At 37.4% G+C, this 72089-nt stretch overlaps 2 pseudogenes across 2 annotated transcripts; both read right to left on the reverse strand.

Moving 5' to 3' along the window:
- Nucleotides 1-24210: 24210 nt before the first annotated feature.
- On the reverse strand, nt 24211-24570 carry LOC308435652 (torsin-1A-interacting protein 2-like; annotated as a pseudogene). Its single transcript has one exon. The product of its transcript is annotated as a torsin-1A-interacting protein 2-like (transcript).
- A 25631-nt stretch (nt 24571-50201) lies between these two features.
- LOC308435822 (L-lactate dehydrogenase A chain-like) lies at nt 50202-51200 on the reverse strand (annotated as a pseudogene). The gene has a single exon. The product of its transcript is annotated as an L-lactate dehydrogenase A chain-like (transcript).
- Between the last annotated feature and the right edge of the window lie 20889 nt (nt 51201-72089).

Consider the following 72089-nt stretch of genomic DNA (forward strand, 5'->3'; position numbering starts at 1 on the left):
AGCATGCAAGTTCATGATCATGATTGAAACTGTAATTGGTGGGGGGTAACAGACAATTGAAAAATATGCAACAGTCTTACAATGTTAATGCCAAGAAAAATGAACTGGGATGTGAGGATAAAATAGGAATATTGCTTTTCTAGGAAAGAGTTCAGGGAAGGCTTTTCTGAGGAGATGAACTGAAGGGATGAGATCTGTACTCTAAATCTATTTGTAGGCTTTATAAATGTGCAATAGGGATCTGTAAATGCAAAGACCCAGATGTAGCCGTGTGTTTGAGGGGAAAACCAGAGCGGTATATGTGCATGGAAATGAAAAAGACTGGATTCAATTGGAAATATACTGGGAAGCTCTGATTATGTTTTGGAGCAGGTTATATTTATATATTTAGAATAAATAAACACATGAACACACATATATGTGTGTCACAACAATTAAAAAAATAAGGCTATGAATCTGAGAGCAAGAAGTGGCTGTGGGGGCTGCATGGGAGTGAATGAAGAAGAGAAGGGGGTGAGTGATGTAATTACATTCTGTTTTTTCCCCTCAATGATAAAGTGTGTTTTTATTTAAATTTTATATTACATAATACATAAATAAAAGTTTTTAACCAATATTTTAAAAACTATTCAGGAGGAGCCAGGCATGTATGGTGCACACTTTTAATTCAAACACTTGGGGCAGGAGAGGGGGGCAGAGGCAGGTGGATATCTGAGTTTGAGGCCAGCCCCATCTACAAAGCAAGTTCCAGGATATCTGGGCTATGCAGAGGAACCCTGTCTTGAGCAGAGCCTTCTCTTGTTATTGTAATTTGTATGGCCCCTGAATAAAACAGGATCAGAGTTTAAGGCTGGAGAGGAATAGTTGTAATAGTTCAAATTGAAGATCCGTTAGAAAGCTTCTGTATATTGACTTTTTCAATATTGCATTGTTATATTTTACCCACAGAAATGGTGGTTAGGATGAAATTTCACAAAGGAAATTAGGTAGCCGAGAGCCTAAAGTTGTATATTTGCAAGATGATCTTGACCTTGTCCTAGCTTGACTGCAATCCTCAGGCTAGACCTTGGAGTGAACTGTGTCCTACAACCAGAACAGAGGAAGACCATGCTGATGGCTCGTCATTTCTCTAAAGAAAAGCAATAGCTAGTTGTCTGACCCCACTTATCTCCCAGAAAACCATCCAACACGCACTGTGCAGTGCATCCCGTAGCCTTAGATCCCACACTTGCTCCTTTGTGCTTCTGAAATTTTATGTCGAACCAGATGCTCATGGAGAAAAATCTGCCTGGTGACCTTGTGGTTTTCTGGGAGGGGTTCATCCACCGGGGAGTTTCTATTCTGCTCTTGTGCAAATGTACGGTATTACAAAACAAAAATAAAGGTGGCTTGAGGTTTAGTCAGCCAGCACTTTTAGTCAGCCAATAAGCATTGAGCCGTGAAGTGACATCCTCATCAAAGCTCATGGGACAAACAGGATATGAATCTCGTTCTATACTTGTTTCCTTGCACAGCACATACATTTTACTCTGCTGTTCAAGACACTTAACTTTTTTTTTTTTTTTTTTTTTGGCCCAAAGTGGAGCGAGCTTCCAGAAACTGCGAAGGACAGTATAAAACGTGCAGCTTCCGCCCAGTACTTTAACTAAGAGCTTCCGCCCGGTACTGCATCTAGGAACACACTGCAGCTTCTGCCCGGTACTGCATCTAGGAACACACTGCAGCTTCTGCCCGGTACTGCATCTACGAACACACTGCAGCTTCTGCCAGGTACTGCATCTAGGAACACACTGCAGCTTCTGCCAGGTACTGCATCTACGAACACACTGACGCTTCCGCCCAGTACTGCATCTAGGAACACACTGTGCTGCACTGGCTCACACTTTCTCAGGCCAGGTCTTTTCTGAGTCACAGTTTTAGCCATGATAAATCTTCAGGACAGCAGGTGCCATGCTGCGATTATATTTCATGATAGGATATATTGTCTTATTACATCATAGCATATGGGCTGTGTTCAAATGTTTCCTTCTCCTTTGCAGTGGAATTAAATGAACAAGGACAATGTAATTACATTCTAATTTCAAATACAGAAATTGTTGAAATAAGAAAAGGAAAAGTGACATTGCTTCTGACTTATCTCTGTTGAAGATACAGACTTTTCTCATGTCCATGATCTTGTGGTCCTAGTGTATGGAACTGGGACAGGTGGAGTCTTTCTTCCTTAAGTTTTCTTTTGGTTTTATCAACATCTCCATAAGGAAAAGAAGTCTATATAGATATTCATTCTGCCAAAAGCCAGAATTAACATTTCTGGAGCTAACTAGAAAACTTCAGGGAGGGTAGCAGTTTTCGTTCTTTTGGTTTCATATGACAGAATCCTACTTAGACTGCTCCAGTCCACTTCTTTGGCGCTTTAAAAATTAATTATTCATTAAAAAAGAAAAAGCTCAAGGAAGATACATCTGGGTCTCAAGGAGCATAGTTGCTGTAAGGCTCAGCAGACATTGCATGGTTCCTTCCCTGCACTGTGTGATTATTGAGATCAACAGTCTCTGAGTCCATGATTCAAATATACAGATAGCCGGTGAAAGAATGTGTTAGGCTTAGTTTAACCTAGGTGTCCTCAGAAGACCAATCACAGCAGAAGCCTGCCTGCTCTGAGAGGTTGTGTGTCAAGAGAACAGGTCTTGATGGCAAGGCTGCAAAGGTGACATTTTGTGAAATGGTTGGGAGGACATTGGCCACATTGTTTTGCTTCGTAAAATGCTTTGCTAATAGTCCCCAGAGCCCTAAAGTAGAAGCTTCTGGATAGGAAGCCCCTGTTCCTGCCCTCCCCCACAACTGAAAGTTGATCTCCTAGGCATTTTGGTTGCAGGGTCCTTCCCAGCAGGAGCTGGTTTTATCTCATTTTTGCAACTCTTCACTTGAAATTGAAGAGAGTATTTATGTGTTTAATTTAGCTTCAGGCTCTGTGCTTCAGGATCCAAGGCTGTCCTGCAATGATCTAAAGTTACAGGTTCTGTTTTGCATTCTTAAAAGATTTTCTGATAACTTGGCAGGCAGATACAACTTTATTGTGAAGAAAATTTCCCTTGTGTTCACATGCAGTGGTGTGCCAAGAGCATGGAATTTGGAGATAGGAAACCATAATTTAATTTTAGCATCTGGGAGGGTTGGAGTAAGAGACTGTGGCTGGGGGACTTGTGAGTGGGTGTGTGTTGGGGATCAGTACCTACAAGGACTAAGGGAATCTTGGCCAGGCAGGGGTGAAGCTAAACTCCCTTACAGCTTCAAAAAAGCCTTCAGTTGCAAAAGCTCTGCCTGGGAAAAGATGGGTAGGGTGAAGAAGGATCTGAGTGTCTCATGCATTTGTTTTGAAAACTTCAAATTCAGCTGTGATTTACATACTAACTTATGTGTGGACAAATCCCCTAATTCCTGCGAGTCACAATGTTCCCATTTCCAAAAATGTTGAGCCAAACTAGATCATCAAACTTCACTTAAAAAGTGGCTCCAAATAAGCAGGGTTGTGAACATGCCAAATGTCTACTTATGCTGTTTTGCTTAGTTCTCTGTGTAGCTCTGAGAGATGCTTGCTTTAGGTCAGCTTTCTTGAGGGGAAGAAATGTCCTTAGAGAGGTAAAGGTAGTTTGAAATATATAGAGAAGACATACAGAAAGTACAGGCTTGGGTTTTCTCATGTTAAGTCTTTATTTTGAGGTTTTTAAATAACAACAGAAATAACATTGATTATGCTGGTAGCAATGAGAAAATGAGCAATTTTTATGGTAATTACACATTTGATTTAAAAAATTGCAATGACTAACTTACTAAAATGGTGCTTCTAGAATTCCTAAAGGTCTCCATGGTAGGCCAGAACATTCTAGAGGAAAAAGTAGGTCATAGATTATGAAGATAGAGGACTAGGTAAAGATTATTTCATCAGGACCCTAGTCACTGAGGAAATAAAATGAGACCAACGGTTGATAAGTGGGACCTTATGAAACAAAAACATCCCTGTATATCAAAGAAAACCATTACGTGAAGAGGCAGCCTTCAGCATTAGACAATCTTTACTAGAAGATTAGTGTCTAAAATATACTAAGAGTTTAAAAAATAAGTATAAAACCGAAACAACTCTATTAAAAATGAACTGTTGAGCTGAAAAGAATTTTTCAGAAGAAAAATACAAATGGCTAATAAATATTTTAGTAAGTGTTTAACATCCCAGCAGGGAACTGAAAATCAAAAGTATTTGATGGTTTATTTTACCCTAGTTAGAATTAAGAACCCAAATGACAACAAATGTCATTATGGACCTGGGGAAAAAAAAAAAATTATTCACTTTTGGTGGGAGTGTAAACTGGTCTGATGTGGAAATCAGTGTAAAAGTCCCACAGGAAGCTAAAATATAGCATAATACTTTGGGACACACACAGCAAAGACTGTGTATCTTAATACAAATATACATGAACATCTATTTTTATTGCTGCTGTATTCACAATAGCCAGGGAATAGAACCAGCCTAGATGTTCATCAACAGCTAAGATAGACAAAAAATGTAGTTCTCAAATGCTTTGACCCCACTTCTAGCTCACCATCCAAAGGTAGGGGAGAAATGATGTTGTGATGGTTTGTATATGCTTAGCCTAGGGCATAGCACTGTTAGGAGGTGTGTCCTTGTGGGAGTAGGTATGTCACTGTGGGCGTGGGCTTTAATATCCTCTCCCTAGCTGCTTGGAAGCCAGTATTCTAGCTGCCTTCAGAACAAGAGGTAAAACTCTCAGCTCCTCTCACCCCATGTCTGCCTGGATGTTGCCACAATCCCACCTTGATGGTAATGACTGAACTTCTGAACCTGTACGTCAGTTCCAATTAAATATTCATTATAAGAGTTTCCTTGGTCATGGTGTCTGATCACAGCAGTAAAACCCCAAGACAGATGGTAAATAGGACAAATGGATGTGGACCTTTCTAGAAATAATTCTTTGGGGTGATCCTAATCTCCATTTGTCGGGAGAACCTACAACTTTACTAAGCAAGCATAATTTCTAAGTACATTCTAAATATTCATCTTTAAACCCACAGATAACTGTGGTACTTGCCTGCCATCAAAGAAACTTTGCTTTGCAATAGATTGAGACCATTACAGAAAGCCACAAGCAAACAAAATACAGAGAACAAGAGATAGTATACTCTTTTCTAGTATAGTAGTGTCAGGACACCAAACATAAATCAACAGTGATGGCACCATTCAACAGAAACAACCAGGCCTCCATCAAATTGGCAAGAGTCAGTGGGAGCAATCAGGACCAGCTGGGATGCCAAAAGTTCTCCGCTAGGCCTCTCTCAACAAAGTGAAGATCAGTGACAATGAAGATGGGAGACCAACAAAGTGTTGCAAAGTTAACTATGCAAGCAATTGGTAACTATCCACTGAGTTTTATTAATACTCTCTCCAAGCATCACATGTCCTCCATGGCTCTTGCCTTAGCAAAACACCATGAGTGTGTGTATCAGCAAAATACCCTGTGAGTCTGCATCGCCTGATTTATCCAGAAACTTCTACTTCTGTACACAGTAAATTTGTAAAAGGGGGAATACTTGGGACGAAAATGGTTAAGTGGGGTGGGGTAAGGGAGAGTAAGGCCTAAGGGCCAGAGCAGGTGGAATGATGAACAACACTAAAGGTGCCATATGAACACAGCAATTTTATGAGCTTATTGAAAAAAATATAATTAAAACAAAGTTTGAATAGAAATACTCTGTATGGATGGCTAAAGCACATCCCAGAAGCCATATGTTATGTTACAAAATCCCAGTGCTAACGGTTGAAAACTTCCCTTACTGGTCACAGAAGAGTCCAGTGGTGTCCAAACAGCGCATGCCATTTCCACTGCTGCTGTTAGTTGCCCACCATACTTTTTGGTCACAGCATATGGAGAAGTCAAGATAGAGAGATGGAAGTTTCATCACTACTCTCATAGTGTAGAAAGTGCCATTCAGGACCCTTTTGGATAATAGTCAGTAGTGGTTTTATCTAGATACGAATGAGGTGACTCAATGGTGACCTGCCAGCAGGGTTGTTCCCACGGGCACAATGGTAGTGCAACTGCTATAGACCTAGCTTTCTCTGGACCACAGGAAAGACCTCATGCCTTATATAGTAAACTTGGTAAAGAGCCAGTAGGTTGCAGAGGTCATAGGTCCTAGGGACAGAACTACTACTATTGTTATGTTAAGTAGACACACAGACAAACTGCCTTCTAAACACCCACATTTACATCCATAGATCTGCACTGCTCTTGGCATTAGCCAGAGAAGCAGTGGGTGGCAGTCGATGCTGAGGCTCATAACCGGTCCAGCTACTGTGACTGACTGCTGGGGGATCAGTCCCAAACAAGACACCTCAGTCACTGCTCCATGATCAGCAAACATTGTAGGAGTGGGGGTAAAAAAATGTAAGAGCTATATGATGGGGAGTTGCCTGCAAAAAAAAAAAAAAAACAAAAAAACAAAAAGACTTCTACCTACAAGATGGCCATTGCTTTTATGATCTCATAGCATCTCTGATTACCTGTATAACACCTGCACACTCTTTCATCATGGAATAAAAAGAGGCTTATGAGACCCTAAGGGGTTATTGGCAGTTAATAGTTACTGGTCACACACACACACACACACACACACACACACGCACACACACACGTAAGGGGGGGCATATCTTATTGGAAAGAAAGCTTTCAGCAGCAGAGGGATGTTGATTAGAGAGGCTAGAGGGTGAAGCTGATTAAAATTCATTGTGTATGTGACTGCTAAGGGATAAAACATTTAAAAAGCTTATCCTGGAAACATTCAAGAAAAAAAGTGATTTGATATAACTGTTCTTAAAATTTCTTCTTTTTTTTCTTAGTAGCTAAAGGATGCACATGTTCTAGTGAGTCTTGTAAAGGGCAGGAAACATTAATGTTGAATCCAGGAAAATCTCAATGGACATAAAAACAAAATAACACAGGGCATCCTGTTCTAAAGTTTTTGTTGTTGGCTTTCATACCTTTCTGGCTCTGAGAGAGAATCCAGTCCACATATTCTGAGCTGAATCTACTCTCGAAAGGCTGTACCAGAGGGTAAGAAAAGCAAGAGTGTACCTCAGGGTCGTTGATATGCTAGGCCTGTGTCCTGGACAGAGAGGGTCATTTACAAGGTAGTTGGGGGGGGGGGGGCTCCTGCAGAGGGCTGCAGTTAGTTTCAAATGTTAGAAGCTCTGATCATCAGGACCAACATCTAAAAGGTGAAGAAGTCATGGTAAAGACCCAACAGATAGTGTAACCTGAAAAAAAAAAAGGGATGCTTTCTGAGAGTCTTTTCCCAAAGGCAATTGAAGTGTGTACTCTGTGGCACAAATCCCAGAGAAGACAAAGCTGCCTTAAGCACACACATGGCCACAGAGGTATTTCAAACCAGTTTGTGACAGTTCATGTGCATGGGCACCGATATAAAAAGTATATTCTGATATACGTTGACTCAGGGCACTGCCATATTATTGTGAAGTTTTTCTTCTAAACTAATAACTGCCATGTTATAACAAAAACTTAGATAGAAATCTTACTTATTCTTCCTTCCAGATAACAATGAAATGTTGCTTCTAGAACGCAGTAGTTTATCGAAGGCACTACTCCCTAGATCACCAAGTCTAAAGTCCTGAACTGTCCCATGCTATGTTTCCCACTGGCTTCATTTAGTTGGATTCCCCAGGGTGTTCAAGGGGGTCAGTGGATTCTTTTGGCAGGATTTTATTTACTTTTGATTTTCATTGGACTCAGATTAGCTAGTCAAGGTGTTTCCCCCCCCCCCCCGAGAAAAATTGTCTGGAAACGAGCAAGATTGTTTCACAATGGTTAAAAAAAATGAATCAGAAAATTCTGTGTAATGGTGGAGAGATTCAATGAATTCAAACTGTTTGGTAGGTTTGTTCAGCTGCACTTCCCCTGATGGGTTGTAATAAGAATACGGACACTTGACAGCGAGGTCTGTGTCTTCACACCATGAACCATCCAGGATGAAAATGACTGACAGTTTTAATTGTGCTTTAAATTTACCTCACTAACCTCTAGGGCATGACCTCAAATAAGGAATCAAATAATACAGAAAAGCATGTCACAGCTAAGGACAGTTTCTGGCTGTGATTTGTAGCTGAGAAGAAGAATTTGTAAACTCTTGAGCAGACTTAGAAATTCGAACAAGCAAAACTGCTTCCTAGAGAAAAGATGCAAACCACATTAAACTCAAGCACATTAAAAAAAAAAAAAAAAGCCACAATCACATTTTTTCTTTCTAATGCATTGTAGTCAAGATATACTTAAAATATTAATTAAACTTGGGAATAGACATGATAACAGAAGCTTTCTTCCTGTGTGGGTTCTAGCCAGAATTCCAAATCTAATTTGAGAAACATAAATACAATTATCTCTACAACACTGAGTTTTTTATACTCAGTGCTATTGACTTTTGGTGTCAGATAGCTCTCTTTTCAGGTGCTGTTCTGTCTGGGATGTATTTAGTATTTTTGCCTTTTAGCCACTGGATGTTCAGGAGTCCTCCAATACTGCTGCCTGTAAGCTGCAACAACCCACTATCTTTTAACAAAGTGTCACATGTACTTAGATTGGTAGAGGGTCAAAACCCACCTCTAGTGAAGACCTAGAATACTAAGAGATTTACTGGTTAAGCATAGTGTAATTTTTTCAAAATTACTTTTAGTTTCTTACAGTCAAGTTGTTATCTCCATCCTGGTCTACCCTCCCACAGTTCCTCATTCCATCCCTCCTCCTCCCTTTCTCCAAGAGGATGTATATGTGTAGGGGCCTCAGATCAGCTACTGTTTGCTGCCTGGTTGGTGGCCCTGTGTCTGAGAGATTTCAGGAGTCTGGGTTTGTTGAGACTGCTTCTCTTCCTATGGGGCTGCCCCCCTCCTCAGTGTCTTACAGCCATTCCCAAATTCAACCAAAGGGGTCCCTGACTCCAGTCCATTGGTTGAGTGTAAGTATCTGTGTCTTTCTCAGTCAGCTGCTTGTTGAGCCTCTCAGAGGACAACCCTGCTAGTCTCCTGTCTGTAAGCAAACCATAGCATGAGTAATAGTCTCGCCTTGGAGCCTCCCCTTGAGATGGATCCCATATTGGACCAGTCACTGGACCTCCTTTCCCTCAGTCTCTTCTCTATTTTTTGTCCCTGCAGTTCTTTTGGACAAGAACAGTTCTGGGTCAGAGTTCTTGACTGTTGGATGGCAGCCCCATCCCTCCACTTGATGCCCTGTCTTTCTATTGGAGATGGACTCTCCAAGTTCTCTCCCCTGTGTTGGAAATTTTTATCTATGGTTCCTTCCTTTGAGTCTTGAGAGTCTCTCAACTCCCAGGTCTCTGGCACATTATAGGGGTTTCCCCAACCTCCCTTCCGAGGTGCACAGTACTAAAATTTAAAAAGCAAAACTTACCCGTGGAGACAGGAATGGCAACACCTACCCGGTATTTCCAGGGTTGAGACAGAAGTGTGGTGAGTTTGAGAGCAACTGAACTGCACAGTCACACTCTGTTTCCAACCAAACCAAACCACCAATAAGTCAACCAACAAAATGTACCAGTACTCTTTGCTATAAACACCCCTGCCTCATCATAGAGGCTGGTTATGTGTTTATCCATCTCTCTGGTAGACAGCAGCCAGAACACACTGCTCTCCTGTGAACTCACAGCAGTTCAGTTAATTAACATATTGGGAGAAATGGGGGTGATTTGAAGGACCTTCTGCTTTCAGACCCATAAGATTTACAGGTATAATTTCAAAATTATGGTTAAAGTAACTGGAGTGTAAATTGTGTAATTCTCATATTGACTTTATATCAAACAGAAGATAGCATTTAGGTTTACAGAGAAGCAAGTAGTCAACAGCCTTGGAAGTCTCTAGAGATGTCTAACTATTTATGGCAACAACCTTGGGAAGGAAACTATGCTTTGTTCATCCAACCATTGAAGTAGAGAATTATGGGTCCATCTTTTTGTCTATGTCATTTTTTAAAAATAGTAACCAAGTGTAAGATTGACATTGTTAGTTGGATGTAAACAAACTATGAATAGTTTTTAGTTTTTCGGTTTTTTGTTAAGTTTACATTTCTCTGGAGTTACTTGGAAATAGATACGTTGAAGAATCTACAACATTTGCTCTCTGACAGTACAGTTAGGCACATCTGTGTATTGATTCCTAAGAAGGTACCTATTTGCACTAGTTTTTACACCCAGTTACAATCATCACCTCACCTTATCGGCATAAAGCATGTGTGATGTTCACTAAGATCAAAAGGTATTCTCAAGAGTTTTATTATAGATCCGGATTCTGTATATCAACATGCATTTGAGAAACTCAAGAATTCAAAATAGCTGAGTTCAACCACCTTCTTCTCTCCTGTCAGTCTCAGGCCCAATTGTGAACTCATTGCTTTTGCTTTGGGCAGCATCTGCCTCTCCTCTCTCTGGGACTGCTGTGGTCATCCAAGTACACTGACAGCCACTCACCTACCCAGGACTCCTGTGCAACTCTCTTAGTCTCACACCCACCTCAGCCTTCTTGGGAAACTCCAATTAAATTTATTCAAGTTCTTTGGTTAAGTTCCACCCATCTATTTCTTGTTAGTGATACTTAAAATATTTTCAAAATTTAAAGGAAAAAGAAGGTACACAATGCAATTTATGTACCGTTCCTATCCCCATCCCTCATCTGTTCATTCATTCATTCTCTCTCCCCCCCCCCCCGCCCAGTGGTAGGATTACAAGAATATGATGCTGTGATTAGCTTTTTACATGGAAACTGGGATTGAATTCAGGTCCTTGTACTTGCAGGATAACTGAGCCATCTCTCCAGGTTCCCATTTGCTGATTGTCTCTGGGCCACAGTTAACTATACCAACTATACTATACACTAAATACCCAGTCCCTCTCTAGTGGTCCCTCACCTTGACTGGTAGCATAATTGAGCTGGCTCTGGTGGCATGGGTGCTGGTGAGCTGGCCTGAGGGCATGAGAGAGGAACAGATGACTATGTCATGCAGATGGTGGCATTGTGCAGCCTACCCAGAGTAGTGCTGAAGAGCTTTTCCTTGTGGTTTGGATAAGGGAGAGATGGCATACTGATCAGCTTATCTGTTAGGCTGGCCCAGATCCAGGGCTTTGAGTTGGCCCATTCCAAAACCTACATCATCTCTGAACTATTGGGGTGTCTCAAAGGGCTACTCGTGCTGATCCAGAGCTGCATTACATCCATGACGTAGGGCAATAACAATATCAGAGAGGAGTCCCAGTGAGGATTATAATATTAATGGTATCACAGAAGCCAAAGACCTCAAACCAAACCAATGATACTTTGCAGTGAACATTTGCAAGTGAAAATGTGGACAGAGGGGTACACTGTGGGACACACTGTGCTTTGTTTTGTTTATTCTCTTTCTTCTCTCTGTCTCTCTCTGTCTCTGTCTCTCTCTTCTCTCCTCTCTCTCCTCTCTGTCTCTTTTTCCTCTTTCTTGTCTCTCTCTTTCTCTGTCTCTGTCTCTCTCTCTCTCTGTATGTGTATGTGTGTGTGTGTATCTGTGTGTGTTTTATTTTGGGGTGAGGCTGCATGGGCAGAGGGCAAATACAATTGGACAAGAAGATGAGGGAACCCTGGTTCATGATGTGAAATTCACAAAGAATGAATAAAAAAAAATTTGAAAATGGCTTAACCGAACCATAAAAGAGCATCTATTTTTCAACACCTGGGGCACAGAAAGTCACCACATTTTTAAAGTATGAGCATGCAATGGGTAAAGTTATAGTTTTAAATCACATGATTTTTCAATGAGATTGAGATCTACAGTTGAATTTTGGTTGAGCATTTTGAATGTTCATCAATGTTCACCGTGAATTCTCATATTTAGTAGCAATGTGAGATTATATGGGAGTATAGTCAGAAGGTAAGACGCACGTTAGACTTCTCAACTGCCATTGACTGTGCATGGAGATCCAGCTTAGAGGCTCTGCTTAACTTTACCAGTCAATTTTTCTTAGAGTGAGCCTCACATTTATCTACCAGATGCCTATATTTTAAAACTTATAATTTGCATTCTGAGAATTTATGAGGTCTAATATTGCCACTTTACTTAATAAATTGTCTTTATGATGCCAAACATTTTCTGTTTCTGTGTAAGTTCTTTGGATCATGATTGAAGGCTAACTCACCCTTCTCCCCTTTCTTCACCCTTCCTACCCCTTCTGTCCCTTTTTTTTCACTGTTTCTCATTTTCTTTCTTCCTTTTTCTGGGGCCTAGGAGGAGAGAGCCCAAAACAATGTGCATGCACTGTGCATCCTCGACAAACATTATTCGCTGAGCTTTATCTCAAGCCCCTGCAGCAGTTTCTAATATGGCATATCTGCAAACCTCTACTTCTATCACGTGGAGAAGAAAACATGGGAAGGATTCTTTTTAGAACTTTGTGGTCTGGATAATGTTTGACCACATTTTCTTCTGTCTTATGCAGCTGGTCTATGCCAGTGGCTGAATGTGAATGCCCATCCAGTGCTCACTGCTGCTCCAGGCACTGAATGGTTTTGTTTCAGCTCAGCAAAGACTCGGCTTTCACCACGTTTACCTATTCAGTGAGTAGGATGGGACATGGTGCATGGACAGCACATACTGTGCTATCTCTTGAAAGACCAAGGCTAGCAACTGGGACACCCTGGGTTTATTCTTGGATCTGCCCCTATCTTGTTGTGATTACTGGGTAGACCTTTCATCTCCTCAGGCCCCAGCTTTCTCATCCATGAAAAATGTAATGTTGACTAGAATAGATGATATTTACATCCCTTTCAGTTTTAACATTCTAATCTCACAGTGTCCATATGCTGCTTTTACTGTTTAAAAGACACCAAAGAATTCACACGGGTACACTAACAAAGATAATTGTTCCCTTTCGTCCTCTCCAACTGTTTATAATTATTCTTTTTTTTTAAATTTAGCAGTATCATGACACACAATATCTTCAAAAACCTTTAGAATTGTCCTTCTTATTTATAATATATTTTTTTAGTAATAGAATTGGATCTTACTTATAATCAAAATATTTTCCAGGACATTAAATGATCAACAAACATAACATATATTTGTTGAAATATTTTTAATTATTTTATATTTACGAGTACACTTTTGGTCTCTTCAGACACATCAGAAGAGAACATCAAATCCCATTACAGATGGTTGTGAGCCATCATGAGGTTGATGGGAATTGAACTCAGGACCTCTGGAAGAGAGCAGTCAGTGCTCTTTACCGCTGAGACACCTCTCCAGCCCTTGTTGAAATATTTTTAAGCAAACTAAATTTCATAAAATATAAATATCAGGAAAAAATTTTATCAGCAGATAGATCCTGAAGAAGTTAAAAGTACTGAGTGACTGTGTGTAAATGATACTGTGATGTCCTTCAGGACAGCCTGGGGGAATAGAATTTCTTACAGACTAACTCTTCAGGAACAAACTAACATGCTTATGAACTCGAAGGCACAGATTCATTTGGAAAAATGCTTAGAAACAACCTACCTATTCATTTGATCAAGCCACACTCACATGACTTTCTGTATCTGTCTTTTTTTCTCTGACATCCTCATGCTGGTGTATTCATGTTAGGTAATGTTGAGGGCTCTACAAGTAGGTTATGCTATAAACTTTAAATATGACTTATTTCTGAAGAGTAAGGGAGAGATTCATAGAGGAGAATATGAAGACATAAGGCAGAGCGTTTGGAGAGAGATAACTAATACCAAGAATGGATGTAAAGATGTATGGAAAATACTACTTTATGAGCTTCATACACATGGGCACACATGTGTGTACAAGCGAGCATGCACATGCACACACACCTATTCCAATAACTTTGGTGATTTGGAAGAATCGAAAAATTCATTCATTTATTTCCAATTTCTACCTTAATAGAATAAAGGTTTCTGAAGTATTCACTTAGAGCATTCTGTGTTTCTTTGGGGTCTGCTGCATAGTCTCTCTCTCTCTCTCTCTCTCTCTCTCTCTCTCTCTCTCTCTCTCTCTCTCTCTCTCTCTCTCTCTCTCGTTTGGTTAGTTGCACCAGTGATCTGTCAATCTTGCCTATCTTCCTGAAGAACCAGCTCTTACAGTCACCAAACATTTGTCTTCTTCTCTTTGTTTCCATTTCTTTATATGCTTCGATTTTTGAAGTTTCTTGGAATCTGCTGGGTTGAGGTTTGTCCTGTTTTCACCTCTTCAAATTCTTGTGGTGCATCATTAAGTCATTTACTTGTTGTCTTTTAATTTTTTAATGTAGTTGCTTAGGCTATAAACATTTCCTTTAGAATTGCTTTTATTATCTCCTAAGTGGATTGTTGTATTCTGTTTTCACTTTTATTTATGCTAGAGCCTTTAACTGTGCTGTCAAGTTGCTGATGTAAGCTCTCTCCAGTTTCTTTTTGGAAGCACATAGGGCTATGAGTTTTCCTCTCAGTACTGCTTTCATTGCATCCCATAGGTTTGGGTATGTTGTGTTTTTCTTTTCGTTGAATTCTAGAAAATCCTTAATTCCTTTCTTTATTTCTTCTTTGACCCTGCTGTGGTTTAACAGAGCATTGTTTAGTTTCCATGTGTATGTGAGCTTTTTGTTCTCTTTGTTGTTGTTAAAGACCAGCCGTAAACCATGGTGATCTGAGAGGATGCATGGGAGAATTTCAGTCTTCTTATATCAATTGAGGCTCATTCTGTGTCCAATTATGTGGTCAATTTTTGAGAAGGTGCCATGGGGTGATGAGAAGAAGCTGTATTCTTTTACTTTAGGATGATATGTTGTATAGATATCTATTAATTCCAGTTTTTTCAAAGTCTCTGCTTGTTTTACGGTGTCCTTGTTCAGTTTCTGTTTCCATGATCTGTCCATTGGAGAGAGTGGGGTATTAAAGTCTCCCATTATTATTGTGTGGTGTGAGATTATTTTTTGAGCTTTAGTAGGGTTTCTTTTATGAATGTGGGTGCTTTCTTATTTGGAGTATATATGGTAAGGATTGAGAGTTCCTCCTGACAGATTTTCCTGGTAATGAGTAAAAAGTGTCCTTCCTTATCTTTTTTGATAACTTTTGGTTGGAAATTTACTTCATTCAATATTAGAATAGCCACTTCAGCTTGCTTCTTGGGGCTGTTTGCTTGGAAGTTTTTTTCCCACCCTTTTACTCTGAGATAGTGTCTGTCTTTGCCTCTGAGATGAGTTTTCTGTATGCAGCAAAATGCTAGATTTTGTTTATGTATCCAGACTGATAGCCTATGTATCTTTATTGGGGAGTTGAGTCCATTTATGTTAATAGATATCAAGAAATAGTTGTTTCTGTTTCCTGCTATTATTGCTTTTGTGGGTTGAGTTGTGTCTGTGTCTTTTTCTTCTTTTGGTTTTCTTGTTTTTACTAGGATGTATTTTCCCTCATTGTATTGGGTTTTCCGCCTATAATTTGTTGTAGTGCTGGATTTGTGGTCAGATATTGTGTAAATTTTGATTTGTCTTGAAATATCTTCATCTCTCCATCTACGGTGATTGATAGTTTTGCTGGGTATAGCAACTTGGGCTGGCACTTGTGCTCTCTTAGGGTGTGCATGACGTCTGCCCAGGATCTTCTAGCTTTCATAGTCTCTGTTGAGAAAGAGGGTGTGATTCTGATTGGTCTGCCATTATATGTTAACTGACCTTTTTCCCTTACTGCTTTTAGTATTCTTTCTTTGCCTTGGGCGCTTGGTGTTTTGACTATTATGTGTCATAAGGAATTTCTTTTCTGGTCCAACCTATTTGGAGTTCTGAAGGCTTCTTTTATGCTCATGGTCATCTCATTCTTAAGGGTAGGGAAGTTTTCTTTTACGATTTTGTTGAAGATATTTACTGTGCCTCTTAGTTGATATTCTTCTCCCTCTTCTATTCCTATTATCCTTAGGTTCGGTCTTCTCATTGTGTCCTGGATTTTCTGGACATTTTGTGTTAGGAGCTTTTTGTTTTTTACATCTTTTCTGGCTGTTTTGTCTATGTTTACAATGTTGTCTTCTGCCCCCGAGATTCTCTCTTCCATCTCTTATAGTCTATTGGAAATGCTTGCTTCTATGACTCCTGGTTTCCTTTTTAGGTGTTCTACCTCTAAGGTTATCTCTTTTAGTGTTTTCATTATTGTGTCAATTTCCATTTTAAATTTACTTTTCCATTCCTTCGTCTCTTCGGTTCTGTTTTTCTCTAGTTCTTTGAGTTCTTTGAGTGTTTTTCTTGTTTCCTTTTTAAAAGCTTCTGATTCTTTTTGCTTTTCCTCCCGTTCTTGTTTAAGTATCTCTATCAGCGTCTTGAGGTATGATTTCAGGTCTGCGTCTTCTTTTTCTGGAGTGTTTGGCATTCCAATGTTTGCTGTTATGGAAGAGCTGGGTTCTGGTGTTGCCAGGTTGTCTTGGTTTCCTTGGAATATACTCTTTTGCTTTCCTCTTGCCATCTTGTTGTCAGTGATATGTTCTTGCCTTTCCCTTGTTTCTGGTCTGTGTCCCTGGATCTCCACTGGTCCAGGTGGCAGATTGGCCGACTTAGGCTATCAGACTGGATACATAAACAAAATCCAGCCTTTTGCTGCATACAGGAAACTCATCTCAGAGACAAAGACAGACACTATCTCAGAGTAAAAGGGTGGAAAAAAAACTTCCAAGCAAACAACCCCAAGAAGCAAGCTGGAGTGGCTATTCTAATATCGAATAAAGTAAATTTCCAACCAAAAGTTATCAACAAAGATAAGGAAGGACACTTTTTATTCATTACTGGGGAAACAAAATTCAACACCCTTTCATGGGATGCAGGGATGGTTTAATATAAGGAAATCCATCAATGTAATCCACCATATAAACAAACTTGAAGAACAAAATCACATGGTCATCTCACTAGATGCTGAGAAAGCATTTGACAAAATTCAACACCCCTTCATGTTAAAAGTCCTGGAAAGAACAGGAATCCAAAGTCCATATTTAAACATAATAAAAGCAATATACAGCAAACCAACAGCCAACATCAAACTTAATGGTGGGAAACTTGAAGCAATCCCACTAAAATCAGGGACTCAACAAGGCTGCCCACTCTTCCCCTACCTATTCAACATAGTACTGGAAGTCCTGGCTGGAGCAATTAGACAGCAAAAGGAGATCAAGGGGATACAAATCGGAAAGGAACAGATAAAAACATTACTCTTTGCTGATGACATGACAGTGTACTTAAGTGACCCCAAAAATTCCACCAGAGAACTCCTACAGCTGATAAACAAGTTCAGCAAAGTGGCTGGATACAAAATTAACTCAAAGAAATCAGTAGCCTTCCTATATTCAAAGGACAAACATGTGGAGAAAGAATTAGGGAAAAGGTACCCTTCACAATCGTCACAAAAACTATGAAATACCTTGGTGTGACTCTAACTAAGGAAGTGAAGGACCTGTACGACAAGAACTTCAAACCTCTAAAGAAGGAAATTGAGGAGGATCTCAGAAAATGGAAAGATCTCCCTTGCTCATGGATTGGAAAGATCAACATTTTAAAAATGGCCATCCTACCAATAGCAATCTACAGATTCAAGGCAATCCCCATCAAAATTCCATCACATTCCTTCATGGAATTGCAAAGATCAATGTGCAATTTCATATGGAACAACAAAAGACCCAGAATAGCGAAATCCATCCTCAACAACAAGAAAACATCTGCGGGAATCACTATCCCTGACCTCAAGCTATATTACAAGGCAATTGTGCTGAAAACTGCATGGTACTGGTACAGAAATAGGCATGTGGATCAATGGAATAGAATAGAAGATCCAGAAATGAGCCCTCATGTATATGGTCACCTGATTTTCGACAAAGGAGCCGTAAACATTCAGTGGAAAAAAGACAGCCTATTCAACAAATGGTGCTGGTCCAACTGGCACTCAGCATGCAAAAGAATGAAAATAGACCCTTTCTTATCTCCTTGTACAAAGCTCAAGTGTAAGTGGATCAAAGATCTCCACATTAAACTAGATACACTGAAAATATTAGATGAGAAAGTAGGGAAAACTTTAGAACATATAGGCACAGGAGAAAATTTTCTGAACAAAACACCAATGGCTCAAGCTCTAAGGTTAAAGATTAACAAATGGGACTTAATGAGATTGCAAAGTTTCTGTAAGGCTAAGGACATTGTCAAGAAAACAAAACAGCAGCCAACAGAATGGGAAAAGATCTTTACCAACTCCACATCAGATAGAGGCCTAATATCTAAGGTATACAAAGAACTCAAAAAGCTAGACACCAGAGAATCAAATAACCCTATTAAAAAATGGGGTACAGAACTAAACACAACTTTCTCAGTTGAGGAATATCGAATGGCTGAGAAATACCTGAGGAAGTGCTCAACATCCTTAGCCATCAGGGAAATGCAAATCAAAACAACCCTGAGATTCCACCTCACACCAGTCAGATTGGCCAAGATCCAAAACTCAGATGACAAAAGATGCTGGTGAGGTTGAGGAGAAAGAGGAACACTTCTCCACTGTTGGTGGGCTTGCAAACTAATACAACCACTCTGGAAATCAGTCTGGCGATACCTCAGAAAATTGGACATAATACTACCTGAAGACCCAGCTATTTCACTTCTGGGCATATACCCCAGAGACACCTTAGTACACAACAAAGATATATGCACCACAATGTTCATAGCAGCTCTATATATAACAGCCAGAAGTTGGAAGGAACCCAGATGTCCTTCAGAAGATGAATGGATACAAAAATTGTGGTACATTTACACAATGGAATACTACTCAGCTACCAGAAACAATGACTTGACCAAATTCTTAAGAAAATGGCTGCATCTAGAGAATATCATTCTGAGTGAGATAACCCAGTCACAAAAGAACAGACATAATATGCAGTCACTGATAGTGGAATGCTAACCCCCAGAGGCTAGCACTACCCCAGAAACAACTCACAGACCGTAGGAAGACCAAGAAATAAAGAAAACAAAACAAAACCAAAAAATCTTTACACAACAAGAAAACTTTGACTATTTTCATGTAACATTTTGTTTTGCATGTACTTTGTGCTCATTGTAACTATTGGATTTTCAATGCATACACTCAAACCTTTAGAAAAATCAAGTACTGACTATTCATATAGATTTATGTAAAAATTATTTTAAAATCTGAAAAAAAGTACTGACAAAAATGTATAATTTTACGCAGAAAATGCTTGAAATCTGTACATTTATCTTTGTTTTGTAAAATAAAGATGTTAAAATTAAAAAAAGATTATATCCAGAAATATGACCTATGACAGTTATACTAAATATCTAATAATGATGCAATTAATTGTTATTTAATAGCAGTGTAAATTAAAATTATACTATTAACTCTGTGTTTGGAGATTTTTGACTGAAATAGAAATGATAAAAATGTTATAACATTTTGAATATGAAAAAGAATATATTAACAATATATTTTTGATGATGTTGAATAAAAGTTTGTATGACTAAGTTTTGTGAAAGAAACAGGTTATGGACATATTACCTCTATCTAATATTGCATAATATTGGACAGATTGCATTTAGTCTTTTCTTATGTAACATTTGTACAATTGATTATCTTTGTATTCTAGGCCTGAGACATGATGTTTCATGAAAATAGTATTGGAATATTACATAAAATGGAATTTTATTTAAAAAAAAAAAAACAAAAAAAAAACTTTAGGAACTGATGGTCCGGGAGGCAGATGGGCCGAGCTCTGTCATGAAAGATGTTTTTAATCATTCACTTCAAGGGACTTTTTAAGATACAAGGGCTAAAATGTACTGCCCTTTGATTTGCCCTCTATGGAGTGTTTAGAGGACTCTGTGTTATTTATAACTCAATGTATCCTTAAAGGGAAAATTAATTGCTCCCCAGTGTTGACAAGTAAAATCTCCGGGAGGAGATTGGTTTCTGGATTATTGAGGATTAAAACCACATTTATAAACCCAAATTCTCTGATTTTCTGATTACGTAGCCCTCACATAGTAAATGCTAGGTCTGTATTTACCAGAGAAAGAACTGTAAGAAAAGGGACTTAGTATCTTAACCAACAGAAAACTAAGACAGTCTAGATAATGTTGAATAATGAACAAGTATGTACTAAACTCTATTCAAACATACCTTCAACACTTATACTATATTTTACAAAAAAGAAAAAAGAAAGAAAAAACAACAACAAAAAACAGTGCTAAGGTTTTTGTATATAAAATCATTATTTTAATCACATACAAGATTTTATTATTTCTAATTTCTTTCCAGGGTTATTTAGAGACTATTTTCATGTGTATTTTGGGGAATGGCATCACACTGTCCTCATACCTGCTGAAAGCCTCTTCCTCTGAAAAACTGAAATTACATCATGGATGCATTACCATACATGGTAAGATTATTTTTCAAACATAATAAAATTAACTTTCTGTCAGAGCTGATATATGAATTTAAAGTCACAGTTTCCCAAAGAAATGGCACGATGCAAGAGGGGAGAAGTCGAAGTTCAACATAGGCACAGGAAAAAATTTCCTGAACAGAACACCAATGGCTCATGCTCTAAGGTCAAATATCGACAAATGGGACTTAATGAGATTGCAAAGTTTCTGTAAGGCTCAGGACACTGTCAAGAAAACAAAACGGCAGCCAACAGATTGGGAAAAGATCTTTACTAACCCCACATCTGATAGAAGCCTAATATCCAGGGTATACAAGGAACTCAAGAAGCTAGACACCAGAGAATCAAACAACCCTATTAAAATTGTGGTACAGAGCTAAACAAAAAGTTCTCAATTGAGGAATATAAAATGGCTGAGAAGCATCTAAGGATGTTCTCGGCATCATTATCCATCAGGAAAATGCAAATCAAAAGAACCCTGAGATTCCACCTCATACCAACCAGAATGGCTAAGATCAAAAATTCAGATGACAGCAGATCCTGGCGAGGATGTGTATAAAGAGGAACACATCTCCACTGTTGGTGGAGTTTTAAACTGATACAAACCACTCTGGAAATCAGTCTGGTGATTCCTCAGAAAATTAGACATAGTACTACCTGAAGATCCAGTTATTCCACTTCTGGGCATATACTCAAGAGAAGCTCCAACACACAACAAAGACACAAACACCATAATGTTCACAGCAGCTCTATTTATAATAGCCTGAAGCTGGAAAGAAGCGAGATGTCCTTCAGTAGATGAATGGATACAAAAAGTGTGGTACATTTACACAATGGAGTACTACTCAACTATCAGAAACAATGACTTAAGGAAATTCTTAAGAAAATTGATGCATTTAGAGAATATCATCCTGAGTGAGATAACCCAGTCACAAAAGAACAGACATAATATGCAGTCACTGATAAATGGATACTAACCCCAGAAAGCTCTGAACACCCCCAGAAACAACTCACAGATTATATGAAGTTCAAGAAAAACAAAGGCCAGAAAAAAAAAGAAAAATAATTATGTTTAATCTTTACACACTAAGAAAATTTTGACTATTTCCAGGTTATATCTTGCTTTACATGTACTTTATACTCGTTGCAACTTGTAAGATTTTAGTGCACACTATCAAACCTTTAAAAAAATGAAGTACTGACAAAAAAATTATTCATATGCTTTTATGCAAAAATGCTAAAAATCTGTACATTTATCTTTGTTTTTTTAAAAAAAAGTTGATCAATTTTTTTAAAAAAAGATTAAAAAAGAAACTACTTTGAGAGTCTACTTTGGTCCAGTCAGAAGAATCATCACCAAGAAAAGAAAACAAACTTGGGGAAGGATGGACAGATAGTGCAATACTTGTTCACAGCCAGTATGGGAGATATACACATGTTAACAGATATTAAGTAATAGTGGTTGCTGATTCCTGCTAGTTTTGCTTTTAGAGGTAGAATTGTGCCTGTGTGTCTTTCTTCTTTTGGTTTTCTTGCTTAGATATTTTCTTGTTTTTACTAGGATGTAGTTTCCCTCCTTGTATTGAGTTTTCCACCTATAATTCATTGTAGTGCTGGGTTTGTGGTCAGATATTGTATAAATTTAGTTTTGTCTTGGAATGTCTTGGTCTCTCCATCTATGGTGATTGAGAGTTTTGCTGGGTATAGCAGCTTGGGCTGACACTTGTGTTCTCTTAGGGTCTGCATGATGTCTGTGCAGGATCTTCTAGCTTTCATAGTCTCTGTTGAGAAATCAGGTGTGATTCTGATTGGTCTGCCTTTATATGTTACATGACCTTTTTCCCTTACTGCTTTTAGTATTCTTTCTTTGCTTGGGCACTTGGCATTTTGACTATTATGTGTCAGGAGGAATTTCTTTTCTGGTCCATTCTATTTCGAGTTCTGTATGCTTCTTTTATGCTCATGGTCATCTCATTCTTAAGGTTAGGGAATTTTTCTTCTATGATTTTGTTGAAGATATTTCCTGTGCCTCTTAGTTGCTATTGTTCGCCCTCTTCTATTCCATTATCCTTAGGTTTGGTCTTCTCATTGTGTCTCACCAGGCCTATGTCCCTGGATCTCAGCTGTTCCTAGTGGCAGATGGTCTGCTGGCCTCTCAAATAGTTTTTAATTGACATTTTAGCTGATGTTGACAACTTTAAGTAATAGCTATTAGCCTTTTGTGCTTCTTCTTTTGACAATTGTTTATTTTATTTCTTTAACTCATTTTGATAGCTGACAATTTGGAGTGTTGTTTTAAAGGCCCAAATATAGCTAATAATGCCTACAACAACACGGCTTTAAAATTACTAAATTTAACATTAATTAAATGGGGAATTCTTAAAAATTTTATTGTGTAAATCACAATTTAAATTTATATTACATTTCACCCCAAACTGACAAATGAATAAAATGGGGGAAAGAATAAAAATAACAAAATCAGATAAATGGGAAACAATGTTTTCTTTCTTTAAAAAAACCATTTGTTTGTTTGTTTACATCACAAATGCTGCTCCCTCTCCTGGTTCCCCCTCTCAGAGTCTCTCCCATTTTTCTCCCATTATCATTTGAGAGACCCTAGAGAAGAAAAAGAAGAACCTGGTGTCCTTGAAATTTCTGCTTCTACACAGACACTGGATCACCTAGAATCTTAAAGTGAAAATTTAAAAATATTCAGTGTCTTCTCAGATGGTTCTAGCAGTTTTTTTTCTAAGTCGCTTAACTCTGAATCTGTTTCAATCAACAGAATCCTAGAATGTGGCCAATGTCCAGCATTATATCTTAGTCTAAGACAGAGCACCCAATAGACTATTCATAAATTATATAGAGTCACGTTTTATTATCTGTGATACATTCCATTTCCATGGGAGGCCATTGAGTTAGTCACCACAAGATAAGTCTTTGCTTATGGAGGGACAATTAATTGTAAACTGATAGCATTAATACATTCTTTGTAATCTGTGTAGGCATTGCTAAATATTATGTTAAAGGACCAGTTATCAATACTTTGACACTTACACTGAGGATAAAACAGTGCCAAAGAATTAGATATATGACAAAAATTACATGTACATACACACATCTCTCATTATTTATCAGTGTATAAGAAGAGAAAATTAAAACACTGTTCTGCACTAATATTTATTAGAACAATCTATAATCCAGCTAAAAGAACATGTTCTTATATCAGGTACCAATAGATAAACAATTAATGGAGCATACAACATGGGGCCTCCCCACCAGGACAACATTATCTTTTCAATACTTGGGCTGTGACAGTCAATACTGTGAGGACATTCAAGAGGGACCAGGTGGTTGTAAAGCATTTAAAGGGGCTATAAGTTAGTCCGATTCTAGGTAACTACTTTGGCTGCAATTTCAACTAAATTTATGCTAAAACATGCATAGACCACAGAAGCCGCCCCAACAATGTAAGCAGATGACAGAGTAGTGACAGCAGTCTGAGTCAGCATTAGAAAGGGGTAGCCTTGGTTTTAACTTAGTGGAAGAACACTTGCCTAACATGTACAAAGCAGCCAGATCCAATCCCCAGCACCTTAAAAAATAAAAAAAGAGAAGGAAAACAGAAACAAGTTAGTCCTTCTTCTCTGAAGCTATAAATACAAAGCCTTTGAGAGTCTCCATAATTCTGTTACAGAAGTCATTTGCTTTGGCTACATTTCTTGTTTAAGGTTTTATCTGTTCTGCTCTAGATTAATTGTAAGGCAGGATTAAATCCAGCTACCCTGGAGTCATGGATCTTTTTTCTAACCAGTGGAGGACCCAGAAGGAATGCATGGCAAGCTTTTTCAAAGGTCCACCTGGTGAGATTCTGAGGAGCTCACTCAAGTGGGAAAGACCAAGGCAGAACAAGGCAGGATTGTCAGGGTAACAATCAGCCCTGTTAACATGGTCTAAGGACACTTAGTAACATTCATTTTCAACAAGTGCAGTTTGGTACAATAGGGAACCACTGCTGCACGCAATCAGGGCAGTGAGAATTATCGGAGAACACCACCCAGGTTTAGAAAGACAACAGGAAACAATGTAACAACAAAAAGCAACAATGACGCTATTTTTAGGTCTTAGACAATTTCATTCATTTCCATTGCCTGTTTGATTATATTTTTGTATTGCTTTAAGAGGCTTATTTGTTTTCTATTTGACGATTTCTACCTGGTAGTGTTTTCCTGAATTTCTTCAAGGGAATTACTTATATTGTCTTTAAAGGCCTCTGTCATCTTTATCATATAAGATTTAAGGTCACAGTTTTGTACTTCAGATGTGCTAGGATATATAGGGATATTTGTATCAAGAGATCTAAGTTCTGATAGTGACATATTTTATTGACTTCTGTTGATTATTTTCTTGTGTTTGCCCTTAATCATCTGGTTGTCTCTTGTCTTGGCTTCACTGGGTGTCCTGGGTTGGGAGGTAGGTGAAGCTGTGTGTTTCAGGTTAGAACAGGCCACATGAGAGACAGGTGAAGCTATAGGGTGGGGCATGGTGCACTCATCTGATCACCATTTGCTACAGTTATTGGCATGGACTGAAATAAGGCTGCAGCTGTGACATAACCAAAGATAACTTGTTGTAGACAACTTTAATTCTGTGTGATCATGTCAGAGGCTTGGCAGAATGCAGCTGGGTCATTTGTTATAGTCTCCTGGGTCTTTATAATCCATAGATCTTAGTTTTGACTCACAGGTGAGGCAGATTTAGCTGAGCAGTGGGAAACCTGGTAGGTTCCAAGGTCTCTAGGCTCTTGTTTCTGCTGCTGTTCTATTGACGGTTGACTCTACCAGCATACCTTGGTGATAGAGGTGGGGTGGGGAACCTGTGGCTTAAGGAAGTTTTCAGGTACCTTGATTATGAATATGAAGCACAGGTCTCCCACCACCACTTCCTGAACACTAGGCTCCTTGAGTCACACAGGAATTGAAACATAACATTTTCCTCAGCTCTTGCATATCCAATGGTCACATCACAAGACATAATACATAAAAATCCAACATATGCTGATAGAATTGTGTATTAGTAAATAGAAAAGCAATGCATCTGAATGGGGTAAACCGAGGAGACTAGATTTAGAAAACTCCTTTTCAAATGGATTTTTATCTCTTCTATTGTATTTCAACAACCTTGAAAAAGCAAAAGAAACAAGTGACTTTCTTATACCATACTTTTTGTCCTAATCTCAAGGGATTAGGAACTTAACAATGTTAAATGCACATATATAAGCTTAAATGATACCACTCACTTCCCACTCTACCAGAGACACCAATGTTCAGCAAGTAATCTTGCTGAAAAGCACAGGGGCATGAAAGGAAAAAGGGCAGAGAGCTCATTCAGAGCTGTTATACATTCCAAAGGACAGTTCATTATCTTTACTTAGTTTGCATGCTTGCCCACTTCATCTGTGGGAAGAATTGAGTAGAAGATAACTGATCAGAGTTAGCATCTTCACCTAGCGAGGCTTCTGAATAGGACTGCATTATATCAGAGAACCTTCATTTATGTTAGGCTGATATCCCAGAAACTTTCTATTCAGAAAACTGACGCATTTTCACGACTACACCATTTTTATGTTAAGGCAGCTATGGTAAATCAACACTTATCTTGAAATGAGAGCAATACACCATTCTTTCAAAAAGAAATGAAGTAGAGGACTGACTCAAAAGACCCTGCTTATGTTTTCCATTTTTTCCATAAGTGCTAAATACAGAGAGCCCAATTGTTTTAATAAAGTTCTATTATTGCATGCTCACTAATGCTAGATTATTTTACAGACACGTTATGTATGCTAATCACCTTGGCATCATACTTTAAGATGTATGTAATATCTGTGTGACAGATGAGAAACGGAGGCACAGAGAATCTGAGCAGCTTCACCAATATTAGTAAATAATAGTGATTAAGGAGAAGGCATGAAATTTACCTGTGTTGTATTCATGAAGGAAAAATTAGGGCAGATTAATTATTGAAGATGCTGTGAGCATTAATTATCTGAAGGAAAGGAAAACATAATTTCCTTCACCCATTTGAATTCTCAGATGGAATTCCTATAACAAAACAAAGATCAATAAGAGGAAGTCAAACACAAATATATACAAACTATATATATATATATATATATATATATATATATATATATATGTTACATAATACATAATAGTATTATAATATATATGTATATTATATGATACTTACATGTATATGAGATTCCTAGGACATAAGTAGTTTTCAAAGAAGTGGCTTACAAATCCAGTTTTCACGCATTTTCCTAGAGTCCTAATTCAGTTCTCGAGACACCTTGACAAAGGCAAAGGACACAGATCCTCTGGGAGAAGTAAACTGTGGGAGATCATCTTGTTAGGAATGTTACATGGCTGAGAATGATCTAAAAGTGTCTCACAATTTGTACAAGGGAGCAGAGGCATTTTCAACAGTCTTATATCTTTAAGTTAGGAGAGAAAGAGTAGAGAGCCTTGTCTGCTTTAACTTTTTTCTACCTTATGACTAAACTCATTATTTACATACATATGCACAAACATACACATACATGTACATCAGACTTATGTTTTCTTTTTCCCTGTTTTATATTCCAATGGCAGATTCCCTTCCCTCTTTTCCTGCTTTTCCCCTACTTTCTCTCTCTTGATCCCCCTCTTCACTTATTCACTCTTTTTTTTTTTCTTTTCAGAAAAGGGCAGGCATCCCATGGGTATCAAATAACCATGGCATATCAAGCTGCAGTAAGACTTGCTCATAGTGAGGCTGAGAGTGGCATCCTTAAAGTTGGCAACAGAGTCAGAGAGAGAACCTGTTTTCACTGTTAGGAATTCCAAAAGAAGATCAAGCTACACAACTGTAACATAGGTGTTGAGGGCCTAGGTCAGTCCCATACAAGGTTGTCCATTCTGGTAGATTTTGTGGGTTTTCTTGTGACATACTTGAACCCTCTGTCTTCTGCAATCATTTCGTCCCTCCTCTGCAGGATTCCACTAGCTCCGCCTAATGTTTGGCTGTGGGTTACTGCATCCCTTTTCAGCAGTTTCTAGGTGAAGCCTCCCTGATGACAATTGGGCTAGGCACCAAAGTACAAGATAACAATGCTAAAATCCATAGAACCAGAGAAGCTAGGTAACAAGGAAGGCTCAAGGGAATACTTGTCTCCCTGTGAGGGAGAAATAGAATAAACATTACAGGTAGATGGTAGTGATGTTGGGAAGGAGGGTGAAGGATGTGTTTGAGTTGGGCAGTGGGCTCTGGAACAGGAGAAATCAGTTTGAGTGATGATCGAGGCACGGAATTCTGTGTATGCATGCTTTTGGGGGGCTGCTTTATTGGGTTGTATTATCTACCACCCTTCCAAAACATATTTCATGTCAATCTCTTTGACCACACCCCAACACTAGGTAAGAGAGACAGATTAGAGGAGAAAGTTAGAGGTGAAAGGGGAATTAGACCTCTTTAGACTACTTCCTGATGATTAAAGGAACCAAGTTTCTTGGGGAAAGTCCAATCTCCATTATCAGGGTATCTCAAACCAGCAGTCCAGCAAAACCGCTAAAGCAGCACCAGAAACCAGCAGCAACAAGACCAGAGAACCAGCAACAGCAGGGGCCAGAAGCAGATGGGGCAGTAGCAGGGGTGAACAGAAGCTGTCATGGGCTCTCTAGGGGCACTTGCATTTATATCTTCTTGAGAGTCCCCAATTCCAAACACAAACAAAATCTGCAGCTTGCAGAAGTCACACCCCTCCTAGAACATGAGACAATCATAGTATATGGCTGGGGACAGTCTGAAACAGTCCCATATTCCATCCTATGATTTAAACAAAACATTCACATTAAATAACTGCTTAAAAAAAAATAACAAAATTCTCACTACAACACTAGGAGAAACAATGGGAATCAAGGACATCTTTGGGATGAGCTAGAAAACTCATGCAATGGAAACTCCCAGCAATCTCTATGAATGTCCCTAGCTAAGACTCCTAACAACGGGGGATGAGGAGCTTGAACTTGCCATCTCTTCTAAGGCAAGATACCTGGACGGCTTAGGACATCTAATGGGCCACAAAACCTTTGACTTACAATTTGTCCTGCCTACAAAAGGAGCAGGGATAAAGGTACCAAAGAAACTGTGGGAGTGGCCAGTCAGTGACTAGTTGAGCTTGAGACCCATGCCAGAAGAGTAAGCCCTTCCCTTATATTGCCTGGAGGGTCAGGACCCAGAGACTGGAAAGCCTAGAAACCTAGGATAGAAAGTGATTGCTAATGATATCCTGCTACGATCATTCTAAAAATGTAGTAGTATATTTAGGGTTAATACTTTCCACCACTTTTCATACCCGACTTTTGAACTTTTCTGCCTTCCAGTTCTTATCCTTGTACTGAAAATGTTATACTTACAGCTGCTGTTAAGAAGTAGGAATTATTCTTTTTTTTACCTCTTATTTCTGTTTTTATGAGCCCTTATATGTAAACAACCAATATGCCAACATATACCTCTATCGCTAATAATGAATTTGTGATATCCCAAATGTGTTATCATTAATTTGTTTCTCAATTGGTTAAGTTAGTCATGGAAAACTTTCCTTTTTAATTCAGATTCCAGATATGGTCATTAAGAGGGCTAAGTAAGAAATATGAATACAGAGGTGTTAAAAATAGACCTTGGGGAATATTAAGTACCTTCTGGATTTACTATTATTACTTTCAAACAGTCCCTTTAGCAAAGTCATGTCTGAAAATTCATCGATGGTGTTTAAATTGCAAATAACTGTTATAGTAGGTAAAACTAATAAAAGTGTATTTAACAAAACCTTATAGCCTATATCATTTGCTTTGACTAATTGTAGTGATATTTATTATTTATAATACTAAGTACTAGTGAGATTTAACTATACCATATTTAATTTAATCTAAAATGTCACCGGTAATAGCTTACATATTTATTTTTACACTATTAAGAAAGAAAAATGTCTATAATTAATTCTAAGAAGCTATAGAATCTGATTTTCTATTCACCCACAAGCTGTGAAAATTTGAAATTAAAGTAGAGGCAGTGGTCAGACTACCCATATTTCATAGATATATTATTGAACTCCTTGACCGTATTGGAAATTTCAACAGACCTGTTTCTGCTGGAGCCAATCTGTAAAATTAACATAGAACAAAAATTCTATAAACCTGTCCCTCGATCATGGCTGTGAACTATACCACCAACCCATAACAATATTAGGCTGCTGAATTTAAACCTGCATTTAAATTCAGATGTCTTTCTAAGAGATAAGCAAATAAAATATTTCCTTTTCAGCATCTAAAATAGGTACTCTTATATGTATATGCAGATGCAACTGTTTTTGTGAGTGGGCTTGAAGCAGAATCTACAACTTATAAAGACTCTATATTAACACAAAGCTAAAAGATTCAAATAGACTTCACAAAGCACATTACTGGTTTCAGTATTTCTTTCGATTTGGGTAGTATTCATCACAATGAGATATTTAAAGCTACCAAATAAAGATACACACTTGACACATAATGTCAAGGAATATTTACCATTTTATTTTTGTATTGTCATATTTTTGCTTTCAATTTTCAAACCCATTAGAAGTTGGAAAAGATTGAATATAAATTCCTGTTAGTGGGTTTTTTTTTTCAACTACTGTTTCCTTTTCTTTGAGTATTATTGCCACGTTGGCATGTTTATTCATGCAGCTCCTTGATTCATGTGCTTATTGTTCTTGTTTATATCTAGTGCACAGTTGGTATTGTAATGCATGGGCCTGTGAAGTGAGACTCTTGGTTTGAAGTAGCTGGCCCATAAAAGTAAGCTATTAGATTAACAAGGCTGTGCATTAAAGCAGGGAATCTCTGCAAGGCTGATTTTTCAGTCTATCACTTCCATACCAGATGAGAGAGAAAAATGACTGAGCATTTGCATAGTTCTTGAGTCTGTCTGGAATGATTTGCACACTTTAACTAACTGTAGCTGCAACTCTTAGACACAGCATTGTGCCAGACTGGCTCCATGTTTTTTAAATACTTTGTTTGCTATTATCTCAGGAGTATCACCCAGAACAGCAGAGAACAAATACCCAGAAGAGCAGAAAACAAATACAGATTTGTCACAACCCTCTAGTACTTCAGTTCCCCCAAATTTTATATCCGTATGAATGACTGGGGTACAGGATATTTCTCTTCATGTAAAGTTTATTTTACGTGTGACTTGCTAGGGGTCATAGATCCTAGCCTATAAATGACACAGCAGGCTAGGATGTATTTGTGATAATATAAGGCTAGGGAATATTGTTTAAAATATTTTGTCACATTTTTAAAGTATAGCTTTTGTAGTTACTTTTAAACTTCAGAGTTTTAAACAATTGCTAATGTAGAGAGTTTGGGCTTCTCCATCTCAAGCAAAAATATGAATCTCACATATATTGGACCTTACCTCATTTTCGTTTTTCTCTTCATACTTCACAACCCCAAATCCCTAGTGGATCCTACCCACTGCCAGAATAGTGACAGTAATATTGGTTTTTGTTTTGTTTTGTTTTTGATTATCTCCTACAAGTCTTCCTCTTATAGAAACTCTCTGCATCTCTAATGAGCTGTCAATGGATCCTTTGGAGTTAGTGAAATCTTGACTTATAAACAGGAATTAAAGGCTTAAGCCCAAAAGGATTTATTTGTATGAGATATGATTTATCACATATACCACTATATCTGAAGCACATTTCTCATCTCCTATTTGAAGAGAGTATTAGGTGTGCTAAAGTGAATGGCAGGCTTGCTGGGCACCTGCTGAAGTTCACCTAACTGAGGTTTCTCACTATTCGTGGCTTTTACTTTCTCCCCTGTTATGTTCATGTGTATAGCTGGCAAGTTCGGAGCTGGCTGGGGCAGTGATCTCTGAGTTTTTGGCTAATTTATACCATTGAGTACACAAGGCAGCAAGGAGGAAAGCTGAAACAAATATGAGAGCTTGGTTGCCATGTTAAGGTGGATTCGAATTCATAATGATTTAGTGAGTTCTTCCATCCCAATCTCAAACTTCTAACATAGAAGGTGACTAAATCATAAGCAGGCTTAACTGGACTCTAGTCAAATTGTCATCTGGAAGAAAAATGGAGTGCTTTTATCATCACTATCTGGAGTCCAGCGTGCTTGTATTGTTTCATGTCATGTCCTTGGTGTATGTGTGTGCATGTGTCTGTGATATGTTCACACGTATCAGGTGTGCACATATGTATGTGATTATGAAAGTTAGGCACCTTTATTGCTCACCACCTAATATTTTCAAACATATTCACTTATTTATCATGTGTTTATGCATCTGTATCTTCCTGTAAATGTATGCACTTGTATGTGAAGGGAAGAATGGGAAAGGACAGGAGTAAACATCACATATTTTCCAGTATCACTTTTCACTGGAGACAAAGGCCCCCTGAATCTGGAGATCACATTTGCAATGCTAAACTGAGATCTAGTAAGCTTCTTCCTTCTCTATCAGCTCAGGTCTGGGGTTACCAGGGTGACCAGATGTCTGGTTTGTTTTTTAAGTATTGGGGTCTGAATTTCTATCCTTATGACCACTGAAAAAATCCTCTTAACTTCTGAAGCAGTTCTCCAGCCTCTTTACTTCATTTGTTGAATAATATTAAGGGAATTGAGAACTTGTGAGTTTGGCTGGCCAGTGAACTTACCAAATCCATCTCTCTTTGCCTCCATCAATGGAGTCACAGAAACAATGGTAAATGTCCTGCAGTGCTGGGGATCTCAATTCAGGTCCTCAGTGTGGAGCAAAAAGAAGTTCACTGACTGAAGTAACTCTTCAGTCTCTTCATGTCCAATTCAAAGACAAGATGCATTCAAATATTCAATCAACTTCCTAGATGGGTTGTTTTCAAACTCATAGGAAGAATATCTGCCTTAGAATCAATCTCCTGCCAAAAGTCTTACTTTTCTCTTGTTTCTAGTTCCCTTTGCCCACACCATGGCATGTGCCACAGGGTTTCAATCTGTGAAGAATATGCAGTGAACCTTTCACTTTTTCTTGACCCTCATCTCTTTTCTTTCTTATTCCATTTTTTTTCTCTCAGCTTTGAGGGTTACCCATGTCCCAGCTCTAATTTCCCTTCTTAGAAACTTCAAAAGTGATGGCTTTTAAGCCAAACTCTGAGACATAAATGTGTTCTTAATATTTATGTAGTAATTTGGCTTAGGCTCACTTTTTATATGTTAGATAATCCTGATTTATAAAATTTAAAACGTTTTGGGAATAAAAGGAAGTAGAAAGACTATGCAACAGACCCAACATTATATTCTCAATTCAGAGCTAATATCTCTGATGTTTATATATTTGCTTCATATTTTGCTATAATTATGAATGTTAAATGAAGACCTGAAAGCATCATCACCTCATGCCTTTCCCCTTGTCCAAAATGTGGAAGCCTCAGTACTTCTTAGAAAATAAAATAAGTGTATAACCCTCTCAGAGTACAGTACAGCTAGACCTTAAATCATTAATAATTCAAGAGCTAAGTGTTGTGGCAATTTTTGGTATTCAAAGATCATTATGTTTACACAGCAAAAAAACTCTGACTGTTTCCATGTTACATTCTGTTCTACATGTACTTTATGCTCATGATAACTAGTGGGATTTCAATGCATGCTATCAAACCTCTAAAAGAATTGCCAAAATGCTTTCAAAAATCTGTACATGTATCTTTCATCTTTAAATAAAGTTGTAAGATAAATAATGATTTTTAATGCTCTGAGGAAAATAGAAAATGTTATTTTACCCTAACATCTTCTGTTTGTTTGTTATTAAAAAAAAAAAAAAAAAAGACTTTCAGTACCTTCTCCCTCATGAACGGACCTTAAGCCTATATGTACTTTCACATATACTTGTATTTCAAAATCCCTTACTCATTTTGAATGCCTCAATTAATCAATAGTTTCTATCTTAGGAATGGTCAGAAGCAGATTCCCAATTTCAAGTTCTGATGAAAGCCAAAACAAGGAGCTTTACAAGGAACCTGTATCTTTGTGAAGATGTTCAGTGGAGATGAATTAGAAGAAGACTATTTTCTCCAGGTGTTTCTTATTTTAACTCTAATCCTAGAAGAGGGCACATGTGTTTTCACACAATTTTAACTATATATATGGGAGGTCTAGTAGTTTTAGTGAGACAAAGTTAAAGAAATAAAAAGGGTTCTGCCTAGAAGATACTCAAAGCAGAAACAGAACATTATTTTGCTGTTTGCTTCCAAATTGTCTCATTGAAACCTGAAAATATTAATTAATGTAATTAATAATATTATCTTAATAAGTGCACAAAGACCAAATGTTACAGACTCAGTGCTTGTATAGAGAACAATGGCAAGAGATTAAACAGTAGGTACAAGTTTGGTAAAAGTAAAAAAAAAAAATGAAGCCTATATAAATTGAGTGGAAATGTTCAGTCTGTCTTTATGGCTGAATATTTCCACTTTATTTATATTGTGTTCTTAAATATGAACCTCCCCTTTACTAAAGAAGCAACTCTCAGTAAAAGCTTAGAAGATCTGAAATGAGGTTCCGCTAACTTTTATGACTCTTGCCGTTCTTGTAAGATGTTGAATAAGATGAGATAAATTGGACATTTCTTATCAGTGACATCCAAGCCCATTGACTTTGTCCTGGAGTAGAAGAGTAAGCAATAGAAGGTGGGGAGTATTGTGACTCTGAGAAATAAGAAATTCTGCATATAAGGGAAGACAGGTCCTTTTGTTTCTCAAAGTATGTGTGCACATCCTTGATTTTCTCTTTGTTTGTGCCTGCTGTAGTTAAAGAAGGCCAGCATGCATCCACCAGCCCAATGCTAATGAAAAATTCAATTTTATTGAGCTTGTATAGAATGTGAAAATTCCAGAAACACTAAATTGTTAAAGATGTCTTAAGTTTATGCATAGTGATCATACAGAATAGAGAATGGTGTAGATATGTGCCATTAGAAATTATATACTTAAGAGGTTAGCTGCACAAATTACAATAAGCTCATTATTACTAACGGCTCATAAGGAAGTCAGATTTCCATCTTAGTGGCTTGAGATACTGAAAGGTTAAGTATCTAATTCCTGAGACCCAGTTCTACAAATATAACTTTATTTGGGAATAAAATTATAGAAGATGTGATTGGTTAGAATGACATTCTTGTGTGTAATAGGCCAACAAGACATTTGACATCCCTCTAAACAGTTGTTCTCAACCTCTGGGTTGCGACTGCCTGGGGGTAGTTGAATGACCCTTTCACAGGGGTCACCTAAACCACTGGAAAATTCAGGTATTTACATTATGATTTATTGCAGTAGCAAAATTACAGTTCTGAAGAACCAATGAAAATAATTTTATGATTGGACATCACTACAACATGGGGAACTGTATTAAAGGGTCACAGCATTAGGAAGGTTACAAACCACCCTCTGGAAAATCTGGACTAATCTAGGCTATCAATTTATTTAAAGTCTTCTGCTGCACTGACACTAGCATTTCTAAAGAATGGTAAAGAGAATAGAGAATTTAAATGACTTATGTAATGAACCATTGGTTTAGAAAATCTTTTTTCTAAAGCAACTGAGTCTTGGACTATATTACTCGAATAAAACCATAAAAACACCTAGAATGTCAACCTTTTTGTAGGAAGATTTTCAAAGTGAACTTTTTCAATTTATATGGTCTCCCAGTCTTTTTATTCACGGTTACCGAAAAACATAATTAATGTGAAAGGCAGTGTTTCAATATCCTGGAAACATAAATGGTTGATGCTCGATGTGTCCCTGTAGCACAATGTAAATGATAGTTATTGTTTCTCTGACTAATCATTATTGTTCAAAAGAGGAATAAGTTGTATAAATGTTATTTTAAAGTTAACAGAAAAAAGCAAAAAAATTATTAAAGTCCCAAAACACATACAAATTCTGAGATCCTCATACAAAATTAGAAACTTTTTAGTAGATAATCACACAATCTTGAAGATATTTCTTATTGTTTGGGTCATATTTCAAGAATATACATAATGTGAACAAGACTGAAAAATTCTAAGATGTCTAATAACTGGAAGATACCCAAATATAACTCAATTAAAAGTTGAACTTAAAATCCATGGGATAACTCTCTCTAAGTTATTTGTCAGGGAGTCACACAAAGTCAGGTGACAGCAGATGCTGGTAAGAATGTGGAGAAAGAAGAACACCCCTCCATTGTTGGTGGGATTGCAAGCTGGTACAGCCACTCTGGAAATCCTCAGAAAACTGGCCACAGTAGTACCTGAGGATACAGCAATACCACTCCTGGCCATAAATCAAAAAGTTGTTCCAATGTATAACAGGGACATTTGTTCCATTATGTTCATAGTAGCCTTATTTATATAGCCAGAAGCTAAAAAGAACCCAGATGTCTCTCAACAGAGGAATGGATACTGAAAATGTGGTACATTTACAAAATGGAATACTACCCAGCTATTAAAAATAATGATTTCATCAAATTTCTAGGCAAATGGATGGAACTACAAAATATCATCCAGAGTGAGGTAACTCAGTTAAAAAAGAACACACATGGAATGTACTTATGGGAAGGAGATATTAGACAAAGAGCTTGGAATACTCAAGATACAATTGTTCATGGACCATATGTAGCTGAAAGGAAGAAAAACGAAGGAGTGGATGCTTCATTCTTACTTAGAAAGAGAAAGAAAATATTCAATGAAAGTAAAATTTGGAAGGTATGTGGAAGGAAGAAAGGAGGGAGAGACGAAAAAGAGGCATAATCAGGTATGGGGGTAGGTGGAAGAGATGAACAGAGGGTCAGGAAATTAAACAGAGGTATGTAGCAATTGGGTATGGGAAACTGGGTGTAGCAATCAGAAGGTCCCAGATGCCAGGAAAACAAGAGCCTCCCAGGACCCCACAGAGATGACATTAGCTGATATACCACACAAAGAGGAGGAAGAACCCATTGAGACCATATACCATGGTTAGGTATGACCCCTCCCTACTCCCTGGTTTAAGGATGTGGTCACCACCCATCTCCAAACTTTTAACCCAGAATTGCTTTAGTCTAAAGGAAATACAGGACAAATAAGGGATCAGAGACTGAAGGAAAGCCAATCCAGAGATTGTCTGATCTGGGGAATCCATCCCACATGCAGACACTATTGCTGATGCCAGGAAGTGCTTGCTGACAGGATACAGCTTTCTTCTGAAAGGCTCTGCAAGATCCTTAACAATATAGATGCAGATGTTAAAAGCCAACCATTGGACTGATCACAGGATTCCCAGTGGAGGAGTTAGGGGAAGGGCTGAAGGAGCTGAAGGGGTCTTATCTGGTATCAATGGGAGGCAAGTCCCTTGGTTCTCTGAAGGCTTGATGCCCTGGTGTAGAGGAATGCTATGGCTGTGAGGTGTCAGGGGATGGATTGCTGAGCACCCTCATAAAAGCAAGGTGAGCAGGGATAGAAAGGGGGCTTTGCAGAGGGGAAACTGGTAAAACAGATAAGATTTGAAATGTAAATAAATAAAATATTCAATTTAAAAAGTAAAAGAAGATTTTAAAAATACCTGTGGATGAACTATTAACAGTAAAAAAAAAAAACAGAAAAGTTTCAAGTGCATCATTCATATTCGTAGAGAAATATATTTGCTTTGCAGGAAGCATTATGTCATAGTAACTATGTCAGCATTACTGACAAGGATGGGAAAGCCAATGCTGTTTTCTAATAGCATGGGATTAAGTACCAAGTCAGGAGCTGTGAGGATGCCAAGTGTATACGGCTTTGTGTTGTTCTTTAAAGTCAACATAAAAGCAATGGTGTCTTCACATGTACTTTGTTTGTTTGGTTCTTCTTTTACAAACCTTGTTCTTTTTTCCCTGTGCATTATTTTTATTAGATACTATAATTCTAGTTCATAGCAGGAATAGTTGTCTAGGAAGAGCATAGTATTTAAAATATGTAAGAAAATTCATGTTCCCTGTTTTGCTTAAGAATATTTTTGTGAGCTGGCTAGAAGCAAAAATTGACAAGAGTTAGCCTGTGTAAAGAATCTCTGCTTTCCCTTGCAGAATATAGAATAAATCATGTAAGTACTTTAAAGAAAACATTTTTAGTTAAGCTATTTTAAAGATTACTAAAGATAATTTCATTGTTGATTGGCTGAAATAATGCTCTCATTTATTAAATCTGTCTTCTCAAATCATTGATAATATTGTTGAATCAATAGAGTCTAAGAAATGGATTAATGAATAATATGCATTTCATTTTTCTACCTCTGAGGTAATAATATTGGACTGAGAGGCTGATTGTGTTGCTAATTATCTCTACATCTGCAGAAGTTCTGAAAGTGTGCTGTAGCTGTCATCTGCCTCAGACTTTATATTTATTGATTATAGTGATATCTCATATAGTCTCAGGATTTGCTTCCCTAGGGACAATTGAAGCATGTTATATACTGGCTACTAATAGCCCACCTGCTGTAAGTCTTGCCTTTCCCATGGAAAATATTATGACTCAGCCTATTCTGACCTGGGAACAGTGATAAAATGAATTATATTGCTTGAACAATGACGAATTATATTGCTTGAACAATGACTGATACAATTTTCTTCTTTCCCTCTTACACACATGCCAAGTGACTAGACAATTAATAAATATGTGCTTTAGTAACATGAACCCTGTATAATAGCTGTGAAAATTAAGCTATTCAGCTAATTAAATATTTAATTACTAAATTTAGCCTGTCTTATATTCTGAAACATCTAAGTGTTTTATAGAGCAAAACCTGCTATTTATGTGTGTGCACTAGCACACACACAGAGGCCAGAGGGTGATTTATGGGAGTCAGTTCTCTCCCATTAAGTGGGTTCTAAGAGTTGAACCATCTTCTTTGTCCCCATAGATAGCTTTTATATTTTTCAGAAAAAGAAAAATAATTGAAATGCTAAATGTAACAGGGTAGAAGCACAGAAACTGTTTATCTGTTAGAATGGCACAGAACACTGTCAGTTGATGAGGAAAGCTTGGAATGAGGAGGCCCAGGAGGAGATGAGTGCCTTTGAGATGGATTCCAGAATGACATAATGACATGTGACAGTCAGAGCTCATGTGCATATGCATGGGGTATTACTCACTACATCAAAACAGACATGCTGTTACTCCAGAGAGGATCAATACAGGACCTTAGGGCAGGATGAAATGATACGATCCTAGTTTGTGTGTGATAGAGAAAGGGTGTGCTAGAGAGAATAAATAAAAATTGTAAATTTCACACTGATGGCTTTTAGGATATACTAAAATCTTATTTATATATCAATTATTGATGAATATAGTTTCCTGCCTATTTTCTACCGTAAAATAACTGATATTCCTAGATAATTCCAATTTATCAAACATGAGAATATAGACTAAACAAACATGCAAGTTTTCTTTTAGTTACAGATAATATTTGAAGTTTGGGAGAGTAGTCTGCTGCTATTTGGAAATTCTTGATCAGAGGTGATTCAATTAAAAATGTCTCTGTGAATATTTTCTATGTAGTTTTATCCAAATGAGTTGTCTCGCTAACCTGCTTCAGGTGGATATAGTTTGTTGTATTGAAAAAAGAAGAATAGCATTTCATAAGCAAAAGCAAGATAGTGGCTGCATCGTAGAATTGAAAATTTCAGCATTTATAGACAAACCACAGTGCAAACATATGTTATGTATTTGTAAGCACCTTATACAACTCACAATATACATAATTTCAAATGCTTTTGCTAAGAGACTTGTTAGTTTTTAAAACATATGCTTTGTATCGTTTATGTAAATTCTCAATAATTTGTTCATCTGCTAGATAAATAAGACACGAAATTTCTCATTATTTCGTTGTATTGATAAGTACAATTGAAAGATGGTAGTTTGTTGTAGCTAGTGATTTTGAATAGAACAATGACTCTTTATTAACAACTATTCTTTCCACTTCTATCTAACTTTCTCTGCCTTTGGATAGTTATTACAAAAGGTGTGTGTGTGTGTGTGTGTGTGTGTGTGTGTGTGTGTGTACAAGTGTGTGTACAAGTGTGTGGTATATTTAAGTATAGAGCTTATTTCACTGAGAAAATTGTAGACATGAAACAATAATAGAATTAATCTGCATAGCTCTTTCACTTTGCTATTTTAGGAGTTTTTTAGAGTATTTAAAATACTTCAAATTTTAAAAGTAGTTTGTAATCTTTGTGTTTGTATGGACGATGTCTGTAGTACATAGTGTTATGTAGGTAAGGGCCCTCGATCCTGACCCTGCTGCAGCCATCTAAGGTCTGAATGACAGCTGGAACCCTCCCCAAACCTACACTTTGCTTGTGTCTGCTCCCATGGGAAAGTCCTTAAAAAATTACTCAGTATTGTCCTATGAACTTGAGGCCAAGGTTCCCCAGTTCACTGCCACAATTTTGATTCTGTTGAAGTGCCTGTGCTTGCTTTCTTTACCCCAAAAATACCTCCTAGAACAGAGGTTTGCCTTTACCGTTTCCTGCATAAAGCAGTCAGGGATGCTCTGTGAGAACTGTTTCTCAACAGACAGTATTAGCTTGCCGGCTTAATAAAAATTCTCAAATTCTGACCCGCATCTTATTGATTGGTCTTTCCTCTGTCTCCTAGCTATGTGAATTTTGACAATTGTCTCATTATCTCCTTGTCTTAATTCAAAGATTCTTAAAGGGGACAAAATCATACCAGTGTCATCACAGATTTTGCAAAGATTCAATGACTTAATGCTTGTAAAAGCGTGTAGAACAATCACTGCCATATTATAAGAAGCAGCTTGAATTTATTGATCACTATTTTTACTTCGCTTCCTGGTTAAGTAACTAGGTATTTTCTTTTAAAGTTAGATAATTTGGTTCCAGGCCCATGCTATGTATTTTTTCTTTTAGTAAGCAGTAATAATGCCTGTCTTCCTCCTACTTCAAAACAGTCCTACTTATCTTAATCTTACTTGCAACATATATGCACAAAATTCTGTGCCTTCTGCTAACATTTGAATGGCTCTGCTCACCACCATAACCCATCTTCATTGGCATCTTTACTTTTTAAAGTTAGTTATCTTGTTTAATTATTTTCTATTTGTATTAGAGATTTTTACTTTGTGAATCACAGTTCAACATTACATTTCCAGTCACATCCAAGTATCTTCTCTTACTTTTTCTTCTTTAGAATGTTTTCTGTATTCCCTCTAGGGTTATATAAATGACTTCTTGAACAGCTTCAAATGATATATGTCAGTCTCTTCCCAAACCAGCTACTTGTTCTAAAAAAGTACACAGTTGATTAGTATAAGTGTCTTTTCTAGGAAAAAACAAGCAATCTTTAATTGTGCTAGTGAATGCTTCATCTGGGGGGTATTATTATATATCTATGGCCCAGATCAGAGGCAGGCTAACATTGTAAGTAAGCCAAATTAGATGTCCTGTTCTCTTGTGTCAATATGGTTCACTTGAAGATCACATGAGGCAAGGAAGTTGAATCTTTTATTGATAGGAAACCTAAGTGACCTAGTTTAGTTTTAAATTCAATTTAGCCTTTGGTAAACTAAAATTTGTAAGAATGAAAAGTCAAATGTAGGAACAAAGTCTCATAGATTTTTAGCATCTCAAAAATGGCATTACCAAGTAGAATGAGAAATTTCTTTAGTTTTCCATCTGTGCATATCAATAAAAAGTTAGATTATGTAAGTGTAAATAACAGAAATAAAAAAAGACTATTATTTTTTTCTGCTCCAGTAAATAAAAATATGGCCCCAGCTTTAAAATTTCTTCCTAGGGTGCAAAATGTTACTGTGCTCTCACTTCTTGCACAAAGAGGGTAGGCGTGCAGCAGGTCATCTCCTTGCAGTTGTACTTCTAGGCAAGCTGACAAAGGGACAGCTGGATGCTGCCACTCCAAACGGACAACAGTAGGTGCAAAGTGGACTCTCTCTTTCTGGAGGCTGTAGGTTTACAGGGTGTGATCATCCTCCTGTTGCTTTCTGGTGGATATTGAACTCTGCTGCTCTGGTGGAAAGCCTTTGTTATCTTGGATCTTGGCCATGACATTCTAAATCCTAATATTGTCTCATGAGTGACAGTCTTGCTTGTCAGAGTCTTCACAAAAATATGCATTTTGGTGTCTGCTGCTTGGCTGCCTCAGCTGAAGGGAAAAATGGAGGTCAGGATTAATTTTTTCAATCATATGTGTATAAGGCATTTGCTTCTATGAATGGTTGCTGAACCTCCACATGGTGAAGCGGTGAAGGAATTCAGTTTGCAACAGTCTTTTCAGAATGCGTATAGTTTGTTCATTACACAAAAGAAGCTTCCTTGTCAATCTTGTCAGCTAAGACCCATTCAGCCAGAAATATTAAGGAAGGAAGGATGTAAGAGATATGGTGAAAGTTACCCATTCCAACTCCAATTAAACATTTGCTTTTACAATTGTGATGCACACATGTTGAATTTCTGTATTCAGAAATATCTGTCTTCACATATGTATATATAAGAACAATTGGTAAAAAAGAAGTCATGAATTTGAAAGAGAGCAAAAGTTATATAGGATGGCTTACAGGAAGAAAGGGGAAGGGTGAAATGATGTAATTATAATCTTAAAACTAAAAGAAATTTTAAAGAAAAAATACTATTTTTCATATTCCATCTTAACTTATATGTAATCTATCATACCTCATGGCAGTATTTTATTTCTTTTAGAAGTTTTATTATAACCTTCTAAAAAATGATACCCTATCTTGTGAGGTTAGTTAAGGACTTGTCAACCTTTATAACTAAGTTATGAGTCAATACAAGGTAAATCTAATCTATCTCTCTCTCTCTCTCTCTCTCTCTCTCTCTCTCTCTCTCTCTCTATCTCTCCATATATATGTATGTGTCTGTGTATGTATGTGTATTGTATATTTCTATCTGTAGTGACACTAGGTATATCAATCAGACTCCTGAGTAGGATTCACACTCATGATTAATTTGTTAAATATGTTTTGTTTTGTTTAAATGGATTCTCTATTTATAATCTAGTATGTTTTTGAATTACAGCATTTCTTGCCTGAAATTGAAGCCTGAAAGAAATACATCATATGTTGAAATTTATAGATCTCTAATAAAAGTTACAGCTTGGTGAAAGTGTTTGGTCAATTTATGCTCAGAAATCAAAATTTGATTCTCTAAGAATAGGGGACCATGAAAACTTTTGTGTATAGGTAGATATTTTCAGATTTGTGTATAGAAATCGAGCTGGCTCTTCTACCCTCTTCTATTCCTATTATCCTTAGGTTCGGTCTTCTCATTGTGTCCTGGATTTCCTGGACCTTTTGGGTTAGGAGCTTTTTGTTTTTTGCATCTTCTCTGGCTGTTTTGTCTATGTTTACAATGTTGTCTTCTGCCCCCGAGATTCTCTCTTGTAATCTATTGGAAATGCTTGCTTCTGTGACTCCTGATTTCTTTTTTAGGTGTTCTACCTCTAGGGTTATCTCTTTTAGTGTTTTCTTTATTGTGTCAATTTCATTTTAAATTCCCTCTTCCATTCCTTCATCTCTTTGGTTCTGTTTTCCTCTAGTTCTTTGAGTGTTTTTCTTGTTTCCTCTTTAAAAGCTTCTGAATCTTTTTGCTTTTCCTCCCGTTCTTGTTTAAGTATCTCTATCAGCATCTTGAGGTATGATTTCAGATCTGCATCTTCTTTTTCTGGAGTGTTTGACATTCCAATGTTTGCTGTTATGGGAGAGCTGGGTTCTGGTGTTGCCAGGTTGTCTCGGTTTCCTTGGGATATACTCTTTCGCTTTCCTCTTGCCATTTTGTTGTAAGTGATATGTTCTTACCTTCCCCTTGTATTTGGTCTGTGTCCCTGGATCTCCAATGGTCTAGCTGGCAGATGGGCTGAGCCCTGTTCTATGCCTCAGAGTCGCCGGGTGGGAACATTAGTTCCAAAGTTGTTTTCCTGGTCCCTGGATCAGACATGGCAGGGTGGGGGGTGCGCTTTCTGTGCGCACTCTGCAGAGATCTCTCTAATCCCTGGCTGCCTAGATCTCCTATTCATCAGTTTTTCAACCTTTAAGAGCTGCCAGTCCGGGTGGCAGATGGGCCGGGCTCTGTTCTGTTCTGCGCCCTTAAGTCGCCAAGGGTGGAAACAGAAATTACAAAGTTCTGTTCCTGGTGCCTGGATCAGGCGGTCCAACTGGCACTCAGCATGCAAAAGAATGAAAATAGACCCTTTCTTATCTCCTTGTACAAAGCTCAAGTGTAAGTGGATCAAAGATCTCCACATTAAACCAGATACACTGAAACTATTAGTGGAGAAAGGAGGGAAAACCTTAGAACACATAGGCACAGGAGAAAATTTTCTGAACAAAACACCAATGGCTCAAGCTCTAAGGTCAAAGATTAACAAATGGGACTTAATGAGATTGCAAAGTTTCTGTAAGGCTAAGGACATTGTCAAGAAAACAAAACGGCAGCCAACAGAATGGGAAAAGATCTTTACCAACTCCACATCAGATAGAGGCCTAATATCCAAGGTTTAAAAAGAACTCAAAGAGCTAGACACCAGAAAATCAAACAACCCTATTAAAAAATGGGGTACAGAGCTAAACAAAACATTCTCAACTGAGGAATATCGAATGGCTGAAAAACATCTGAGGAAGTGCTCAACATCCTTAGCCATCAGGGAAATGCAAATCAAAACAACCCTGAGATTCCACCTCACACCAGTCAGATTGACCAAGATCCAAAACTCAGATGACAGCAAATACTGTCGAGGTTTCGGAGAAGAGGAACACTTCTCCACTGTTGGTGTGGTTGTAAACTGATACAACCACTCTGGAAATCAGTCTGGCGATACCTCAGAAAATTGGACATAGTACTACCTGAAGACCCAGCTATTCCACTTCTGGGCATATACCCCAGAGACACTTTAATATACAACAAAGATACATGCACCACAATGTTCATATCAGCTCTATTTATAATAGCCAGAAGCTGGAAAGAACCCAGATGTCCTTCAGTAGATGAATGGATACAAAAATTGTGGTACATTTACATAATGGAATACTACTCAGCCACCAGAAACAATGACTTAACCAAATTCTTAAGAAAATGGCTGCATCTAGAGAAGATCATCCTGAGTGAGATAACCCAGTCACAAAAGAGCAGACATAATATGCAGTCACTGATAGTGGGATGCTAACCCCAGAGGCTCGCACTGCCCCAGACACAACTCACAGACAGTGTGATGTCCAATAAAAAAAAACAAAACAAAACAAAACTAACAAACAAAAAAAGTCATGCTCAATCCTTACACACCAAGAACACATTGACAAATTCCGGGTTACACCCTGTATTATATATATGTTTTGCTCACTGGAAAAAAAAGAAAAAAAAAGCCAAGCACTGGAAAAAAAAAAATCTGTATTGATTGATATTTTCTACAACATTCTTTTCTTTCTGTTAAACTCTCTAAAATGTTTTTCTAAAGTCTTGGACAACCAGGGGACTGTTGCCTGCAAATTCTTTACTGCCTTATTTACCATGTGGAAAGAGTTTGATTAAATTCTGTGTATTAGAAACACTGTGCTTCTCCTTTAGATGTTTTGTGTACTATTGTTTCTTCTAAAAAACCCCATTGTGGTTTTTATTGTTTCTAGGCACCCTTTTACCAATAAAAGATGGTCTATGAAAAAAAAAAACTAGTTATTTTAATTACTTAAAATTTAAGTGTAATATTATTTCTAAGTGAATTTTTATTAATAAAATTTTATAATGAAATTTTGCAAATGAAAAAAAAAATTTCTGATCCCTATGCCAAATCAAATTTTGCAATTCCTACAAGAGGGCACTCAGTGTGCTGCTAGGTTTAATTGATCCATCCACTTCCAATATTTTAACAGCATTAACAACATAGGCTGAATCTGAAATTAAATTAAAAGGAAAGGAACAATTTTTGAACACTTCTATTACACTCTTACACTCAACAACTTGTGGAGAACCTGGGTGATATTGGTATAACATAGGCTCTTGTTGCTCTATCATGTAGGCCCCGCAGCCTGTCTTAGATCCATCAGTAAAGATATTAGGGCCTCCACTAACGGGAATAGTGGAGGTAACCTTTGGAAAAATTACCGGATGTTCCTTGAAAAACATCAATAATGGATGTTTTGGATAATGGTTATCTATTTCTCCTGGGAATCCACAACAAAGAATGGCCCAGTCATCCACAGTGCCACATAAAACTGTCACCTGCTGGCTGGTATAAGGCACTATAATGGAGGCAGGAGTTGTGCCAAAAAATTGTATGCACTGTTGAACTCCACTCTCAGCTAGTTCTGCAACAGATATAGGGTAGTGCTCTACTGACTTAGCTGGGGAAGTTTTTGGATATATCCAAAGTAGAGGGCCATCCTGCCATAACAGCCCTGTAGGTTGCAAATAAGTGGCTAATATGCAGAGCGTAATATCTGCAATCTCTTTCCATCGATTTAAGGTAGCATTTTGTAACTCCTTTTCAACTTTCCTTAAAGCTTCCCTTGCTTCAGCAGTCAATTGACTGGGAGAGCAGAATCTCCAGCCAAAATATTATAGGATGGCTTTAATTCATAATTTGGTAATTTTAAATAACACTTAATCCAATTGATATCTCCCAATAATTTATGAAAATCATTAAGTGTTTTAATATTATCTTTTCTTATCTCTACCTTTTGCAAGCGAAATCCAGATCTTTCCCTAACTTATCCCAGCATGCCACTGTTAGGTTTCCCGAGACTGTGAACCAAGGTGCAATGGTATCACACTCATCCAAAAACCTTTCTAGGGTGCTCGTCTTCATTTTGAGGTTTACTTTGACAAGAGTAGCTCTTGAAGAGCCAGAAAAAGTGGATGAAACTGAGAAGTTCCCATCTTAATCTTTTACTTTTTTTTGTTTTGCTACTGCAGGGAGAGCCCTTTCACTTTCGATTAGCTACTGGCATGAGAGGCCTTTCACTTTCAGTTTGCAACTGTTGCAAACTACCTTGCTCACTACCCAAGACCTTATAGCAGCTTTTCTCTGAGGTCCTTATCCTCCCAACTTACCTTGGGAATGTTATTGCTGCTTTTCTCCACGGTCCTTATCGTCCCACCTTACCTTGGGAACTTTCCAGCACTGCCCTGACTGCTTGAAGTTCTGATCTTGAGCAGAGATTCCCGGTTCTGGCACCAGTTGTCATGCCCCACCTCGACCAGCAAGGAAGACAGGACCCGGGGAAGATCTTCTTCAAGCAGTTTATTCAGGATCCTTGAACAAGCTTGTGCTTCTGTTTCTGCCTTGGTCTCAGCTCCCGGGGGAACGCCCACACAGGCTTAAATCCCCTTGTGCCCACCAACCCCTGTAAGCCACGTGGGCCCTGCAGATAGGCTGCTTCAATGCGGAAGCAGGCAGGCTGAACAGGCACAGCCAAATAAGGAGTTGTTTACTACTGAGAGCCCTCACCGTTAAGGAGGTGGAAGGCAGAAACCAGCGCCATCTTTGGGGCACAGCACCTCGCAGCTCTCTACACAAACTCAGTACTGAGAAGGTATAAAAGATGAAGAGGAGGTAGGTGATTACACAGTTTCCATTGAACCTGGGCTCAGAAAAATAATTATTTGACATTTTTTACAAATGAACCAGAGCAACACTCAAAAAGAAATCTCTCTCTCTCTCTCTCTCTCTCTCTCTCTCTCTCTCTCTGTGTGTGTGTGTGTGTGTGTGTGTGTGTGTGTGTGTGAGTAACTCACGGGCATGTGTGTAACAACTACTACTCAACAACAATTCACTTTCAAAATTTAAAATGTGTTATTTTGGTTGCCAGTAATTGGAAAGAGAATAATTGGTCTTAATTAATAGGTTGCCCTTTTACCCCTCCAAAAATAGATATATTTCTAAGTAGTCCCAAGGAAAACACTGCATTCATGTTACTTCTTAACTCTGTTGCCCCTGATGTCTACAGCCCTCAGCCTTTCCCCCTTGGCTGACACAATGTAATGGGGAAGTTGCACCTGTCTGTCAAGACCTCCCCTGGAGGGAAGTTAGACAAGACAGTTTCATTCATCTTGTGAGGGATGCTCCTGTAGCAGCTTCTGTCCTTTCAGGGCTGTGATTGGTCAGTCCCTTTACACTCTATGTGGTGCCTTAGATGTGCTCACCCATCTTCTCTTCGGTTTGTGATGCACTTGTTGCTCTCTTGCTCCTTTTTGCCTTCAGTTCAGGTAGGGATCCCTCCTGCCCGTGTAATTTCCACTGCTGGTTTGCATATCTGAGACTATATCCTTTAGTGGCTAGTATTACATTCTTTAAATTCACAAGTATGTAAACAGAATTTTTTCCTTCAAGTTTAAGTAAGACTTGTCTGTATCACTTTCTCATCCAACAGAAAGGGAGAGCTTGACACTGATTTTAATATTTCAACAATCCTTTTTATTATTGGCTTTAGCTATTATTGCAACCCCGAAAGTTAGAATTTAGAGTTAAATATTAATTTAATATCAGGTATGTGATTATCGATGCTGTTTGCATTCCGTTTCTCAGTTCTTCTTAAGGCTAAAATTTCTGTTATGGCTATTTCAACTCTAGGATTCTTGGACTCTTTTAATCTCTTGGTGGCTAGAAATGTCCTAGATTCATGATTACTATCTAAAGTAGCTTAGGTAGGCATAGGGGGCAAAGGTGAAATCTTCTCCATGACAATATACATCTAAAGTTCCAGTGTGTTCTGAAGTCTGCTTTGGCTCATTTTCCCTTCAGGTCATTTGCAAGTATTCTCTTTACCCAATGTTCCCCAAGTATAAAAAATGACATGAATGCAAACAGTTGGTGACTAGTGTCTTAATGCAATTTCTCTTCCTCCTCTTCCTCCTCATTATCCTTCTTCTTCCTCTTTCTCCTTTTCTATCTCCTCCCCTTCTTCTCTTTCTTCTATACTTCCAGCTCTATTAATTGAAGCTTGGAAACAGGACCATTTGCCAATTCATTTTATCATTATTGCTTTGCAAGTTTCCTTAAAGCCTGCTAAAGTAAGTGACTTTCACATAGGAAAAAATCCACAAAGAAACATTTGTTGTTTTTTATAGTTATCATACTAGGTGGAATTTTTATATTGTAGGATTTTTTTGGTTTAACTTAGTGTCTTATGAACCTTACCTCCATTCCCAAAATGTCTCCTTTCTGCTCAATTGCAGCAGGTCATAGACACATATGAGGAACTGCTGTGAAGGGGAAGGAAGAAAAAATTTAGGGAGAGGATAAAGAGAATGAATGAATGAATGAATGAATGAATGAATGAATGAATATCTCACATTTCTTTCCCTTGCCTCCTTCCTGCCTGTGTAGTCCCTGCAGTGGCTCCTCCACTGCTACTCAAAAGTTCCCTTGGTTATGAGCCTGGGTACAAGAGTGAGCTGATAGAAGAGGTGTGCAAAATGCAATACCTTTGTCTGGTAAAAGTGACTGGACGTCTCTGTGCCATGGGAACTGAAGGACAGACAATCTATAATGTGCAGCCTATTCAAATTCTTATTAGTTGCAGGGTGAGATGACAGTATGCTAGTATGTAGGAACCTGTGTAATATGGATCCTGTGTTATGAGAAGGCCACTGTTGACATACCCTGAACAGCATATATACACAGGATAAATGGTTTCAGTTTCAACCAAAGCATTGCAGAAAAGCATGAGTAATTTTGGGACATCTTAAAGAAATTGCTTGCATTCATATTTAAAAAGGAAGACACGTGAGAAAGAAATGTAGATTATGGTTGTGGTAATTTATGAACTAGAATATTTAAACTGTTTGAAGTTTCCAAATCTGTTTCTATCACTCATCCCTCCCTCCCTCCCTCCCTCCCTCCCTCCCTTCCTCCTTTCCTCCCTCCCCATTCTCTCTCAATCTCTCTCTCTCTCTCTCTCTCTCTCTCTCTCTCTCTCACTGTCTATCCTCCTCCTTTTCTTCTTTCCCCATCTCTCTTCCTCCTTCAAGTAATCCTCTTGTTCCAACCTATTTAATGTTCTATGTATTTATTATACCTTCATAGGTAACTCCTTCTTTATGTTAGAGAAATTTTCTTCTATGTGCTTTTTTTTTTTTTTTTTTTTTTTTTTTCACTGTTCGAGGTTTATTTGCTGTTCTCATTGGCATGACACTTGAGTGGTTGGTTCCATCATCCATATGCAGATCTTACATTTCATATAATGGTGCAATGTACACTACAGCCACATAATACACAAAATATCCTGTCGAACATGTATGCACAAGATATGCATAGTGGACTTACACACTGGGAACTCAGTGGCCTAGGCTTGTTTGGCAAGGGTGCGCAGCGCAGGAATGCAGCAGGCTCACAGGATAAACCGGGGCCTACACACAGTTGGCAGTGTGTCTTGGAGACAGTGGGACTGTCACACTAACCAGGTTACCACTACACAAGTACCATTTAGCAGCAGGGTAGAGCTATGGGAACTGAGATCTTCCCCAGAGCTCTCCAACACAACTGTACTAACCACAGCTCAGATGAGAAGTGTGTGGTCTCCATGGAAACCCTGCTGCAGCCTGAACAGTGAAGGGCTAGGACACTGGGGAGACTTTAGAACTGCAGCTCCTTCTGGATTCCCCAGAGGGTATCTGCACACTTCTTCAGGTGGGTCTCTTCCTCAGGGGTCAGTGTCACCTTCACAACATCCGAGATCCCATTTTGTCCCAGGATACAGGGGACACTGAGGAAGATGTCATCGTTGATCCCATAGAGACCCTTGATCATGGTGGAAATGGGATGCACCCGCCTCAGGTTCTTCATTATGCTCTCGGCCAAGTCTGCCACCTAGAGGCCAATGGCCCAGGATGTGTAACCTTTCAGCTTGATCACCTCATATGCACTGTCAACCACCTGTTTGTGGACCTCCTTCCACTGCTCCTTATCCCCAGCAGTGCCCATGTCTGGGATCAGAGACTTCAGGGAGACGCCAGCCACTTTCACACTGCTCCACACAGGCACACTGGAGTCTCCTTGTTCTCCCAGGACCCACCTGTGACAGCTCAGCAGGTGAACTCCCAGCCTTTCCCCCATCAGGTAAAGGAAATGAGCTGAATCCAGATTGCAACCACTTCCAATAACTCGGCTTTTGGGAAAGCCACTGATTTTCCAAGAAACGTAGGTCAAGATGTCCATTGGATTTGAGACAATAAGCAGATTGCAGTGAGGACTGTACTTCACAATGTTCAGAATGATAAACTTGAAGATGTTCACGTTTCGCTGGACCAAATTGAGTAGGCTCTCTCCCTCTTGCTGACAGGCCCCCGCTGTGACAATGATCAGCTTGAAATTTGCAGTCACACTATAGTCTTTGCTTGAGACAATCTTTGGTGTTCTGAGGAAAAGGTTGCCATGCTGGAGATCCATCATCTCTCCCTTGAGCTTGTCTTCCATGACTTCAACAAGGGCAGGCTCATCTGCCAAGTCCTTCGTTAAGATACTGATGGCACAAGCCATGCCAACAGCACCAACCCCAACAACTGTGATCTTATTCTGGGGAACCTGTTCTTCCTTAACTAGATTCACAATCAGCCGGTCCTTGAGGGTTGCCATCTTGGACTGAGTCTTTTGGGACCACTAGTGCACTATGGGGTCGCGACGGGCTAGCAGCAGCATAACCAGAGCTTGGCGACAGTGACTCTAGCACGCCTTCTATATGTTTTTGATGATATCTTCTGTGCCTTTAATCTATACTCCACCTCTGTTATTCTTATTATTCTATTATTAAACTTTTCATAATGTTCCAGATTCCCAGAATTCCTGGATATTTTGTGCCAGTTTTTATTGTTTTATTTATTTATTTACATTTAGCATTTTCTTTTACTGAAGTATCCATCTCGTTGTTAATATCTTCAATGCATGAGATTCTTTTATTTACCTCTTGTATTCTATGGGTGAGGCTAACTTTTCTCATTTCCTGATTTCTGTCAGTTCAGATTTTCTTTATTAATTCTTTGTGTATTTTCAGGTCTTAAATGGTTCTATTCATTTCCTTATGCTCTTTGTCTTTTTATATTTTAATTTAAGAGATTTATTCAACTCCTCTTTAAGGACTTCTATCATAGTCTTAAGGACCATTTTAAGGTTTATATATATGCTTCAGCTATTAGAGCCTATTATGAGAGGGTTGGTGGTTCACATGCAGACTATTGTCCTGACTTTTGTGGATTTGCATTGGAGTCTAGGCATCTGCAAGGGGAATGATTGTTATTACAGGTGCTGATATCCAATCTTACCTTTGTTTTGTAGGTGTTTTCTAGATATTGGAAGCTTACAATTAAAAATAAGGATGGGTTAGGAGTGTGAGGCATGCTGAAGGTTTTCCTCAGGATGGAGGAAAGGAGAGTATTCCTCCAGGATCTGCTTAGTCCCTGGGAACTGGGACAGAGATCAAGGAGAGGCTACAACAGTTAGTCTGCTACAGAGTTTGAGATGGGACTGAGTTAATGGATATGGAGGAGAGGAGGGAGAGTAAAAATCTGAAGCTCACACACCTGCTTCATATTCCCACTTGACTCTCTTGTAGGTATAGGTGGAGGGTTCTCATGGAATTCCTGATAAAATTGAGATTAGAATTGCTGTCTGAGTTAGAAGGAAGTTTAGGAGAGAAGATCATAGTGATTCACTAAAAATTGAGGGTGGAAGGAGTCGGGCAGACTACAGCAAGTGATCTGCTACAGAGTTGGATGTGAGAATGGGGGATTAAATTTGGAGAAAAGGCAGGAGAGATCTCACTTAGTATGACTGCCTCCTTATATGGAGTAGCTTTGCAGGTTTCTTGTTAATCCTGTTTTGTTTTTTTTTTTTGTTTTTGTTTTTTTTTTTTGTTTCACTAAAAGATATCCTCATTCATACTTCTTAATATTTTATATCATTAATTTCCTTTTTTGGGAAATAGCTTTGTGCAACTAAACATAAATATATATATATATATATATATATATATATATATATATATATATATATATTTGAATCTGTGATTTATAAATCATGTTTATACCACCGTACAAAAAGTAGATTTGGTAGAAATACCATATAGTGGTCAGTCAGGAGCTATCCATTTTGTGGAATTGAGCTATGTATAGGTATTATTGTGTCTTTGTTTTTATTACACTAATATATAGACATATAACCCATTATATTTTCTTGATTGGAGCAATGCACATAATGTCAGAGAAAAGTCCAGAGTGGAGCAAGGAGCACATAATTTTTATCTTAAAGATGAGCACACCATAACTGTAATTCTCTGTCATCCAAAGGAGTAGCTCCTTTCCAAGAAACTACTTTTAAAACCACTAATATTGTACAATAAGGGAAACTTTGATCTCTGGCTGAAGTTGGGTCATCACCACATATGTGTCAAATTACTAGCACATAGTGCAAATCCTTTTGATTACTTCACATGCATGCTAAGCCTCCACTAGACTTGCTATTGGCTACTTCCTATAAAATTTTGTGGACACCTGAAAAAGTTGTGTAACTCACACTGAACCAAATTATAAAACAAGAAAGACCATATGACCAAACATAGCCACTTGGGATCTAAAGATTATAGTAGAAACTTGCATCTGGAGGATGTCCATTTGAGGGAAGACTGGAGAATCATACGGGAAATAACAAAGCTAGAGATGAAATGCTCGAACAAAGCTCATAGCTGAAGAAACACTTTCTGATGTCCTGGAAGATATGCCAAATCCCACAGTCATAGATTTATTTCATAAGAGACCCCATGTTTTATCTACACTTACCTATTGATATGACCTTCGCCTGGAAAACTACTAGTCTCATGACCTGACACATGCCTTGTGGATGCAGACACATGAGAAAAAAATCCATTGCTTCCTGACCCCAAGCTACCACTGCCTTGATGTCCTCACAGAACTCAGAGTATATTTAGTACTCATCTGCATCTCTTCTACGAGGAAGCTTGGGCTATTCTGCTGTGACCTAGCAAAAGGTACTGCTCAAGAGGACCACCTTCATGGGAGCAGCCTTGGAGTGGAGTGGGCTTCTTATGTCTATTTAGAATTGCTAAAGAAAAACGCTGAAGATCAGTAATTAGAAAGAAAGATATAGTGGAGTTGACTCTTGGTGATAGCATTCACATGGAAGATGAATACTTTGTAAGAAATTATATAGTATTTAAAATGCACATGTGTATGTTGATGGTACAGCATCAATGTCAGGGAAATGTAAAAGCTGGCAAATTAGATTCAAACTGCTATCTCTGAAATGGAAGCAACATGTTTTTCTATTCACAGGATTTTCTTACAGGTGAAGAATTGCTTCATGTTCTAGAATCCACTTTAAAAATCCTGTCAAAATGACAATTCTATTACAATATAAGACTTTATATACTGATTCCATTTTCATTTTTATTTAAAAATGGTATCATAACATCACACTCTGGTGCCTCATACTGAAACAGGCTGATTGTTAAGAAAAGCATCAAGAGTTTGTGATTTAAGTGATCTCACTCTCTCTCTCTCTCTCTCTCTCTCTCTCTCTCTCTCTCTCTCTCTCTCTCTCTCACACACACACACACACACACACACACACACAGAGAGAGAGAGAGAGAGAGAGAGAGAGAGTGGAGAGAGAGAGAGAGAGAGAGAGAGAGAGAGAGAGAGAGAGAGAGAGAGAGAGAGAGATGTAAAGAAATTGGCTTTCCAAGAATATATTTCCTAGTAGAAAATAAAACAACCAAAACAAACGGAGGAGTGCAAGAACAGTAAGAAAAATGTTAATAAAGCAAGTATCCATAGACAAAATTTAACTACAAATTCTAACTTAAATTCTTTTAAATGATACTTAAGTGAGCATTTGAGTCTCGAATATAAATTATTTACAAATGTTTATAGGGAAATCTACACAGGCTACAAGAAAAGCTTTAGTGGTGCAATGTTTTCTTATACATTAAAATTTAGAGTAGTTCCAAACTTTCAAAATAATGTCTTGTAAAATAGAGATACCTTATATATTTCACCTAATTGTTAATATCATGGCTTAGTGAACTGTATTTGCCATAGTTGTTGCACCAACACTATACATTGTTAAGAAAAGCTTATACATTACTTAGATTCCTGATCTTTTCCTCTCAGATGTCTTTTGTGCTTCAGCATCATGCTCTCTAAGACTCTCTGCAGCTGTTGTTGCTCCACCAACGCCTTTTGCGCCTTGTGACTGCAACACTCTTTTGTCTCACTTTTGAGGACTTTCAACATTTTGATTATTCCTAATCAGATGATACTTTATACAGTATTGCTTTCCTGGTTTTATTTGATGATGTCCTAAAATGAGATTTTGTGTGCACTCCTATGCATGTGCACGATTTTCTTTTCGTCAAGAGATCATGAAGGTAACCTGTGTTCTCATTCTACACCGGGGTACATACACTAACAATATGTTTGATTGTTGATGTTAATTTTAATCAGTTGGTTGAGACTATATTCTGTAGATACCTCCACAACTGACATCACCTCCTATCTTTCTATGTTAAACACTTTGGATAGTTATAGCTATACCCCACTCAGGCTTAAGGAGTAAGGTGGGATGTGCTTGCTTCATGAAGGTATGCTAGCTCCATATATTATTTGAATTTAACTGTGTGAATGACTATCTATTTTATCTCATTCAATCATTTGCATTTACCAGTATGGACTCAAGTATTTTTCTTACACTTTTCAACAAGGATCACATAATAATGTATTTATAGCTCAACTTATTCTATCTTTCCTATGGAGCATCTTTCACTGACCCCTGGGTACCACTGATCTCGTTTATGAATCAGAACCACTGCTCCTCTTTCGCTCCTTTAATCCCTCCGCATCCTTTACTTTCTACATCACAGTAACCCCTGGGTTTATGTTTTGTATTTTCTACCCTGGTCCTAGAATCATATATTTCTCTAAGAGCCCTTGCACATTTTTTTTGAAGTGCAGTATTAGAAAACATATTTAGTGACTGGGTTATCTCACTCAGGATAATAGTCTCTAGTTCCATACATTTGCCTACTGATTTCATGAAGTCATTGTTTCTAATAGCTGAGTAGTATTCCATTGTGTAAATGTACCACACTTATTGTTTGCACTCACTGATAAGCGGATACTAGCTCAAGAAAGCTCTGAATACCCAATACCCAAGAAAGAATTCACAGACATTGTGAAGCTGAAAAAGAAGGAAGGCCAAAATGGAAATGCCTCAGTTCTTCTTAGAAAAGAGAACAAAACTTTCATGGGAAGAAATGCAAGATCAAATAGAGGAACAGGGACTGAAGAAATGATCACTCAGAAGCTGCCTCACCTGGGGATTTGCCACATATGTAGTCACCAAATCCAAGCACTATAGCTGATCCCAAAAAGTACTTACTGGCAGGAACCAGACAGAGATGCCCCCTCAGGGACTAATCTAGAGTCATATAGATACAGCTGGACATGTTTGCAGTTAGCCATCACTCTGAACTTGGGGATCCAAATGAGGTTTCAAAAGAGAGGACCTAAGGAGCTGAAAGAGATTGCAACCTCATGGGAAGATAACATTATCAACCACCCAAACTCTCCAAAACTCTAGTGCAGTAAAACACCAACCTTTGTGCGCACTTTGAGAGACCTATTGATCCAGTTGTGTAGGTAGCTGAAGACAGCAGTGTCTGGCATCAATGTGAGAAGAAGATTTTGTTCCAGAGAGGGCATGGTTTCCAATGTAGGGGAATGCCAAGGCAACGGGGTGGAGTGGGTGATATGGAGAGAGTGCACCTTTGTGAAAGCAACTGGAAGGGGAGGGGGATGGGAGCAGGTCAGGGTAAAGGGATAACATCTCAAAATAATTTTGATTTGCATTCCCCTAATGGCTAAGGATGTTGCAAATTTCTTTAATTGGTTCTCTGTTATTTGACATTCCTCTGTTGAGAATTTTCTGTTTAGATCTGTACATCACTTAAAAAATTTTGAGTTATTTTTTACTAGATGTATAGATTCTTGACTTATTTATATATTTTTGATAGTAGCCCTTTATCAAATATGTTGTTGACATAAATATTTTCCTATTCTTTGGGGTGTCATACTGTACAAATGATTGTGTCTTTTGCCATGCAGAGGCTTTTCAGTTTTATGAAGTTCCATTTATGATTGATCTTAGTGCCTCTGCTAACAGTGTTCTCTTCAAAAAGTCTTTTTCTGTGCCAATGAGTTCAAGCCTATGAAAAAAATATTTTTAAAATATTAGACCATCTAAACCATGAATACAGAACAGTTTAGAGCTTATTTATACATTTATTTGCTTGACAAATGTTCAGGTTTCTGTATAGATTATTTAAGTATCTGTGGCTAGTTGCTTCAGGTTTTCATATTATATTATTTTTATTTTAAATTACAATTGTGTCAAGTTGGTATCTTAAAGCCAGGTGATTAATTGACCTTGACTTCAATGACTTTAATAATCCTGTGTTATTAGGTTCAGGTAAGTTTTGTCAGTGTTTTAATTGTGTAAACAGTGTGATGTATAATCTTAATTGTCAACTTCACACCATAGGAGGGGATAAACTTAATTACATTTTTTTTGTAGTCCTGTCCTGTCTGTGGTACCTTTTCTTGATTACCAATTTTTCAGAAGATCCAGTCTACTGTGGGTCATACTATTCCTAGATAAATGGTTCTGTATGACATAAGAAATGCAGGTAAACATAAGAAGGGAAGAATGGTATTTGCTTACATTCTGCCTCCAGATTTCTACCTGCATTTCTGTCCTAGCTTTCCTTGATGATGTACTATAACTTGTAAAATGTAATCCATCCTTCCTCCCTGTTTTGCTTTTGGTCACGGTCTTATCATGATATCGACAAAATAAACTGGGATAGTCATGCCATATTTGAATAAAGATGCTTTATTTATTCATTTCCAAATAGTAGAATTTTCACTTTTTGATTTTCTTATTGCAAAAGCTATTTAGTCCATAAAGATTACTTAACTAATTAATTTAATAACAAAAAGATCATATTTCTAATTTTGTTACTAATTCATGGTTTAAAATTTTTTCCTGAAAATAATATTTAGAAGGCATTACAAATTTATGTTTATAAAAATAGATTAATTTTTGACCAAGCTAGTAGCAATACCTGTATCTCTTTAGGTTTGAGGTTGTGAATTGTCTTGGATTTTTGTAATTGAAGGGTTCAGAAAAATCACTGACTTTTAGTTTGTCTGGATTTTTTGCTCTTAATGAAAGAAATGATAATTGTTTTCATTTTAACATCACAGTAGAAATTCGAAGTGTCTTCAACATTGCTTTAAGTAATATGAAAAAAATGTCCATTGGAATTTTACCCATTTGAATAAACACATATTTGAATTATCATTCCACACACAAGCCAGAGTCTTACAGAGGCAGATGCTTTCAGCCAACCCATTAGACTGAGCACTAGGACCCTAGTGGAGTAGTTAGGGATCAGAGTATAGGACTGAAGAGTTTGCAACCCCAAAGGAAGAAAAACAATATCAATCATCAACCAATTAGAACCCTCAACCCCCAGCCCTATACCCCCCCCTCCGCACTGCCAGATCTCCCAAGGACTAAACTACCAACCAAAGAGTACACATGGCTCCAGTTGCATATGTAACATAGAATGGCCTTATCTGGCACCAATACTGGGAGAGGCCCTTGATCCTGTGAAGGCTTGATGCCCCAGTGTAAAGGAATGCCAGGAGGGAAGAGGTGAAAGGTGGGAGAGCAGCCTCATAGAAGCAGTGGTAGGATGGAATAGGGGATTTGTCTGTGGGGGGACTGGGAAAAAGGTTAACATTTGAAATGTAAATCAATAAAAATATCCAAAAAAATTGAATATGTAAAAAGTAATATTTATATTCTAAAGTACAACAATACAGGATTGACCATTTAAGCTTGTATAAATATACAAAAATACTTATCCACAGTGAAATTTGACAAATATAATTTTATAATTTTCTATCATGTGTTAAAGTGTTTCTCAGGGTAGATCCCAAGACTTTGGTGATATCAAACTATGTTGATCAGAGTTTGTGTGGTAACATTATAAGTATCTAGAAAATATTATTGTGTAGCTGGAGAGATGGCTCAGCTCTTATGACCATTTTATGCTCTTAGAAAGTATCCAGATTTACTTCCCACTGCCCAAATAGCTGCTCATAACCTCAGTGACTGGGAGTCTAGTTCTTTCTTCCAGCATCTATGAAGACTGGCATGCATGTGTTACTACAAGCTTATAAAGGCACATGCACACATATAAACTAATAAATAAATAAATAAATGTTTTCAAAGACAAGAAATTTTATTATTAAAACAATCTCATTTCTCAGTAAATCTGCATTTTTGTAAGACTTTAATTTCCAGTGAGCCAAAATGGCTGGCAATGATCTCTCTGCTCTGTATTCTATGTGGTTCTGAGAGGGTAGGTGGAGGGTTCCTCTTCATTCTCACCTTGTAGTTGGCACAGTTTTCTTTAAGAATGTCTTTATTGGGGCACTGATGTGTGAGAAGAAGGTGTAGAAATGAATAAAGACCAACCATATACAAGAGCAGAGTAATCCTTTGCCTCCGATGTGCCAGCAGGAACATGTCAGCTATTACTCTTTCTCCTGGAGTTGGTGCATCGGCCTGGAAAAGAGTTCCACTGTAGTCTTCACAGATCATGTACAACTACAGGCAAGCAATGTCTTCATCCAAAAAAAAAAAAAAAAAAAAAAAAGAACAGACTCAAACTTCTGCAGCATTTGAAGTGGGTTTGACCAAAATTATCAGTAAATAAATATAAACTATTCATGAAGGGCTAAAAGGTTTTTCTTACCAATATAATGAACATTCTAAAGTGTACTTATTAATTATCCATAGATTTTTTGTTTTGAGAATATAATATAAAGAATTAGTAATGAATTTTTGTGCTAAGTTCCTTTAATCTATCATCAAATTCATCCAACATGCTCAATGTTTATAATAAGTATTAGCATGTTATACTGTATACAAAGAAAAATGGCTTCTGAGAGACTTCTGTAGAATGATGTATCAGAATGGGAAAAATTTGCTCATATTTACTGCAGTATGTTTGGCAGACTCTAAAATTTATAACCTCTTCCATTCTTAAATTTGTCTTTATGCCAAAAATATAATGCAAAAATATATTTTTTCAGACGTCAATAAAGTAGTTTGATGGTATTGGAGCTGAAAAAGGAGCATGCTTTCTTTAGTATGTTTTTGTACTTCTTATTTTAAAATCTGGGAGAGCAACGCCATCATTTGTATTTCTGAGACAGATTCCTCTGTCATGTTACCCTGTTTAAACCTACTATTGTACCCTTTAATTCTGGAGAGTTGGCAGTAAACTCTAGCCCAGACTAGGATATAACTCACGAAAACTGCATCCCTGTAACAACTCGAGACTCACAGTCATATTAATAGTTCCACGTATATCTTTTAGTAACTGCTTATATGAGAATGCAGAGAGGCTTTGTGAATCTAGTTGCTTTAGGGAACTACCATAGACTTTTGATTCATTTATTTTCTCAGCCTTGTTAAGTTGTGTTTACTTGTTGAGTTTTAAGTGGTTTTACTAAAGAAAGATCTCTAAACAACACATGATACTCTATCCACTTTCCAGTTTTATTTTTAAAGCCTAAGTTCTCCCTATGGCTAGTAACTAGAAATCTGAAACCCTGTGTTCTACCCTTGAGTTGGCAGAAAGACTTGTGACAGCTAACTGGATGATAGCAATGAGGTGTGTTAAAATGTATCTGTAGCCTTGTCTGTCTGTAGAATCCCTAGTGATAAGTCAAATCGCATTAGAAAATTCGGCTTCTGTGGTTTCACTTGAGTTCCCAATGTTGTGCGTTATCAGACATTATGAATCGTATTCTTTTATATATGCTATTTTATTACTCTGACAATTAGCATCTCATCAGTATAAAAAAGTATATTCAGAATCTAGAAAGCCCTGCTGACATAGTGAAAAATAGGAGACAACAGATACTCAAATGTGAACTATTTACCTTTGCAATGAGATAATTTACTATCTGTGAATAAGCCCTGATAACAAGTTTTTTGAAGATTTGTGCATGATAGATAACTTACATTCCTTCTAAGAAAACTAGAATACTTGATTGATATGGTCTAGGAAAACCTTTCTTTTACGGAACTTGATCTGAAGTCTACCTAGAAATCTCACAGTGTACTTCTCAGATAGCATCGACTGTTGGATGGTCTTCATCTAATTGTGAAACAATGTTGGATTTCTACTGTGCATATTGTCATATCAATTGATATTATCATATGTGTGAGAAAAAAGGGTAAGTTAAAGGTATATACAAATAGGAAAAGAAAAAAAATCCTAATTTGTAGATGCTATAATTTTATACAAAAAAGATCCTAACAATTTTACTAGAGAACTTGTAGAAATGATCAACACTTTCACCAAAGTTACAGAGTACAAAATCAACTTTAAAAAGTTAGTAGTTTTCCTATTACAATAAAAAATTTGTGAGAAAGATCATGGGCATACTCTTTCTTCACAATAGCTTGCAATACAATACAATAATACATCTAGCAATAAATCTACCTAAACAGAAATGAAAGCTCTACTAGAAAAGAAGCAAATATCTAAAAGATAAAAAGACCTATGCTCATAAATTGACAGGTGAACATTAAGGAATGTTTACAATAACAAAATCAATTTGCATAATCAATGCAATCAGATTTAAAATCTCCTGATAACCTTCAGAGAAATAGATAAAAATCCTAAAGTTCATATGGAAGCACTAAACACCCTCATATGTTCAAGGAAGTCTTGAGCATAATGTGCAATGCTAGCAGGATTACCATGCCAGAGTTCCAGTAAAATGCAAAATAGTAAGAAAAAAACAAAAACAAAAACAAAAAACACCATAGTACTGAGGTATAGACATGCAGATCAATGGAGCAATATAGAAAACACAAATATAATGGCACAAAACTTATAACCTCCTTGGGTTGGAGGAGCTCACTACTGGTGTGATTAAACAATATAATAAAAAAAAAACAACTTGGGGAGGAGAAGGTTTATTTGTCTTCCATGTCCTGAATTAGAGTCCATTGAGGAAAGCCATGGGAGAAACTCAAACAAGCAGGAACCTGAGACAGGGGTTTCCATGGAGAGGTGCTGCTTACTAGCTTGCTATTTATAGCTTGATCAGCCTGATTTCTTACAGAACCAGAAGCTCCAGCCCAGGAGTAGAACCATCCAGAATGGGCTGGGTCCTTATCTATCAATAATTAGTTAAGAAAATGTCCTACAGCTGGATCTTCTTAATGCATTATTTCAATTAAAGTTCCCTTTTATCAGATGACTCTAGTTTTTAAAGTTGACTTAAGACTTGTCAGCACACATCTGATACCTGACAAAGATACCAAACATGCAAACTTGAAGAAAGACAATATCTTCAATAAGATGCTTGGGGAATTGAGTGTCCACAATTAGACATATGAAATTATACTCATATCTATTACACTGACTACAATCAAATAAACCAAAGACCTCACTGTGAAACCTGAAACAATGGAAGTGCTGAAATAAAACTTTGAATATTCTTAATATAGTCAACTGATGAAGATATACAGAAAGTATGTTTTCTTATAACATTTTCTAGACTATTTAACTATAATGTAGCAAAGTGCTTTAATACAAATTGAAAATATGTCTCCCATATTGCCCTTTGATACTGAATATGCCTAGTCAATAAGTCAGATATTGATTTAAATTTATTTAATATATACTTATGTTCTAAAGCATATTTCTTTTTTATGAAATATGGGATTTATTGTTTCTTTATGTTTGTATTTGCTGTAAAGCAAGGCTTCCTTGATGATAAGTGGCTGCTACACTTACATGTGGGTATAAATATAAAATTTATATTGGATTAAGTAATTACTATGGCCTAGCAAAGTGGTTGATGCAGACATTAGATAGTTCTCATAGACCCTCACCAGGTCCAGGAAGCTGATTGCTTTCTTTATTAAGCATGATTTTCTGCCTGTGGGTGGGCTTTAAACCCAATTAGAGATCTATTGATTACCACCAAATTGTGAATGTGAGTTATTACATTTCAATGTGTATCTTGAAACACTGGTTGTTGTCATGGTTTATATGTATTGCAGACATTGCAGCTTGGTAGGACTGCTTAATCACTTTCCTCTCCTGCCACCTTGCAGAGTAGTTTTTGGTACCCTGAAGGCTAGAATACAGGAAAGATGCTTTAATCATCTGAGTCTTATGGATTAACTATGCCATTTCTCCAGCATTAAGGTCCCACCCTCAATCCATGAGGGCAACCAAGAACTCCATGAATAATCTATATTGCTTGCGAATCACTTGGATTACTCTGCGCAAAAATTTAGAAAAATAATTTCTCATGTCTGGTACTGGGGTTTGTGCTAATCTATAGTTCATATGGAGAGTGTTGTCAGATCAACTGGTTTAACTTCCATATTTAAATTTTATTTATGTTTCTTCATCCCTTCTTTCTTTATATGTATTAACCTCTTTACCCTGCTTGCTATTCAATTGTAGCCTCCTCTTCATTTTCTCTTTTCCTCTTTATATTACCCCTGTTCTTCAATCCTTCTCAAAGTCAAATTCTCCTCTTCTGCATGCCTATAGCCCCTTTAGAATTTCCTGGTTTCCATGGTTACTTCAAATTGTATACCCATATCTGAGAATTTGGAACTAGGTACTACAGAAGAAAATCATCATGCAACATTTCTTTTCTGGGTCTAGATAACATCTCAGTTCTCAATATAATATTTTCTAGGTCCATTAATTTGCCTAGTCTGTGGTTTTATTTTTTCGAATCCATGGCTAAGGGAGCATCATAGAAGTATAGGCAGAAAGACTTTAAGAGTCAGGGTCCTAGTGTATTATGGAGACATTTTCTTAATTGATGTTCCTTCCTCTCAGATGACTTTAGTTTGGGTCAAGCTGATATACAACTATCTAGCACAGCCACACTGGCTACATAAGCAAGAAAGAGAGAGAAAATTGAATTATTAGAGGATATATTTACAAGGAAGAAAAATACTGTATGGGGTCCTACTCTTAAAGAACAATAGGCAACTAGTAACTCCTGACAGGTGGAGAATTAGGCTGTCGCAGAGATGAGCCCTCTTATTGGTTGTCCATACACAGTGGTCAGCTCTGAAAGCCCCAAAGTATTGAAATTCTATTTAAAACATCAATTAAATTGAATTTCCATAAGATAATCTAAGGAGATTTTTAAATATACTCATTACTAACAAAATCAGAAAATCAGCTATAAATATTTTCAAAGCTCAAAACCAGAAAGAAAATAAAAATATGAACAGTCCATACCGGTGGGCAAAAATTTACCAAAACCCTCTGAATATTTCAATACAAATATAAACCAGAAATTTAGGTTTAGTGTTTATATGTCATTAAAAGATAATTTATGATGAGATAGACTTATGCCACTATAGTAGATTTGGCTAGGAAGAATTTTGTCAAAAGGAACTTAAATGGATAATGCTCAGTAAATGAAAACAAAACAAAACAAAACAAAAACTGTTATAAGCTTGCATATCCCACAGAGATTTCTATACTGTTCCAAATGATATTTTATGTGTTTTGTTTTTGCTTTTTAAAAGCGGTTTACATGCATGTATTGCCAGAATGTTTGCATATGCACCATGTGCAATTGTCAGTGCAGGCCAGAAGGGGGGAATCCCCTAGTACTGCAGTTTCTCATGGTTTTGAGGCACCATGAGGATCCCAGGAAGTATAGCCCAGGTCTTCTGCATCAGCAGTCAGTGCTCCTCATCTCTGACCTATTTCTTCAGCCCTCAGAAGGAGCATTGGCCTTAGCCTTGACATCTTTCTTGGGTTCCCATAAACAGGCTAATTCTTAGTGGTGCTCCTGCAAGTTCATTCTTCTACCTATACAAGTGTTCATTGACCATCTACACCAACAGAAAGGTGTAAAATAATATTTGGATAGTTTCTTTAAGAAGGGCTCAAAACATGATACTTAAATTCATTTTGGCTCAAATAGTTCAAGCTCATCAACATCAGAGAGGTCAAGCGATGAGCAGCTAGACTTTGTATAATTCTTAAAATCCTATATTCTTTCTGTGTTAATGAAAGTGCAGGCTTTGAAAACGAGCAGAGGTAAAACACATTAGATGGTTAAAGAAAATCAGACTTCACAAGTTGCTTGACTCTGTGATATTTCTAATTGTCCCCTTGTTGTTCTGTACCTTGCTGGCTTATTGGAGTGGAGATATTAGTAACAGACTCATGCACAATCACACTTGGAGCATGAAGCTGATAGAGTTGTGAGATCATCTGCAGCAGCAAACACTGCAGGAGCCTTCTCCACAGTGCTTTCTGCTTTTAATTGGGATCATTATATGTGGAAAATATCTAGGTTCAATTGGCCAGACCAATTGGGGGAAAAGCCCATACCTGGGCAGTCTTTGTCCTCACAGTCAAATCAACTGAAAAAAAAAAAAAATATATATATATATATATATATGTATATAATTAATATATTAACAAGCTTACATATTTAACATTGCCATGAATTTAGCGTATTTAGCTCATTTAAAATTTTAAAATTATGTAATTATGTGTATGCAGTTGCATATAAAATATATGTCATATGCTTACATTGAAATTTTATATTTTTTAATTTATATCTTTATTTACTTTTTTGTGTGAATGGTTTGATCCATGAATTTCTGGTTGCTATGTGTTTCTGGTACCTGTGGAAGTCAGAAGAGTGTATCAGATCCCCTAGAATAGAAGTTACAGGTTGCTCTGAGACTCTAACCCAGACATCTAACCCAGGTACTCTGAAAGAGGAGGCAGTCATTTTCAGAACTCGTTTTTCTCCCGTAAAACTTCATTTGTGTGTGTGTGTGTGTGTGTGTGTGTGTGTGTGTGTGTGATCTGTGGACTTCAGAGACCTTTTTAATCCTTTAGGGGTGAAGCTACAGGCACTTGGGAAGGATCTGATGTGGGTGCTAGGAACCAAGCTTGGGTCCTTTGCAACAGCAGTAAACACTCTTAACTTATGCACCAGTTCTACAACCATACACATATAGATTCAGTATGAAAGAAATAACATAAAGAAGAAAATATGAAAGGAAATTTAAATAAATGAGAGTGAGAAAAAAGATTCCAGAGATACTCAAAGTAAATTCTCAAATATCACCACCTACCCAAGTAATTTTTAGAAAATGGGATTAGTGTAGAATCTCAAGTAAAATTCTAGAGAATATATAGAAATAGACTGAAAATAGTTAAAGCATAAACTGATAGGTAAATACAAAATGAAAAAAAAATGTGTACCACAAAATCTGTATAGCATAAAATAATTGTCTTATAAAAGTTATAACATTAAAGAAATAGCATTAGTAAGTATTCAAATAACTATTTTAAATAATAGATTGTTCTAATTAATAAATAAAGGAGTCGAATGTACTGCTTATAATGTAAAAATTTTAAATCACCCAGTCATGGAGGTCCAGAGATGGCTCAATCAGTAAGAGTGCTTTCTCTGTAAGTGTGAGGTTCTGAGTTTTAATGTCTCATTCATACATAAAACCTGTCCCCACGTGTCAATAATCCCAGCTGGGACAGAATGAAAAGTCCTGAGTATTACCTGACTGGGTATCCTAGCTGGGCTGGAAAGTTTCCAGGTAGTGAGAAAGCCTGACTCTTGACAACAACGTTGAGAGTTATAGAAAAGGACCCACGGGTAATACACACAGAGTACATGTACATACACCACAGACACACAGACACAGACACAGACACACACACACACACACACACACAGAGAGAGAGAGAGAGAGAGAGAGAGAGAGAGAGAGAGAGAGAGAGAGAGAGAGAGAGACAGAGAGACAGAGAGAGAGAGACAGAGAGAGAGAATATAATCAAGAAAGAAATGCAATAATTACCACTTTTTACTCATACTGTTAAGCATTTTAAATGTTCATATGTACATTCTATCTGAGTTTTATTTTCATTTATTAACAGCTACCATTTATATTTGTTCAAAACTTTGTGAAGTATTGTCTTAAGCATTTTATTTGTATTCCTCTAATTTACTTCTCATAATAAGCCTCATAAATTTGTGTGTCCATAATTTTCTTTTTCCAAATAGGAAGCTGAAACACTAAGAGATTTCTGTTTTTAGATCATAAAGCTAGCAAGCTGAGAAAGGTAGCATTCAAAACTAAGCAGTCTTTCCTGGCAGAATCTGAGCTTCTGACTAGTCTTATCACTGTACCTCTCAACTTTCAGCCTGTGTGAGGTCAGACAGAACAAGTGTTTCTAAAATACATCACAAAGCATGCCTAAAGCAGGATGTATATAATCCCCTACATAGACACACTGGTGCATTACAGAGGTATATGTAACATGACTTAGAGGTGAATATTAAGAACAAAAATGGGGCATGAAATTTTACATGGCATCTACATGAAGCTGATAGCAGTAAAAAGTATAGAAAAAATAGGTTCTCAGTGAGTTTATAAAAGCACCCTCTTCTGTCTTAAAAAATTCTAATATGATTTGCATAACCTTTCCAATTCAAAATCTCTATAAAATCCTACTTAAAGGTTAGAATGAAAAATAGTTACACATGTAGTTCTTAAGCCTTTAGAGGTTTATATGCAGAAGACTCAGTGGGTATAACAAGGGTGTGGATAACACTTCAATACTCACCCTGTTTATTGACTCACTTAAGTAGGCTGTCAGTCATGTTTTACTGCCAAATTCACTGACTGTAGGTGTCCTATGCATATCAATTCTAGGAATGAATGTCACAGGTGAGTAAATCTACTAAATTTTTGCTGCTCTGGCTTGTTTTTTTGTCACATAGAAACTAATGATAAGCAAATAAAGAGTGTAAAACATGATTGAAGATTGATGGGGGGGCAAGATGCCTCTTATAGGTTATTTGAAAAGAAAACAATTGCACTGAAGGATGTCTATGTGACCCCAATGAAGAGGCAATCTTAGAGGCCTACATACAGCAAAGGGAAGAGAAAGTGTCGGATTCTATGATGAGTGTGATTTTGGTTGTAGAATGTCCGGCATGTGATTCACACAAGGGAAGCTGAACACAATCTACGGAGCGTTTCTTATGTCATCATTAGAAGTTTGCACTCTCTAAGTGGGCATAGGCTTTGATCAGAAGATAAAAGTGATATTATTTAATTTTAAAAACACGATTGCTTCGAGAACACAGGGGTGGAAGCAGGAAGATCAGAGAAAAAGCTGTTGCAATGGTTTCATGGGCGACATGATTAGAATTTGAATCATTTTGTGTTACTGGAATAAATGAGACTTGGCCATGTTCAAAATATGTTGTGAAAGAAAAGACAATGAGCTTTGATAATGAATTAGATATTGGGTTTGAAAAAATTTTTTAAAAAAGCAATAAATGAATTGGGAGTAAAAGACCAGAGTTAATTTCACTTAAATAATAAGTATTTCACTTTTGGCAAGTCCTGCTTCATTCATTTCTCCACTGACAGAGGTAACATAGGTTGCTGTGTAATCTGACTGCTCCCTTTGTCCAATCTGTTAATCTGGAGGAAGGGGGACTGTCTTACTACTTTCTGTCTTCAGCATTTGGTCTAGTGCCTGGTGAATAGTAGGTACACAACATTTTTATGAATGACTCTATTACGATTGCAGTGAATTATACATAAGTACCTACTTATTATTTTCTATTGAATTATGAGAGGCTGATCTTTATTTTGAACATTAGAAGGATAAAATTATAAGTAATTAGATTTATTTCTGTACTTAATTAAATTTCTTTAGTTCTAAACAGGCCTGAGTCTAGTTTTTCAAGTTGTTTTCTTAAGACAAATATTAATCAAAATAAAATGATTAGACAAGTCCCTAAATACCTTATAAAATGACATAGAAACATTAAGTTTGTAAGACGCAAGAAAATTCAACTTAACAAGGTATGTAACCTGTTTAATGAGAGTGATTAAGACATTTTGTATCTTAGGTGTGGAACTTTACAAATATTTCTGGTGACATAACAGGGTGTAAAGTTCTGGTTTTGTTGAAGGCTCATTTGTGACATGTGATGTTTTTCTGTAACTCAAGAGAAGATGTTTTGCTGAAGCAGACAGGTGTGAAGAGGTTTTGATGAGAACAGGCACATTATGTTTTCTGGAAACAGTGTGGGTATGTGATGTTTGTAAAGAGTTGAAGTATAGCTCAACTGATAGTGGACAACACTCTTGCATTGGTTTGCCTTGCAACTCTTTGATGGTCATTGCTGAGTGTCACTGAGTCTGGTCATTGCTGACAACATTCTTGCATTGGTTCACTTTGCTTTCTTTGCTGATTATCACTTGTGTGACTGTAAAGAGGAAAGACCTAAAGAACTTCTGGTGGTATTCCCACCACTCCTCGCCACTTCCACACAAGCCGATTGGCAGATCCTCAAGGTTTCTCCTGGATATAGACACAGCTGCTGATTCATGTGTGATGTTTGGTTAGTGGACTGGACTGCTGACAACAAAAATTGGAATCACCACAAAGCACTATTTATAAACAGATCCACAAGCCCTGCTTTCTATAAACCATTCTTTTCCCCTTCTTCTGGTGTGTGGTGGGCTAGAAGACAGATTGCATTGACAAATGATAATTAAAATGGTTTTTGGGTAATCTAATCCTGAAACTAGTTCAAAAAATCTGAGGACTTTTTAGCTCCCTGTGATGTACTTGATGTAAAACCTTGTCAATTTTTCTCTTATGTTATGGAGACGCCTTTCTCTATTTCTCCACTGTCATGTGTCCAGGAAAACATAAAGTTAAGCCCAGGTTCCTATGCCTTTTTTCTAGTTGACATCTTGTCATCCATTTTCATTTCTTTTTAGCAACTTCTTATATAGCACATTTTGATTACCCTTTCTAGCTTTCAGAGTTTATTGCTTCATTCATACTATAATCCTCAGCCCATCTCTCCAAGGACATTTCAGTTTTCTCACTCCCTTTTGTAACTGTCTCCACACACTGATATTTTTAGTATGAATCCATACCCAAAACATTTAACCACCTTGATCTCTTCTCTATGTAGAGAACTCATGTGCCCTTGTTCTAAGCCACATAAGTCTTCCTGTCATTTCACTTCCTTATGACACTGTCATGACCTTGTGGGCATCATTGCATTGGTTTTGTCTATTGAGATCTCTACCTAAGAATTAAGCTTTCTAATTTCTTCTGCCATTCTAAAAACTGAGTCACTCTTCAGTGTTTGAGACAAGCCTCCTGCACCCAACCAGCTTCTTCTAAATATCTCCCCTGGAGCTAGGCTGTTTTGCATTTAATGCAAGCCTTTTAAAATAGAATGCACTAATTTTGAACATTTCATGTGACTTTTGCACTCTCAAATAGACTCTTTCAAGAAGAAAAAGGATCTATGATTTCCATATTTTATATCCACAATTTTCCATTGCCTTATGTTGTAGTGCATATGTAACCTGATATCCATAAAGGATTGGGTCTAGGAGACCCTGTGCACAGAAAAATATTCAGGCATACTAATACTTATATAAATTGGTATAGTATTTGACATAGCTTAAATGATTCCTCCTCTTTGCTTTAAGTCATATCTAGGTTTCTTTCATTATCATATAAAGTATAAGTGTTATTTGAATAGTTTTCATGCTGTATCAGTATAGAGAAAACTATCTGTACATTCTTAGTACAGACTCTTTTATTCACTTTTTTCTTATCTGAATCCACAGATATAAAATCCCCAGATACAGGGGTGCAACTCTATGCTTCAAATGAGGTAGTTTTATATTGTCTTGGATAGATTTATGAGATATCACAAAAGATATTAAACATATTTTATGGTCAGGTCTGTGTATCACAGACTTGGTGACTGACAACCACTATATCTACATTTATCCTTTTGACTTTAGTATCTATTGTTACTGAGCTTTTTTGAGACCAATTCAACATGAGCCCATAACCAAAGTATAATGGACGACATTTTATAACTTATCTGAGATGAATTTATGATACACATATCATCCATTTATAACACCTGTCACAATGTTTTACAAAGTCAGCATAGCATAAAATGAGACAATAGAGACTTTGGAATTAGTTGTACTGAAAGTAAAACCGGAGATTTATTTTTTAGATACTCAAGGGTCAAAGTGAGATCAAAGTTGCTATTGGGGATCTGCTGAAGCAAACAGATGCCACTTACACTAGACCCCCAGTAACTGTTAAAAGAAACAACAAACCCATACAGTTTCAAAAGTGGCCCGTTCTCTTCAGGTTCATGTGTTCTGAACTCGATCAATAGTGTGTCCAGATTCTATGTCCTCATCATGTGCAGGCAGATCTGGAGCCACCACTTCTCTTGTATGAGATGAAACCTGCCATGTCCGTTTGGGGTTTTCTACATTCTCTTCCTTCTTCCTGCAAACTTAAACCTTACTTCATCCTTGCAGTCTTTGTATATTTGAATCAGTTCAAGGGAAAATGGCTTTGCCAAATGACTAGAAATGTTAACATTACAGAAAATTTCATGCTCACAAGAGGACCTTAACGAGTTTTCCTAGTTTCTAACAGTAAGTTGATTATAACAACTGCTTTGAGGAAGAGGCTTTATGAAGGAAACAGAAGACAAGATTATACAAACCAAACAAAAAACCTGCCTTTACCCCAATTTCCTACTTCATGGAGAGAGATAGAAGGTGACACCACAAATGTGGTGGTTTGGTTGGGAAAAGGCACATAGGTGCAGGTATTTGAACACTTGCCCTGGCATTAGTGGTGATCTTCAAGGAGAGTATGAAACCCTGAGATCATGAAGACTTGCTAGAGATGATAGATTCCTGAGCACCAGCTTTGAAGACTCATAGCCTCCTGTTTTCTGATTCTATTTCTCTGCTTCATGTGTGTGAAAGAAAATGTTATCAGACAGCTTCCTGCTCCTTTGGCCATTTGGTTATTCCATGCTTTCTCCACTATGATAGAATTTACTCTCTAGGATTTTAATACAAAATTATATATATATATATTATATATATATATTATATATAGAGAGCATTACATATATACATATATATCAAATAATATATATATAAACCTTCCTTATGTTGCTTTTGGTCAGAGAATTTTATCATAACAATAGAAAAATAATGTAGTAAATATTATTTGGTTTCATAAAATTATGATTCAAAAGACAGAAATGTGCTATACATGTTAAAATGACTGTCAAAAAATCAAGAAGAAACTTGAATACATATCTCAGATGACAGAACATTAAACAAACAAACAAACCATTCATATGTCTACTAAAAAAGAAATCACAGTGAACTAAGGAGCTTCTTAAACAAATTCCTCATGAAGGAGTTCCAAAACAAGGTAAAATAAAG

This window comes from Micromys minutus, assembly GCF_963924665.1.
Source record: "Micromys minutus genome assembly, chromosome: 23".
In the NCBI taxonomy this organism is placed as follows: Eukaryota; Metazoa; Chordata; class Mammalia; order Rodentia; family Muridae; genus Micromys; species Micromys minutus.